This window comes from Colletes gigas, unplaced genomic scaffold, assembly GCF_013123115.1.
Source record: "Colletes gigas isolate AHSC1104 unplaced genomic scaffold, ASM1312311v1 Colletes_gigas_Sc00012, whole genome shotgun sequence".
NCBI classification, from domain to species: domain Eukaryota; kingdom Metazoa; phylum Arthropoda; class Insecta; order Hymenoptera; family Colletidae; genus Colletes; species Colletes gigas.
Window position 1 is genome coordinate 6,126,383 of NW_025106641.1, and position 72,089 is coordinate 6,198,471.

Below are 72,089 nucleotides of genomic sequence, written 5' to 3' on the forward strand. Positions count from 1 at the left end.
AATCAAATCGCGATCCACGGACCTCGCGCAAAGAGGTTCGACGGAGACCGAAGACTTTGTTCTTGGAACTGGTCGACCTCAAACGGCCCGCTCAAATGGGGTTTTAATTACACAGCTGGCGACCACTCGACTCCCGGCGCTCGGGCTGGAACTATTTGAATAGTTTGCTATTCGGATATTTGAAAAATTCGAATATCTAATTGCTGTAATGTACGGTTCGGTTTCGTCGAATTTGGGAAAGTGGACTCGAGCGTCCAGGGGATCGTTAAATTTTGTCACTATTTGTTGACAATATTGCATAAATTCTTTCTCAGTGAGAACAGATTCAGCGCGACACGAACGTTTAGTAGGGATGTTTACAGACAACGAGCAAGTATTCGTAAGATATTAAACCATCGTTATAGCATTCCTTCGTACCCCCTAGTATTGTATGTGCTTTGCTTCTTACTACGCTGTTATTACGACGCGATCGCGTTTATGAACGATGGCAGATTACACACCCAGCTAAATTGTGGATATGATAGATTGAAAGAATGTTAACAGGAATTAATCCTTTAAATACAAAAGTATGAAATTATATAGAGATGCGGCGATAAAAAGAAGCTTAAAATAATATACTTATGGCGCTTGTCACGGTAACTGAATTTAATTTAGCTAATCATGTGCTACGGATTTTATCGTCCTACGTAATTTAAATATGAACGACGATAATGATCCAGAAAGCGATCTACAAAATTATCAGTATAGTGTACACATACATTAGTGCGATTAATTGAACCAAAAGGGGTGTACACACGATCAAGCAATGACAGGGTGATTCGAAATTCAGTGATTAGGTCAGATTTAGAATATTTGACAATTGTTACAACAATGTTTTTTTTTCCAATAAAATGATAAATTTTAATTTGGACATTCGGTTATCGAATTTGTCGAGAAATTCTGCTGTCGAACACTGTACAGATTCGAAATTGGATCTATTGGTATTTGTTCAATGCAACACGAAAGAGATACGATCGAATGCTCTTCAAATATACGCTGCAATTTTCTACGAATGGGCTCGAAACCTAGACAATGTTTGCAATTATTCAAGTTGCAAGATTCATTCGACGCATCACAACGCATATTTGATAGCATCTCTTTGCGCGTGTATGGAAAATCAGAGGATGTTGGAATTAATTTTTGCAATTTGGCCCCGGCGAACATTAATTTTGATGCGTGTCACATACACGCGTAGAATTTGTTTCGCTGGTTCCTGCTAATGCACGCTGTTTAGGACGAAATTGCGCAAATAATCTAAATCCAATTTTTACCGATGGATTTTGTATTTTGAAATTCGAATAGAAGTCTTAATTGTTTAAAATTAAACGTTTTTCAGTGGAAACAGCAATTTTCATCTGAAACACTTTTTTGAGATATAGCTAATTTCAAAGATGGTACAACTTTGTTTCTTTGTCTCTAATAACCTAATCAATTGAGTTGATTTGATATTTTGGAACACATTTATCCATAGCTCTATAAATATGACCATGTAATAATTCAGATGCATTATTGAGATCCATATCAGTCCTGTCTTAGACAGGTACTTGTGAGAGAGGTAAAGGTTAAGCATATCCCTCTGTTGGTGAATGCAGGAAATATCGCCTTAATAGAAATATTCTTTCTTGTTATTTTTTACTTCCACATAGTTTTCATAAAAACTATGATAAACAGAAGCGAATAGCAACAATTCCAAAAAGCTGAAGTACTTGCTTAGCCTGTCGAACCTTATAATTTTTTATAAATAATTACTTTCAATTTTCGAAACATTTGAATCTTAATAACTACTAAACAGTATTCGAATCCGATTCGACGAATATTTGAATCGTGAAAGTGTTCGTATACTCGATAAGAAATTTCCCCAGTAAATTTCTAGACCGTTGAATATTTCGATTGTTCCCAAATAGGAACTATCTTTGGTACACCGCTAAAATATCTAATAGTTTTACTCGTGTCATTGCGTTACGCAATTCTGTTTTGAGGTTATTGAAACAGTCACGCTGTTCCGGTGTGTAATCCTACGAAATCCTAACCTTAACGATTCGTAAGAACGTAAATGGCTACGTTCTACGCAGCAAAAGTAATACAGAGAGTACGATACTAATTGAAAATACTTTTACCTAGTCTCTAGATTAAAATGTCACCGTAGGAACCAAGCTGCGTCAATGTTTCGTAGCGAACCGTACCAGGACACCATGGATCCGAGCGATACAGATGAAACGCGTTACATGGTTTGCGCTCGTCACGGTAAGCAGTTTGAACTCTCTGAAAACGACGATCTCTGCATGACCGACCCGGTTGTCGATCGCACAGCGCGAACGAGAACGAATTTCACGAACGCCTCGAACTTCTGCTGCGTAGCCGGTGGCTCGATCCGCGACTCGGCAGGTTTGACCGAAGTTCGAATTACGGACGGAGACTTTCACGCTGGTAGCAAGAAGTCGAAGTTCCCTCCGTTAAGATCCGTTGCGGGCGCTGGGACACGCGAACCGGAGAGTCTTGGCAACAACAAAGAGAGAAAGAAGTTGGTTCCATCGACGAGGAGGAGGAGGAAGAAATTTTCACCGTACCTTCGCGGAGAAAACGACTTCGCTTAGAACTGCCTCGCCGTCGGCTGTGGCCGTCGCGCGATACGCCGTACGCTCCTCTTTCAGAGCCTCGAGCGCGCTCTCCCCTCGGGCTGGTTACGGAATGTCGCGCAAAATTCGCGAAATTAACCGGCCTGCCGAGTTGCGACGATCATCGAACGATGCGCCGATTTGCCCGTCGTCGTTTCGCGATCGAAGCGTGCCGATGATGCGGCCCGTTTACCCGATACCGAATAAAAATGTTCGCGGTGAATTTTCTTAGGCTGCTTGCCGTATGGCAGGTGGCGCGCCGGCATCCGTGCGGCGTTGTCTGCCCGCTGCTCGTTGCTGGCTTGCGAGAGCCGAGGCCTTCGAGCCCTCTTCCCCTGCTCGCCGTATACAGGCTGACAGTCAGTGGCGGGTTTCAAAGCTAACGGCGTTGAGCAGACTCCCTCGTACTCGGGGGCCCCGGGTGTCTACGAGTTCCCCGTTTCACAGCCTCAAAATCGAAATCGAGCCGCGACTTCGATTCGATATCGATCGATTGAACCGTTACTGCCTACGACGTCCGCGCTTCGATTTTCACAGTTCCGTTTCCCTACGGATGCGCGCGCAATTTTCTTATACATTTTACGAAATATCATCCGTTTCTTCTGCGCGACTTATACTCTATGCTTCTGCTTGCTCTTTTCTTTTAAAAATTTACACGATTAAAATGCCAGAATAATCGTCGAATAAATATTTTCAAATATTTCGTTACTGGACTATTCGAACAATTTATTCTTGTCCTCGACGTTAAGATATATTAATCTACAATGTAGTGAATTGAAGAATGAAAGGTTATGTAACGTAAAGTAAACGTATTTGTATAGTTATGTGTAAGAAAAGTTGTCGTATGATATACGTTGCAAAGAATATCTCGGAATAATTATACGTACACAGTTATTAATTGTTAGAAATTAAATTCTGTCAGTTTAAAAAAATATTTAAACTAATTAAATAGGAAGGGTACAAAAATATAATGAATTTTTATAAAATAAGTACACAAATAGTAATGGAATCTAGAGTATTAAAATTATTTACTCACATTCAATGGATAATAAATCTTAATACCTTACATACGAATATACTAACCTATAAAATACGTTGTGTTACATATACGTATAGTTTTATAATTATACTATTAATATATACGATCTGTAATTGAAAAGTCCAAAAGAATATTTATGTTTAGTTATTCTTTTACATCAAGCGACTAAAATGATCAATGTTGCGAGGAATTTGTTTCTAATTTTGCGGTCGAGTAGTTTACGGATCATTGTATCATCGTAACCCGGAATCAGAGTACGGAAGTTTTCGACGTTTTCAGTTAATTTTGAAATTCGTGGAAGCGTATAATTCGGTCGCGCTTGAACAAAATTACTGATAAACGACGCTGGAAGCGCAAGGTCCGCGAAATAGTTCTCGGTACCCGAACGAATCGGAGGGGCCGTAATTGTAAGACATTTTGAGTTTTTGCAACAGATCAAATTTTTCAACGCTCGTCAACCCATTCTCCCGTAACTTTCATCGGGCATGGCCTGGCTATCGCGCACTTTCTCGCGTAAAACAATTTTTCTCGCCGGTTAGTGCAAATACCGTTATATTAAAAACGTCGTTGTCGAGCTAATTTCTGGGCGTAACAGAAAAATAAATTCGAAATTTCAAACGGATAGAACGGAATGTAACGTAACTTCATTACATCCGCGTAATACAGATACACGTATATTTATTATTTTAGCAGCGAGAGTAAATTTCAAATATTTTAATCTGAACTTGCGGTTTCGCTTTTCCCCTTTGTAATAAGTTTATCCTGGCCGTGATGATTATTTTTCACATTGTTAGAATCGCACGCGCGGGCGCGTATATTAATATATAAATCATTTTGTATAAAAGTATTAATTACATTTCGAAATCGTGCATTTTAACAATGGATTTCCTTTCTATGAGCAGCCTGAATGGCATAAACAATCCGAGGATATTCAATATTAATTATACAATTAATTTACGTGGCGTGAATAGAACGCGCCCTTCCGTTCGTACGAAATCTACCACCGCTCGTACGTCGACAATATGGCATTTGCTTTTCGATGTACAATGGCTTTTAAAAATAATTTATTAAATTCCAAGTCCAATCGACCGCGTGGTAAATCATCGAAACACCGGACTGTTTTAAATTTCCCACGTTCATTTTGATAGATATATCGAAACAATTTAACTAACGCTCTAATGGATTTGTATTGTTGGTTGCGCGCGCTTGAATGCGAAAAAATTATTCGATCAAAACATCTAAATCATTGGCAACGCGTCGAAATCCATGGGGCTCATTGTGCGCAGCTTCGAATGAATTAAATACACGATAATGCATTTGTTATCATTGGATACCGCTAGAAACTGGTGGCGTATTAAAATAAATTCAAAAACTTCCTTCGGGAACGTTAAAGGTACACATCAACGCTCCCGTTATTACAAATTTACAAGCCGCAGGACACCAAGGGCCCTTTAATTTACGTTCATTCAGAAAGCTCTCCTTTCATGAAAAATGGAAAACACCGATGCGCGTATACCTTTGGTAATTAAATGAAACATAAATCTATGGACAGTGACTCACGCTGAAAATTGTCCATCACATTTGTCTGATTAATATTGTATGTAACGTTTGATACATAAATACGATACTTTTCCAACTACCGCAACAATATTACGAATGATGTATTTTAAGATATATCAAAAGTGATCCAAGAAAATAAGTAAAAGTTTCCGGCAAGTATTGAAAAATATTTAAATAAAAAGCCTTTAGTTTTTATAGATAAAAGCAAATTTAATATATACGATTAAGATGGGGAAATCATAATCTGGAATATACTTAATGAAGAATTAAATATAAAAATTATTCCTGCAATCAAGCATGGCAATGACTCTTACAGTCTGGACAAGCATGCAGGCACCTGGAGTCGGTAATTTATATTTTATTGAAGGAAATACAGATAAGTGAACGTATTGAGATGTCCCGAAGAAGAACGTAAAAGAAAGTGCAGAATTGTTAGAGAATAATTACTTAATATCCTTTCAAAAGTGACTGAAACATTACTTCAGAATATACATTTACAATGCTGAGTTAAATATGCTACAAAAGTTAGTATTTTTAGGTTATATCGTGTATCGAGAAAGACAGAATCTCTCTACGTTCGTTGTAAACGTGTTTTATTCATACGTAGTGTTTCATAGTACTTACCAATGTATTATGAAGACTGGTATACGATTTTCAGTGTGAGATTGTACGTAACGTGTACATTATATAATGATCGGCAAGAAGAAAAAATGTTGAGGCTCCGAGAGTCGTATTAACAATAATCATTCAATGTACTTTCGTTTTATTTCCACGTTTGAACGCGAACAGTAGAGGTGGAATGGTTATTTTAATTTCCTCGTAGAAATAAAACGCGAATGTCGCGCACAAGGATAGAGAGGCGAAGTCGGAGATAGATAGGAAAATGGGGGCCCAGCGTGCGGCGGCTACGGTCCTGCGTACCGTGCCGTCATGCTAGAGTGCAGGTGGGCCGAGGTCCAACGGAAACGTCCGAGCGCACGCTCGGGGGAAAACCGAGCGGCGGCACTCGGCGAGTACTGTTGTCAGAGTATTCAGTAATGCTTTGCATGGCCAGCCAGTCGCTAGTAGGCTCGTCGGTGAGAGTCGTGTCGTTCACTCGAAGTGATCGTGTGGTGTTACTCGACGAGCCAGTCAGAAGGCGGTATACCGAAACGCGAGGTATAAGCAAACGGCGTCAAATAATTTCGCAGTTGTGAGTGTATTTCGTGAGACTGTGAAACGAGAAAACGAACAAAGCCTATTATAAGCGGAGTGTACACCGACGGTGGAGCTTCGATTTTACGTACTGTTTCTTCACTAAAAACATAAAACCATTGCGTTGCACTGTGTATGGTACACGAGCGATCCAAGATGCTGTCGTCAGTGCCAGCGAAATAATAATGTGGTGCGACGTTGGTCAGGTGAGTGAAGTGCTACGTCTTTTTCTCCGTATATTCTTCCTTTCGAAAACTGTGCCTCTAACGTTCCTGTACGGTCAGCCAAGAGAGCGTTACGTGAATACGACACCACGACTACGGGGCGGCAGCGTGTCGTTCTCTGTGAAAAAAACCAAGTCCTGCTCGCTTCTTGGGTTAGGTGGTTCTCCGTCGAGGGACCTTACCCTCGACTCCTCTCGACGTTTCACATCCATCGTCAACGAATTAAGTGCTTCAGTGTGTGATCTTTTGAAGGATTTCACGGATCTGAGCGTTGCTTCTGTCCCCCGACGACAGAAGAGAACGATTCTCTCGTTCGCTAGTCGAGGAACGGAGCTCGCGATCGAAAACTATCTCTCGTAACGCCTCGAACGACTGGCGCACAGGGAACGATAGAGAGGACCGCGAATCTTGTCGAAACCTTTACACGAATTATTCTTTCCACGGTCTTGTTCGAACGATACATCGATCGGTGCATCGATAGCATATCGATTGTTTGTTGGTCGGCGAGCAAACTGTCTCGAATCCCCGGTCCGTCGGCTCAGTAACCACGGTCGAGCATTATTGTTGTGCCTGAGCGAAAAAAAAAATCGTAAACACTAACTTCGTCGCTTTCTCCGTGTCCCTTCGAAAGTATGAGAATTCGCTAGAAACGGTAACAGGATCTGTACATGAAAATCGCCAAAGTTTCACGTAGCCAGCGGTGGTTTCGACTCCGATTAGAAAATGATACGGCGGTGCATCGACGTCGTGCCGAAGTGTCAGATTTGACGCGTGGTAACCTCGTGTTCAGTAGTTTGAATTCGAAGCGATCCCGCGTTTCCTTGGGCTTGGTGACGAGCGGCGGCGGGAGGGAGGGAGGGAGGGCGGCGGAGGCAGGAGGAGGAGGAGGTAGGACGGCGGCCGCGGCTGGATGGCGGAGATGGCGAGGTCGAGGGGGAGATAGAGGTGGCTGTGGTAACGACGGTGGGTCGTGGGTCGTCGATGGAGAAGGAGAAAGAAACCGAGATAGAGGAGGCATAAGAGAAGGATAGAAAGAGACACCTATATACGAGATGGAGGAACGAGAAAGAGCGAAAGAGAGAGAGATAGAGAAAGGTGACCGGAGGCTCCGTGGCTGCCTCTTCTTTACTTGGCCAGCGCTGTGGAGGAAACCTAGCGTTGCCTCGTCGCTGCGAGGAGCGACGAGAGGGGTGTACGAGTTCGCTAAGTGGTGGGGAGGGGGCACGGTTATGACCAACCATCAAGGGGGCAACGTCGTCATGGTTACCGCGACGACAACAACTCGACTGTTCTAAGGGATGTTTTTAGAAGCACATATTTGCCTTTGCTCTTTTTTCCCCTTGCCGATCGCGTGGACACGATAGGAACGATTTTCTTTTCTAAATGTATAACATTCGATGGCCCGTTTCGCTACGGGCGAGAAGCCCATGGGTACATTTTTCTTTCGACTCTTATCTACCCGGAATATTGAAGGGGAATATTGTGCTCGTAAAACATTAATGAAACTTCTGAAATTTATGCCACGATTCAAAATATTATTCCTCTCCTCGCCGCTATGGTTAAGCGGAAGTGTACTACGGATAGGGTCATGCTGCGTTGGCTATTTCGGTGTTGAACTTACCAAACGATAGATTTATCGCTTGTTCGTCAGATGTATCTTAGAACGTCCGTACAAGTGAAGAGTTAGGAATTCTCACGCTTACGTCAGAGCTACATAAAGCCGACGGTGTCAGAGTTTGCCGAACTTTTGACGCGAGTTTTTTTTTTGTACGCCTCTGCCGTTTTATCGTACAAAAAGGTGGTGCGTCATGAATTTTAGGAGCCTCAATAGTGTACCATAGTGTAGTTTTCGTCATCTCGACGACATGTCCTCTCGAGTTCCATTTATCGACAGTTGATTCGTGCTCTTTGCGATCAGGCATTCAATTGCACCTCGATATTTTATTTATAATGAAAATATTCGTGAATATTTCTATGGTGTGTAACAGTTTTAAATACGTTTCATGGCGGTTGAGGAGAGTTAGAGCGTGTGACCGGCAGAGTCGTTGGAAGGCGTCCGACGGACAGTTGCAATGGACGTTCTGCTAACCAAAATGGTTGGTTTCTCCGTCCTAGTTTCTCTAGATCATTGTGAATAATTTTATTCGTTGATTTTTAATCGCACAAACGGTTGTTCTACCTGCAGAACAGTGCAGAAGTACCTTTCCTAGTGACAGATAATGCTCCGTAATGTTACATAAGTGGGATATCTCCTTCCGATGCGGTCGACCAATCGAACGGCTAAAAGAGACGCGTAATCGTATTGGTGTGGTCGAGAAAGCTATCGACTACTATTTCGAGGCAGTCGGTATCTCACACGCATCTTTTATAATTTCTACGAAAACATTGTTCTCTTTTGCAAGTAGTGCCAAACCCTCTACTGCAACAAAGTTCAAGGAAAACGTAAATCTATACCTACGTTAGTTAGATAGTTAGTTCTTGTTATGCTATCAGAGTTCCCAGTTACAGTAACAATTACAACAGATCTACCACTCAAACTCTCGAGCTTGGCATAACCTGAGTCTCTTGATAGTATTAACACATAGCGAAAGCGAACAAAAAAGATATTTTTGTATAAATGGGACTGATCTTGATCCGCGTTAAAAGAATTTCTTTAACAATATATTTGGAGTGATTACTGTAAAACTTTTCCAATTCATGTCGAGTTTGGACTTATTTTTATCGGGAGAATTTCATCTTAAGATGAGAAATTCATCGCTGTACTATCCCTCGGTACTCTTTGCTCTTTCCAAACAGTCAAGGTCGATCCTCTAAAAGGAAAACCCTTTACTGTGAAGTCGAGGGGAAACACAGATCCGAATAATACCAATAACGGAGAATATCGAGCTTCAGGTTACTTTTCATTATACTGCTCTTTCTTCTCCTTCCAATCAGGCTCTGTGCTCCACAACGCGTACTTGCCAACCTTTGGCTCGTGGACCAGACATGAACTCTGCACTCTTAGCGGTTCTAAACGCAATAGTTTAGTCTTCTATCGCCGTTTAAAACAGGTTGTTCGCGTCTGCTCCGAAAGGAAGGCTCTCTGTCGCGACAAAGTTCGGGGGAACGACCAGGTCGAGTGGAAATTACCCGCAAACGCGGGCGATTTTTAAGAAGAGCAGGCCAAAGGCACGGTCGCGATGACCGAACGGCGTGTGCCGCGAGCAGCATAAATCGAGTCCAAGTTTCCCCCGTTGTCCTTCTTCGTCTAGCCCTCCTCCCCCCTACTTGGTGCTCCTCCTGGTCGTCGTCGTCCTCCTGCGGCGCATCGAGCCGCTCACCCACCATCACGGGCCATTAACGAGAGAGTTATCGACGCGCGATCTGTCAATAGGCTTCTCCCATTCATAAATTCGCCCGGCGTGTGCGGCTGCATAGTTTTGCCGCGAAAACCACGTGGCGGCGTCGGTGGCGCGCAACGTCCTTTCCGCCGTTGCACCGCAACGAGCAGAGCCGTGGCTCTACTACGTGATTTACGGGTCGCGTCCCCGTTTTAAATGCATGCAGAGCAACCCGTGCGTCGCGTATGTCCCTTTCTCTCGCTCCCGCGCGCACCGCGGCTCCTCTTCCTCCTCCGCCACCTCCACCGCCTTCCTACGCCGGCCTACGTCTGTGTGCGTGCACACGTGTATTTTGTGTACACACGGACCACGTCGCGCGACCAGCGTGGGAGTCGAATGCCTTCGGAGGACCCAGTCGCGCGCGGTTTTGACTGCCTCGTTCAGTCGGCCAGAATGCGGCCGCAAGTTCGGCTAGGTTGGTCTTTGGTACGGTACCGTGTCCCAGGACACGATGGGTCACCAGGTTTCGTCAGACGTGTCCAAACGAGGCACCACTCCAGATAGATTTCTTAACAATCTACTCCTCTTTGTTATATCCACGTAGGCGTATCTATCTTTTCGAGTACAGTCCTTTTTAACACTAGAAAGACTGAAACTTAGTATATACCTATATCGCCCAAAAACAGTCAAAATAACTACATTGTAAAAGAATCACTAATGTGTAAAGAAATTTGTTTAAAATTAATTTTTAATATTACAACTTGTTAGAACAAGTATCACTGCATAATGATTCGACCAACAAGTACTACTTTAGCTTATTGAGAAACTGCAACTTATCGAGTATACGCCCAAATCGACAATTTATCATGTAATTCATGTAAAAAATGAAAACTGTTATTTCAATAGAGAGCCGAACTGGTCATATAAGAAATTTACTCTATTCAATAATAAGAGTCGTTTGATTATTTAAAATTTCCCAAGCAGTCAAAATGACTGCTTTTGGGCAATATAGGTATAACATAATGAAGGAGGGGGGAGGTAGCTATAATTATTAATAAACGCATTTATATGTCATATACAAAACGTCAGAAAATTCTAAGAAATTGTGTCATTATATACACAATTGTTTTTCTAATTGAAATTAAAAAACAGTCAAAATGACTTCCTTGGGCAATCTAGTGTTAATAATAGAGATCTTTCCTACGATTTTCAAAATATTTGGTTCCTTCGTAAAGCTTTATCGAACTATAGCTCAAGATAAACGTGTGTAAGCATAGTTCTGACTCACTCGTATCGAAATTAACGTTGAACGAATCTGTAAAAAGATGCTGATTGGCGAGAATGGATTTAGCAACAAGGAAAAGTTGTATTTTGAAGATTCCGTGTTGATACAGAATTTTATACTAAAGTTTGACTTCTTCAAGTCAAGTTTGGCATCTTCAAAGATAAAGAGAATAATATTATTTGTAGACGACGTATGATTGCCCTTTAAAATATTTTTGACCGTAGTGAAATACGTGTTATCCGTAGTGCGAATTGGCCCCTGAGCAAAGACGAGTTTTACGTGCCTAACTTAACACATTGAAGTCCGTGTGCACATATTTGATCGTTTCATCTAACTCGTCGCAAAGTCCGTGCGCCCAAATTTGAACATTTTATTTAGCTCGTGGCAAAGTCCGTGCAAACACAGTTGTAACACGATGTATCGAATTTAAAAAGGTTAGAACAAATCCTTAGTTCCTCTCTCTCTTGTGGTATAATGTGTTTCGAGCAATAGAACCTTCGAATTGTGGATCGTTCCGACGATAAAGCATCTGGGAGGTTTGGATAATGTATATGAGTATGTGACCTCAGAGTTACACGGGGTTAAAGAGGGTTAATACGTTGACCGCTATGTGTATTCAATTAGATACGCACCTATGTTGATCCAGGGTGTCGCATATACATTCGAATACACGCGCGTTTCCCATTTACTCTCACACCTACAAACGGACCAAGAACATTGATTTTCTATAGTTTATTGTGAACTTTGGACAGGTCTGTCGATTCAACCGAAAATCTGTTATAAAAAGGAAATAGCATGGCGCTAGAGGGTTCCTTGCAAAAACTGAAACGTTGGTCAACGCGTTAACACGTACGTGGATTGGTACTTTTGCGGTTATCGTACGCTCGTTCGCGGTGGCACCGAACTTTTCGTTCGCGTCGAGAATCGACAACACAAAACCACTTCTATGATCGATTAAACATTCAAAATTGGAAAGAATCGCTATTAAAAATGTATTATAATAGAAGTCCAATTGATGTTCGAAAGTGTGCCATCCGTAGAAACTGTTGGTCAATTTGCGACTATTAACAGCAAAACGTGTTATAATTTATCGAATTAAAATGGAAATTACAGGTTGCGTCCAGCAATTTGTGTACCCGATAGTTTCCTACCGCTGTAGAATCGTCCCCTCGTGTTCCAAAATGTCTGACCGCGTAAGGTTAACTCTACTTGAGGTATCGAGGTGACGCGTTGCATCATTAAGTATTAAACTCGCATCACTTTATTACGAAAATATAGCCAGGTGGCTCTTGACACGTATTTTATTATATGTCCATCTCGTGCTTCGAAACCTACCATACGTTCCAGCTAATATTATGTTCCACTTTTCAATTTATTTTCACCGAGGCTGAACTCCTCCCCCAAAACCTTAGGGGTGAAAATAGTCATTCGTTGATCGTTAAAATAAACATATTTGGTTCAGTAAAATAATTTTCGACGCGTTGAAGGGTTCGACGACCGTGACGGTAGGCATTCTTTCGCGAGTATTAAATATAAACGGCGGTGGTCGCTGACACAATATGTTTTCTATCTACGTTCGATAAGAACGATGATGTCATTGGCTCGTGTCCGTCACCGCGAAGGGTTGATACGCCGGTTGGAGCGGAGCCACGCGTCGACGGTGGCTTCCGATACGCGAAAATTTGCAAACTCGTGTGCCCTGGTAAGCTACACGACCTACGCCACTGTTTGGCGTACGCTGATAACATCGGTGAATCACGAATGTTACGTTGCGTCTGGCATCTCCCACTGTCCCCCTTTCGATGTAAAGACACCGACGAGGAGCACGTGGTGCGGCCGTACACGCGCATGCAACCTCGCATTGCACTCTGCACCGTTTTGTTTACGTTACCGCTGCACACCTCCCACCGCGATCGAAAAATTCGCAGTCGTCGCGCGTGTCGTACTCGTAATTCGCGCGCAACGCTCGCGATGCGTTCTCCACCGGGCTTTTAAACGTTACAGTTTTGGGGCGTGTCTTGAACCCCCCCGGAATAAAAATAAAAGTGAACCACGCGCTTGGGAAATTTTATTCCAACAACAGTGGCTCCTCATCGAGTTCTTCGTGGAATAATAGACGACTGATAAAATGGTCGTAAAGAATCGCGTCAAGAATTTTTTATCAAAATTTTTGTGTGGGAAATGTGTGACTTAATTGTTGTACTGTTAGTTTTCGTCAGCCAGGAGCTATTTTCCTAAATTCTACTCAAAGAATGCAAACTCACTGTAACGAGTTTTTCGTCAACGAGTCATCGAAGTTTCCTTGTGTATCATTTACTGCAAGAGTTGAAAAATAAGAAAATAAAGTACGAGTGTTCCTTCGATTCGACTAATTTTACTGCATACTCCGAAGTATTGAAATGTACCGTCGATACACCCCTATATCGATATAAAACGAAGCAACAAGAGTCGCAACTGGTGACTAATTCCCGAGGATTCCACCCACGTGCCATTAACTGTTCGTCGACTGAAAGCTACCACCAACTACCGCTATTCATGAAAAGTAACCATTGTCGAGGACATCCACCTTCCACCCTCGTGTATATTCATCGATTCTATCTCTTCACGCAACAAAACATATCGTTGACCGTAGTTCTGTTCGAGTGCACGGAACTTCCTTTCCGGAAACTTTTAACCAGTTGCGCTGGAAGGTCAATCATCCCCACCGCTGTTTACGTTTCTCGGCTGAATTAAAATCTTTCTATCTATAAATCTATAACCAATGAAACGGTGAATTTAATTTATACGTCATTTGACTCGTTTCTAAAAAGGACTTACAAACATGTGCAAAGTCCATTGGCAAATACTTTCATAAAGATTATAGAGCTCTAAATTTTCTCTAAAGTGTAAATGTAAGAAAGAGTATATGCATTGCAAACAATCTTATTAGAAATAGTTTAGTGGCTCGCGTCGAGTCCGACCGTCGACTTCCGGCGCAACTGGTTAAGGTTAGAGAAAACAGCACCGCGAACGGCGATGTCTCTCTGTTGTGTCCTCTCCCTTCTCTTCTGCTGCGGCGGCGAAGCTTTTGCGCGGACAAATTTCACGCCCACCACGTTGATGGTCTCGTAATTGCGAAGGGAATACACCGGGAGACTGAATTGCCGAAGCGCCAGTCTTTGCGAGACATTCGCGTGCACGGGACCTGGAGCGGCGGATACTCGCTTTCCAATCGATGCTCGCTTCCTTCCATGCCTCGATCGGTCGTTTTGTTCGCGAGAGAATTGGGGAAATAGCGAGCGGTAGGATAGATCGTCGAGATTGGTAAAAAGAATTCGTCCTAAAGTGAACACTTCGATGGATAGACTTTGGTCAACAGTTTATATACTTCGATCATAGGGATGTAAAACAGACAATCGTCGCTATCGTACACGTGTCACGCGTGGCAGCGAACGTGATGAGGATCCAAATTCGAATCCTGTCGCTTTTCACAGCTTCTTTCACCCCCTCCGAGGGAAAGTCAGTAGACCAAGGTTAACGACCAAACGAAAAGTGCCGTTTCCTTTTTCTATACTCGGGCACACCTCGCGTTGATACAATTGAAATGGGAATAATGGCACCTGTCCCGTGGACGCTCATTGCGGTTTCCTCATAGAATTTTCAGTGTATAGGTCATGCGAGCAGGTGTTACTCGGAGCCTTCGTGACGGCCGACCCTTGTTTTGCCGTCGGCGGAACTCTGACTCCACGTTTCTACCGAATGGTTTCTACCCCGCTGCTATTCGACCTTGAACCTTTAATCCTCCGCGTAACCCTCCGGTCCGTGCATTCCTTTTGAGTCTCCAGAGCCCTTATATTGTACTTCTATTAGTCTTTACGGTTCGAAATTATATCGCCGGCTCGTGCCCCCGACCATTGTTTTCACCATGAATGAAACTGGTAGCTTTCGGCGTACTTGCGGTTATACGGATATTCGGTAACCTTCCTGTGCGTTCTTTCGGTTGAACCGGTGTATTTTGGAAAATGTATCAGTACTTATTCAAAACATCGTACAAGAATGGCTAATTATTCCTGATATCAATTTCATCTTAGAAATTTCCATCAACACAGTATTATCACCACAGGTGCAACGAAAGTGTTAGCCATGTTGAATACTTTACGAATCAAAAATTATGAAAAATTTGAAATAATCAATACAAAATAAACTGCTCGTTACACTATCAAATTAGGATTGGAATCAGACCCGTTTAAGAATCGTACAATCGCGGATCAAGTTGGAGTTCGATTGATATGTATGTAGATGTCGCCGTGGCGGCGCCAGTTGCGTGTAAAGGATTAAGTCTAGCGAGCGCGTCCATTAGTTACGCGGATTCGAGGAACCCACATCGCGGCGGTATCTCGACCGCAAGAGTACCTCGTAAACACGCGTGTTGGCCGCCACGGCTCCTTTCTTCCCGCCAAAGCAGTTGGGAACGGGTCGTCGGGTGGGCTACGCACACGCGTAACGCGTTTAACAGACAACCGTGCGTCTCCCCGTGACATTGGCAATCGTGTGCGGTTCGCGGGTGCGCATTCTCACGCGAAATAATCGCGTACGTGTCCACGAAACAGTACGGCGCGGCGGGTCGAGTCGGGTTTCTCCTTGTTTGCGCGGTTCGAACACGCGTATCATCGACGGTAGCGACGGCACGCTTGGACCACTCTCTCCGAGAGCTCACACCTACGATTACGTAACGATAATGCGCGCCAGAGGCACACGCGCGAGTTGTGTTACGTGCAACGGAAGAAGCAACAGCTGACGCGACGTCGACAGCTTCTACACGTTGCTCGCGGAAGATATCTGCCGAGACACCCCAATTTTTCACCCCCATTTTCAAATCACAGCGATCGCCATGAGAGGCACCGTGTTCTCTTAAAGCGTGAAGCAGATAACACGTATGCAGTGCCATCTGGTGTTATTTTCGGATGATATATTACCCCTATGCCTCGTGAAAATGGCGCCGATGATCTACTTCCAAAAATTGTTCCCAAAAAAGAAACGTTCGTATTTTCAAAGCGTTTGGCGCCTCAGAAGGATTCGGGTCGTTTCTGAACTGTCGACACTCCATGGCTCAAGGGCAATACCGTTTTTACAAACTTGCTATATTCCTTGTACATACGCGTACTTTCTACTTTGCCACGCGGGAACAGAGAGAGAGAAGGATGATCCCACGTGTATGCGTGAGAGGTTCTCGCGTTACAGCGGAACCCGGTCGTACATAGCGTAAAGTACGATGTAAACACACGTGGATGGGCGAGAGAAGTGGAGAGAGAACCACCGACATAGAAATCGTCGGAGTGTGCGTCGATGCATTGTGACTCTTCTACTACCGAAGGCTCTCCCCCTGCGCGCTGTGTACCTCCTCCTTTCCCTACCCACCTCCTTCCATCCATCCCTTTCGACCACCGGTAGATCGTTGTGCACTTTCGTCTCGCCCCTCGTCCTGCGCCCTTCTTGTCGTGCAACCGGCAATACGCTTTGTCCTCGTCGTTGCTTCCATTCTGCGGCTCAGTCGATTTCGGTCGGCCGCTGGTGAGCATACCTCTCCCGCGACGTCCGGCGAATCGCGTTCCTCCCATCATCACACCCGATCCTGCCAACTGGAAGCTTCCCTAATGCTTCCGTATGGTTTTTCGACAGAAAAAACTTCTATCCGGATAGAAACATTAAATAGAAACAAAAATTCCAATTTACAATTTTATTCGAATAAAAATTTTCCTTCTGTTTTGGCTATTAACTTTGTTGCAAACCAAATGAACGAATGCTCCTCTTTTAGTTAATAAATTCAAGGAACCGAATCATCCCCATTTATATCAATTCATTGCTTGCTAAATTAAAAGTCGTAATCGGTCTTTCGAGGTTCTCTAAGGTCTAGAAAACTATCGTCCTTCGAACATGTTGCGTAACTTCGAACCTGCGACTTTCACGTGTTACCGGCGCCAGTAGGAGATACGAACCTACGTAACTGTTCGTTTACTTTGCCTCGAAGTTAATTTCTAAGATAAAAGATATTCGCATTTGTAAGATAGAGAGACTAGAAATAGTCCTAGAAGATGATACACCGATATTCTGTTCCCGCTATCGGTGTATACGAGAGAACCTTGCCCATGCCCATCTTGCGCTTGAACTTGCTGGTTACTCGGGTGAGAACACGTAGCAGGTTCTTTTGTACATAGAAAGTTTTCGAGGTGTAAGTGTGCACCGGCTAGCGCCAGTTAAACTCGAGTACACAACAGGTACGCGAGAGCGTGTACGAGGTTGACTGTGAATGAAGTCTATTTGCGTACGACAATAACAGGTGACACTCGACGGCTGTTTACCTTCCCTATCGGCAAAAAGCCGGACGTGGAAAGCCGCGGGGGTGCGGGAACGGTTGTGCGGATTGTTACGCCGAGAGACGGGGGGAGGGGGGGGGGCGAGAGGCAACGGCAGGAACCACGTGGATGGCGTATTTTAAAGAACGCAACGGAGTCGCGTACGCTGAACGAACATGTGCGCGGTATGATCGACTCTCGAACAGGTCATTGTACCGTCACGAAGCACGTAACGTTGCACGTGAAACGTTCCGACGTAGATGACGCGTTACACGCGAACTCATCGTGTTAAATGCTCTCATTGTTGCGTCTGTTTCGAACGAACTCGTACAACTTAAACAAGATCCCTTGGACTCTGTACGACGTCCATCCTTGTCCATGCTTCCAGAGTCATGCTCCTTTTATAAAACGACTACATTCACGCGTGTTTGTCTTTCGACCTAATCGCTTTCCTCCGCAAGAATCAATGTTGACATTCGCTAACTAGGCTACAGGTCTAAGCTTCGGTTCAATGGGCAAGTTCAAGGCACTGTCCCGGGAATCTTATTAAACACGTTGATCTATAGGACGGGATCCAAGACAAATCCGCGTCTCGTTCGCATAGAATAGGCACGCACACTCGCGCGGAACGTCTCGCGAAACTTGCAGGTACAAGGTGTACATGTTTTCTTCGCTCTGTTCACGAACACATCCGCGGGATTTACGAGTCCCTTGGTCAGCGCTCTTTCTCTTTGTCTCTTTTGCTCTGACACCCGGGTCGCGCGCACACAGACGTGCAAGGGATGTGCGAACGTCCCCCGAACGAAGAAATGCTCGGACGGAGCCTCGAAGATCACGTGCTGCGCATAACTTACATTCCCACCACTCCTTTCGGTAGCACGTGCCTCCACGGGTCTCTGTCTTTCTCTCTCTTTCTCTTTCTCTATGTGTATATATATATATATATATATATATATATATATGTATATCTCCCTATCTGCTCGTATCTCTGTCTCGCTTTTAAGCGTGCTTCCCCTCCCCCCTCGTCCCCCCTACCCCCGCGCGTTCGCGTTTGATTCCGCGATTCGGTTCAATCGAATGGTATACGTTCTTAGTCGGTCGCCTCCCGCGACGCCGCACTGACGGGACTTTGGTGGTTATGCACAGCCCCGGATCGGAGGCGATGCTGACCGTCGGCCGATGGATCCGAGACGCGGTTAAGATCCTGTCGATACGTCCAAGTCAGAAATTGATTCTATCGTAACGATCCATCGAACGGAACGATTACGAACGGTTTCAGATTTATCGAGACTCGTCGAGTTCGATACCTATTTATCCTCAGCATCCTCTGCTTTAACACTTGTTCTATAGTACACACCAAATATCATAAAATTGTCCACTCGAGGGTGTACACGGTTGGAAGGTTATTTTTATCAATGGTACTCAATTTCTTTCAAGAAACAAAAATAATCTCATACTATTAACGATAAGTATCTCGTAGAGACCGCAACTGATATACGAACATCCTACTGGTACGAAGTTCGATCGTTATGAACTGAAACAGTCGGGGAGAATGTTCGCGTTGTTTAGTTCGTGGGTAGTGGTCTGAACATCTTGTCTCCCAATAGTAGTTGGAATCGAGTGAAATGCCACGAGAGGTCGATATGTATCGAGGTGTATGGGCGGTAAACGAGTGAGAAGTGTTTGGTATAGACGCCAACAAAAATAGACGCTTAGCCTTTAGTTTCATCGAGCCTGGCATTTTTAAAAATATCTGGCGATCATTTCAGTTCGATTCGCGTTCGAATTTCATTCCGTGTTTCGTATTTTACGCAGCCGGACGAAGACGCATCGTCGACCTAACTTCGTCCAACGGTGGCCGCTTTCGCATGACAAATAGATCGCCACGTGGTTCAGGTTATCCCTCGTTTCCCCCTGCGCATCCCTCCGACCAGCCTCCCCCCCTTGACGTTCTGGCCAACTGTAAATTCACGCGCCTACACACAGGTGGCACCGCCCTCTTGCCAAGTGCATGTACGAACAGGAACAAGTACCCCCTTCGGAGATATAGTTATGTCTGTACATATGAAGTAGAAGAGGAAGGGGGGATAAGCGCGGACGAGCGAGAGAGGGGGGGTGGTTGGTCTGTTTATCATATGTAAATTTGAGGTAGCCGCGTGGGTGCGACGGAGACGGTAAAAAGAGACTGCACGGACGGAGAAGATACGAACTCTCCATTCAGCAATAAATGCATTCCAGCGGCGACCCTCGTGCCGCCAGCAAGCCTCCGCGGCTGCTCCGTCCATACACCGAGCTAGTTTTCACCGTACTTTTCGTACGCGTACGAAGAAGTCGTATCGAATCAAAATATTTCCCTCGTTAAACGCCCTTTGTATATTCTCGTAAATTTGATACGGTCTGTGTGAACGTTCGGTGCGAAGCAAGTCATTGTGCTACTCGTACAACCCCGTCCGGGACGGTAGTCTTAAAATTTGGGGATGCAATTGGTGCAAGTTAACAGCAACCTTGTACGATATCGAAAGCCTGTAAAAACAGAATTGCTACTCGATAATTTACTAGCAATTGCATCGTTGGAGGCATAGGCAGTGTGGTTGGCATATCGTTCGACGAACGGTTGGGTCTTGTCGTTTCTCAGACGCGTATTTATCGAAGGTTGTGCGCCAGCAAGATCCGAAACAACCTCTCGCGTTGTAACACACGCAACTGGATCTCTATCGCGTGCGAAAGGCCAACCACATGCGATAGTTCGCGCGCTCTCTTGCAGGTGGCAGCACATTACGGTGCACGTCACGGACACACGCGACCGCGTACACGATCGCGAGTGCCACACACACACACCGCGAGCTCGTCTCGCGCGTAAATACCCGGATACTTGCGCAAGAATTCCTCTCGACGCACGACTCACGCGCTCATGCTCTCTTTTTGACTCCCGCGTGCATGCTTATCTACAGTTTCTACCCCTTCTTTGTTCGCGAGAGACGTCTCAAAAGTCTACCGTAACTTCGCCAACCCGCATGGAACGCTCGTTTCTATCGGTTGGAGGGTCGCGCGAACCGAAAACAATAGTAATCGTTTCGAATTTAGTTCGTACTTATCTTCGAGCGGCGTAAATAAGGAAAATTGACTATTTTTAAGCAGCACCGCGGAACGTTCTGCCCGAAACACAAAATGTAATCGCCGTATATTGCTCGCTGTTCCACCCACACGAGTAACCCCTTATCGCGTAACGAGGCTACATCCACACAGTTTGCGCCGAGCAGCGCTGGTGGGAGACTACCAACGGGCAACGTGCTTTCAACTGTGTTCGAGGTTACGCAATCAGGCTTTCCACATCGTCGTTGACGTTGCCGACTGTACGTCGTCGGCGTCGTCATCAATGTCGTTTTCGAAAGGGCGCGCAACACTGTCTCAGGTCACTCGTTCGATAACGCTTCGCATCGATCCTCGAGAAAACCTGCTGCCACGCGGAACGGTCTTTTTTCGAAGTTCGAGTAGCGTGTAGCAGCAGTTACGTGGCCAAGCGGGAGCAGCGGGGCACGGGGAAATTGAGATTACGTAACACTGGTCGACGTGCAAACGCTTCGAGATTTTTAATGTAACGGATATAGACGCGGCTGGTAAAGTTAAAAGATCGGATTCATTTTACAGAAGATTCTTTTTTTTTCGAGGATACAACTAAGAGAATAGAATCTTAACTTTCTATTTTATTTTTTGAGATTCCTACGAAGTCGTAATAGAATTATATTAATACGTAGAAAACATTTGTAACACGGAAGATAAAACGTGTACTATTCCAAGTGCCGTTAAGTAATAGACAATGCTGTCTAAATTCACGCGCACGCCACTGTACGCTTCCAGTGTTGTGATTTTTTTTTTTCTCGCGGCACGTCATCCAGGAAGAAAATGCAATAAAATTGCATAATCTCTTCTCGCGAGCAAACGCCGCTTCCCTTCACCGGCAACGATTTATCTCGTTCGGCGGGACGCGACGCCACTTCCAGATTTTTAGTCTCTTTTTTTTTTTTTTTTTTGGCGAAACAACCCGCCAATTACGATGCACTCAGGACGCTCTTCGATCGTCTGAATGAACATGTATACCGCATTCAGTTTCTGGTTGAAAAATCGCTCCCCCGCCGGACGGCGCATAAAATCATCAAAATACGTTCATCCACCTTGAAAATAACCAGACATTCTCCCCCGATGTCTGAAACTCATAGTGCCTCCCGAAATTGTTCAGCGTTATTTTCGCTGATCTCCTCCCACCCTCTCTACCTCCCTCTCTGCCTCCCTCCTCCCCCCGTTGTCCCCTCCAAAAAAAGAGCCCCACCACCGCCACCCCAGAGTCAGTGTCCTTTAAGTAAGTTAGACGCCTGCGCGAATCGACGGTACAAATTCTCGGCTGGTAATGGTGAGGGTGGTTGGTGGTGGTGGTTCGACGAGGCGGATGGTGGGGATGGAGGAAGGCAGAAGGGTGTAGAATATTGGTGTGCGCCGCGTGGGTGGATGGGTGGAGGGTTAATAGGACGTTGGCGCCACGACGGCGGCTGCGAGAAGCACGGCCACGTGCGCTCACTATCGAACGGGCGCCATCCCCAATCTGCCCGACCGCCACCCATCTCACCCCTTCTCTCTGCCTCTGCCCCCTACTTCCCCTTATCCGTCAACCCTCCGCCACCCCCTTCCCCTTCAGTCCACCCAACTCCCATTGCCCCCAACGCTTCGCCTCTCCCTTTCTTTCCCCCATACCACCACGCCCCTAACCCTTATACACGCCGTGCCGAACTATGGCTACGTGCTACGTACATATCCCTATATATATATATATACGTATATACCTACATATATAGATCTATATGTATGTACATAGGTGTGCACATATATACTCGCATATATCCCCGCTGTATGTACACGGGGATACAGAATCCCTCGCGTGTGCGCCGTATGTACGGCACACGGACGTACAGCGCTTGTGTGGGCGTGCATGTGCGCCGTACGTACTCGGCCGTACAGCTGTATTTCAGAATGAGCTGGATATATCGCGCGAGAGAAGTCGCTGAACATGAAGTATACAGTTTATGCCATTACCGACGCTTCAACGAATTTCAGGCTCTTTTCAGACAACACGATAATCTGATAGGAGGAAGGTCGTCGGTAGACAGGGACGCGGTATACCTATGCGCGCGGCCCGTCGTATTGTGTTTTCGAATTTTTGAATTGGTCGGACGACCGCGACACCCGGTTTTCAATTGTCCGTGCCCGTGCATTTGTCACTGGACAATGTAGTTTATCTTGGTACCGTTTCACCCGCTGTACGCTAATTTCACGGTCTCTAATTTCCGTCAGAGGGTAGGTCTTGGATTGCAACGTGTTCGCGTATGTATCTTTTTTTAGTTTAATGCTAGAATTATCCCGTACGAGATGCTTTCATCGCGATACACAGCGTGCCATGCGACGAGCTAGAGAAGCCATTCCGTGCTAAACAATAAATCGAAAACATGGAATAAAATTCCTTCCTACGAGGATCTGTTTTCGATCGAGTCTCGTGAAAATCGTTCTTTTTGTTGCGTTTTCTTAATGTTTAAGGTTCCAATAGTACACTTAAAACGAGTCAAATTTCAAAACCCAAAAATTCTGAACATTACTAATTGCACGAGTAAAAAGACCCGAATGAAGAACAATTTCTGTAATTTCGTTGAGGAAATTTAAACAGTCGTTTGTATTAGTCGAACCAGGCGTTGTATATTTTGACCTGAACTGATTCACCTTGCAGCTGCAGGTTCTTTTAAAAGTATAAACTTGCACGATGACGCAAATTACGTCGTCGTATATAATTAACCGCGTATATTCTCGTCAGCCCAAATATACAATGCTTCGACTAATACGAACGCGTGTAAAAAGTTTTTCAACGACCATGCACCATCCGAATTGAAATTTTCCAGGATGATGTTTTCTTATGAGGACATCTAATAAGCCCCGCAGAATCAGCCCCTTATTGTTTGGAGTGAGTACTATTTAATTCATGGACGTACAAATAACCGAGAGATAATTGCTTATTTTAAAGGATAAGATAAAATTCGTCAGATTTTTGCCGAGCTGCGGGATAAATTTCTTCGAAAATGAGCTTTCTATAATAAGATACTTCGTAGCTATTCCTCGCGCGCCAAAAGAATTTTCAAGGTGTACGATCCGTCGCGAGTGTGCGTGAGCTGCGTGCATGCGTGCACACGCGCGTCACATCCTTCCAAACCAGTTTCACACGGACGTAACCGATACCTTCGTCTTCCTCGCGGATCGTACGATCTCGCTCTCTTCTCTCTCATTTTCCCTTCCACGACGCCCGAGCTCTCTCGCCCTGTCTTTTTCTCGCTTCTCTCGCCACGCAAGAATACCACGGGTCTCGCGTTCTACGGCGATTTTCGAAGTCTCGATTGGCGCGAATTATCGCCAAGTTGACTTGGTCACCTCGAACCAGGTACGAAAGCTCTCCGTGGGCTTTGAGCCTCTCGAGGTGATCTGGATCCGGGAAAATTTTCTTCTGCATTCACACGGATTCGACTATGTCCGTGAAATTAGCCTTTTGTACCTATCGCCTCTAACTGAACGCATTTGTCTGTTACGATATCAATAATTTCTGAATACTTAGTCTATCCGTATCGATCTCATTTGTTTCATATATTGAACTATGTACTATAATTAGTGTTCGCCTAGTTGTTAACAATAGTTTTGCAATTTTTAGCCGAAGACCTTATTGAACATGATAGACAGAATGCGAGTCTAGAAAGATGTTCAAGATCTGGACGGCCATCAAAGAGACAAAGAACCACGTTCAGAATAAAATCGAAAAAAACGTACACGAATCGTTTACAAAACTTGTATTGACGCCCTGTGCATGAACTGTTTCACTGTGTTCTATATTATCTATAACCTGTAACATGAATAAATCTTATTTTGCCAGATTTGTGTACATGATTGCTTTGCAATAATCAAACGTGAGATATACTGTCCAAGTACAAAAGACTAGCAGGGCAATATGTCCCACGTTCGAAAGTGCAATGAAAATGAATACAGTATTATGAAATAATATTCATGAAGCAAAATAAATAAATCCGTCTTGAGAGGGTTAAATACCGCGTTGCTTCTTCCACTATCAAAATAGAAATATCGTAAATTAATATAAGGTTTAGAAAATAACATTTAAATAATACTCGAATCAAATAAAGTAAAATTTGACAAATGGTCCCAGAGGTAGCATAAAGTGACCTGCCGAGGATGCATTCTGACAGCCGAAACCGGCCAGTAACGAGTGGTAGCCTCGCGGTTATTTGCTTAATGGCGCTTACTGTTGGATTCACCGCGACTAGAGGCGGTCCCTCTAATTGCCGACATGGTCCCTACGCTCACCGGTAATAATTACCCTCAAGGCATCGCGCGACACCGCGCCATTCATCCGTACTTCGCCGCGTTTCACCTGTCTAAAATCATTTAAATTAGAACGCCGACGAGAAAAAAAAAAGAAACACCGTCATTCAGACCCGCGGTCCGCAAAGTGAATGAGCCCCAGCACGGATAAGCTAAAAGCATACAGATTTACGCGATCTCGCGCGTCCCCGTCGATGAAAGCAAGTCTGGGCCGTCCGCGTTCCATTATAAAATAAATTAAGACAGGAATTAGCAACTTTCCAGAAAGAGTTCTTTAACGAGGTTCGCGGTACTTTCGCCCTATGGGCAGAAGCAAACTTTTGCGAAACACCTACGCAACGGACGTTACATGGAACACGCGCTCATTTTACGCTATCGGCACCGTCTCCTTCGTGACGCTTCTCTCGCTATTCCCCGGCCGCTCTGACGGTTTCAGAAAGGTGCGTTTTTCAGAGTTTCCCCCCTCTCCGCGAACCGAACTTCCCTGAAAACCCAACCGTGCTTCAGCCACAACGGAAAATCTATACGTCGAGGGGAGACAGAGAGCAGAGCGTTATACCGCACCGTTCAGAAACCGTCGTTCCCGCTTTTTCTGACGTGCTTATTCCGTGAAATTATTATCGTACTTGCTATTTATATATAAACGTACATACAATGATAAAGATTCGGTCCCGAGAATATTCACGATTCGGATGTTTTACGTTGACCAGGAGAAACGCGTCATTTTTCTATGATACGGAGAAACGCGAGATAACGACTCATTACTTCGAAGTCATTAAGAATAATCGATCTTCCGTTCGACGGGCACTCTAATATTATATATTGCCACGCCCACTATCGTCGAGTAGAAAAAAAAAAAAGTATTACGAGGAAAGAATCTCTGCCGATTTTGTTATCACGGTGCCCGCCGTTGGATCCATTAACGTTCTTCCATCATTTTCTGCAATTTTGCACGCGGCACCGACGACGATTTCGCCCACCGCGGAATCCTCGTTTCGAGAGCGCCCGTTATTCGTCCTCCTCGAGAAGCCTCGATATCGTACGGACTCGCCGGTCGTGTGTGAACGAGCCTGTACGCAGTACGCGTCGGAGTGACGAGGAGGTAGATAGCGCGGCTGTGTGTGCTCGTGCGCGAAAGAGAGAAAACGAATGAAACAAGAGAGGGGAAGGGAGAAGGAGAGAGTGGAAGTTGCGCGGTACGAGGCGCAAGAGAGAAACGGCGGGGTTGGCTTGGAGGGGAAGATGGACGCGGAGCGTGTCGGACAAAGAGAGACGTATTGCTCGCGTATGGGGCGTTGCCATGGAAACCTCCACTCGTACTACCCCCTCGCTCGCTTGCTCGCTCGTCAGCGAGAACGAGAGGGGAAACAGCGTCAGAGCGCGGGAGGGGGAAACGACAGAAATAGAGGGAGGGAAAGGACGGTCGACGGAGAGGCTGAAAAAGAGGCGAGACAGAGACGGCGGTACCGTGAGTGCGACGGGACGAGAGAGCGAGAAAACGGTACTGAAACACGAGAGTAAAACAGGAAGGAATAGGGTAGGGAAGCGAGAGGGCGATCGTTAGGGGGAATGAGACGGAGGGACAAAAAGAGAAGAGCGAGCGAGAAGGCTGCCAAACGCGGGGCCGCCAGTGCAATCAACCCGTTGCCCGCCCGTGAGGGTAAAACTACCCCAAAGTCAAACGAGGATACGTATATTACGGACAGAGCACCGCCGCTTTGTGTGAATGTTGCTATATATATATATATATATATGTATATATGTATAATATATAGTGACGTATGTTATACGCGTATACATGTCTAAGCGGGGAGATAGAGAAAAAGAGATGAAAAATAAAACGGTTGTGTATGGTAAAAAGAAAGGAATACCTTGCTATTTAATACTTGATAATAGAAAATAAACTCCGCCGGTAAAACAGTCTCATCTATTGAAGTCTTGACCGCTCACGCGCGTTTTTAATTTACTTCGAGGACCGCAACGATGATGGCCGACTAGATTTGTTGAGATATCTGCTTTTGACGCGCCGAACGGAAAAATGAACACGCGCAAAAGAATAAACTTAAGAATTTATATTTGAATGTGAAACGAATACAAGAGAGGATTTAGTCGAATACTCTATTTTGATTTAACGAAATCTATTAAAATGAGGAATATTCTCTGCCTAAAGTAATTATATAAATGCACGCATTTCTTTCGCGAGCCTATGCACTCGAAGAGAAACCCAGTTGTTGCTAGGAAGTTCAGTACGGCTCCGTTGTTGAAAGGCACCTTGCGGTACGTCCTTGCAGACGTTCCAAATATTCACGAGTGGAAAGGATCATGGTATATACGGGTACGAGGTTAAACTCACGCGCGAGGGTGTCGGGGCTTTCGTTCCTCGTGCTGTTGCTGGTAAGGCGCAGTTACTCTATTCTCCTGGAACCAGTTTTCCTCCACACGCTCGAGGGAGTGCACGCGCGCGCGAAGAGAGAAAGAGAAACACATACTCACACGGTCGCACGCACGCATATGTTGCTACAACTGTGAGCAACACACCAGACACGTACGCGCGCGCCACACGTCAGCTAAACTAGAAAGTTGCCCCAACCAACATCGAAGAAACGGCGGTACACGCGGGGCTATAGAGCCTTTCAAATTTTAACCGAGAATGTTTTCCAAGAAAAGTATTTCGTTTCGCGACCAGCGGTGAAATTTTCATTTAAACGAACGAAAATTTGAATGCCAAAGCAAAAAGCAAACCCAAAAACTTTAATCGACTGGTTAAGTCTTCGTAAAATAAATTTATTTTCTAGTCGGCCGCTGACTTCGCTCGAGACCAAAATATTCCCATGAAACGGAACATGAAAGAAAATATGACCGCGTCCTCGTAATTTAAATAATTCATCGAACGAACAATGTTTTACTTTACTCGACGAACATCGTGAAATATTATTTCACGTAGTATTTACTTAATAATTCTGTTTGTAATAATATTTGAAAGGTAAAGGAACATTGCATCTGGATTAAATAGAAGATAAACTTCCACCCTCGATGTGTTGTACGATTGTTGCGTTGACAACCCCATTCTGGCTAGTAGAAAGTTCGTGTAGAGGTATTTTGCTCGGCACAAGAGCGACATCGCGCGAGACCTCCGAGCGTGGGTATCAGTACGTAACCGAGTCTACAACGCATTGGCGCTGCGTTGCCACGTTTCGAGGTCTCTCTTTCTCGTCCCCTCTCCCTCTTCTTTCCACCCAGTATCCGACTGTCTCGTTCTTTCTTGGTTTTCTGTGATTACGCAGCGTTGTCGGATCGACTGGCGGGAAAACTGGGTTTCGAAACAAATTTTCCTCTACTTACGGTTCTCTTTTGTTACGAACGTTAGTCAATCTTTTCAGATAAATTCCTATGGGCGTAATAACTTTCTATGGTCGCTTCTATCGATACGTATACGCCTTAATTTTCTCGCGATTAGTCAGCGCGAAATAGAAAATCGAAAACTTCAAAATATAGATATTTTCTACGCAAATGAAGGATTTTAATCGAAATTTAAACCAACGAAGTACTTTGTGCAATCGTTGACATAAATTTTGTGAAATCGTGACTACTTACGTATGTAGCTCAAAGAAATAGGCTATGTATCTTATTTTCTTTTTAATTATGCTGTAAATATAATCATAGTTATCGGGAGTATTTTATAATAGTGAAACGGGAAAGTAATATTCGACGCCAATTTCGTTGTCTATCCTTCGTAATGTGCAAGTCGAGTAGGAGACCAAGATGAAGAAGAAGTAGAAAAGAGAATCTCGTTGCTCGATCTGGCGGTGTACAGGGAGGTAGGAGGGTAGACGGTTTTAGACTACGGACTCGACGCGTCGGCGTCGAGTTAAAAATAACAGTAACAGCAGCAGCGGGATAAAGCCAGTCCTCGGCGTCTTCGTCGTCTACGTAGCGTTTACTGCTGTCTTCTTGTCGTTACTGCTTTGCCGGTCGTCGGATCATCGAGTGCTAAGCCGCTTTAGTGATATCGACAACAGCCCGGCGTTGTTGCGATACAGCCTTCAGCGCAAAATGCTATTATCAAAAAATTAAGACTCGAACGCAAACGTGATATCTAATTTGCTTTCAGGGGAAGACTCGGCATTATACTTCGCATTAAATTTCGTTCTACCAAAGTAAAAGATAATTTACCATCGATGCATCGTTCTATATTGTATCGACGCTATCGCGCTTAGCATTCGATGATGTTTCATGCCACTATGCCTCATCGTGCAATACTCGCGTCGCGTCGATACGCAACATTATCGAAATAAAAGCGATAAAAAGTAGCCAATCTTCGTGTCGCATTTATCGTGCCCGACTTTATTCCGGTATCTGTCGTTTACAAAATCGTCGTCTCTGTTACAAACGAACGTTATACATCGATAGCTACGACCAAGTTCGAGACGAAATACGATTGCGACGTAACCTCGAAATCCGGTTCCACGTACAAAATGAAAAATAAAATTATGAAACGTAGGAGTTGAACGTTTTCGATTAAACGCGGGAATAGATCGATGTTACCGCTGGTAGTCCGTTATCGAAAGCAGTTTAGTACCGCGTTTGGCACGCTGTTATTATATACGAATTCATATCTGTCCCGGTGTAACGTCCAAAATAACTCGATATTCCGCGATGACCGATCAAAGCCAGCGGTTACTTTTTTTCCACGTAGAAATCGCGCGACGCATGCTCTTGCCGTCACCCATACAAGTTCCATCGCTAATTGCGATCCGACGTCGGGATCGAGCAATGGGCCACCGGCGAAAGACGTCAGCCGTAACGGCGCAGCCTTGAGGGAACGGCGGCGGCGCGTTGCTTCGTCGCGGCGTCGAAAAAACGACGGCGGGTCACACGCCGCCAGCTGGCGCTGTGGTCGCGTGCACACGTTCTCGCTGGCGAACGTGCGCTCTCTTGTGTGCACGGGCTTTACAAATTTGACTTTCACGAGGAGACTCGTTGCTTCGTCGTACGTAACCTTGGCTGCGCCGTCGGAACGGGTCGCGAGCGTCGCGGTGCGCCGGGATGGGATTTTATTTTCGTATCGCCGTCGCCTTGTTGTTTTGCTTGCTCCCTGTTTCGTCAGCGCGCCACGGCTGACACTCGTAAATTCGATGCTACGCGTATTACTACGATATTGCCGGATGTTTCGATGATTTCCGATCGCTCGACGCGCGCTAGCTGCCTTTCTCGAAAACGATGCAACCGTTCCAAGGCGGGTTGCCCAACAGAGCCAGCGAAATCGACCCTTAGGCGCGTTTGCTGCTTCTGGTGAAAGCGTTCGCGAGGGTTAGGGCCCACATTTTAAGTAGGGCCAAGACAAAATTTATTAAAATTACTTAAATACTTTGATATTTGAATATTTTTAATACCGCTTGGCTCGAACGTTCTCGAAATTTCGTATAATGTAAATTCCCATTTAAATTTAAATATGCGTGGAATACACGCACGACGATTTTCGGAATTTCACCGGAACAACAATGCTGTTTTTCACGTTTATCGCTCGTTTTGGAGTTCCCCGGTAGCCATTCTGTTATTCTGCTTTCGGTTTTTAATCCTCGTGCCAGCGATCAGATTTTACACGACGATCGCCGACTGTTGCAGACGTGCTGACAACGAATACTCGCGCTCGATGCGGTGTCGAGTTCTTCGATTCGCTCGTGGCGAGTGTCTGGCTTATGCAAGCGATTTTCGGCGCAGTTGGATTTCACTGTATTGGTCTTGGACAAAGAAATTTACGAAACATGCATCGAAACTGTTTTTCAAATTCGACCGGATCGTTCAAAACATTCGTAGATCGAAGGTGCCCCCAATATGTAGATGCTTTTCTTTAAAATTACTGTATTTTTATAAGTAAATATGTTTCGAACGAATCAAAATATTTTTGAGAGTTTTAGTTTCATAATTATTTCCACACTACATAGATAATAAAATCTCAGCAAATTGAAGCGCACGTTACAGGCTCTTTGTCGTACTAATGCTTCACTTTATGCTTAACGTAATTTCGTAGAACTTCGTATTGTCGGTGTACACGATGTTATCTGTGTTCTACGTAAATATAATTCTCGACTTTGATGTCACGAAGTAACGGTGGAACTGGCTTTACACATGTCACAAATCAATATGCAACAGGGCTAGGTCGGTCCGTTACGAACAATCTGGACACCTGTAAGGGTTGCTCGGTTTCTTTTATTTACATTCTCGACTTACTCGGGACAAGTTGCACACCGAAAGCAAACAAAATCGTTCGATCCTTTATTTTACTTCATACTTAAGTAATATCGTTTCGATATATTGAATAACAATTTTGTAAATTTTGTGATTAACGAATGCAATAGGGTAGCATCGAAGAGGGCTTTGTACCACGTTTATTAATTCTTCGTAATTTTCAATATCTTATAATCTGCTTAATGTAGTTGCATTTCGCTCGAGACCGAGCTAGGAATAGCCGAGGCAGGATACGGGAGAACAGTTACTGGCCGGGGCTGGTATTGCTCGAAGCGATCGTGCAAGGACAGTACCGCTACGGGCGAATATTCTTCATAGCTGTTCTTCCTCCTTTTGCTGGAATATATCGCCGCGAACGGTCTGCATCTATTTTCCAAAATAATCCAACAATGACGCGCCGTGAAGAGAAGACGCATCGGCCGGCATAAATCGTTCTCACGGCGTTGTTAGACGCGAAGAAAAGAGATAACAGCTCACACGTCGCGCGGAGGGGGAGGGGAAAAAGAACATTCGCGACTTTCTATTAGCGGCAATAACGAGGGATTCGCGTGTTCGAACAATTTCGTTAGAATTATCGGGCAACCCGAACGACCAAACTCGACCTTTCGTTTCGACCGACCGCGACGAAACGCCGCGAATCGTCGTTCGAGGATCGACTTGCAAATCGACTTGTAAATCATCGTCCCGCGGATCGAAGAAAACACCAGATCCTTCCGCGAGGACCCAGAAGGATGACACTTGGTGTCTGTACACGGGCACGAGAGGTCGTTGAATCCCATTAAGCGGTACTCCTTCGATCGTTCTCGCTTCGACCACCTGTACAACCGAGTCGTTCTTTCGACCGACATCTTTCCCTGCCTCTCTCTCTCTCTCTGTCTGTCTCTCCCCTTCTTTACATGTTCGAACATCGGCTCGAAGAAGTACCAGCAATCAACCACCAGGATGAGAACGATTACGCCCGAAGCCCCGTAGAGAGGGAGACGGTTTTCTCTGTGTTTCTGCTACGCGTATTTGCCGGCGAATATCGGCGTACGAGCGGCCCCGGAATATTGCATTCTCGTTTTCTTGTGTAGCCAACGCGGCCACACCTTTCACCAACACCCAACCGGCCCGGCCCTGTTGGCCTAGCATCTCTAGCCTGGTGAACGCGCGATGGTGGCTGCTGCCGTGTTGCTGGTTGGCTGCTCGGCCACCGTACCGATCCTAGCTTTTGCTACGCCGGCGTATAAGTTATGTACGTCTACCGTCTAACAGTAAACTCTTCCACTTGGTTCCAGCATCGGTAAGAGGGACTACTTGCGCGACGAGGACGTGACGGCGTTGATGAGCCGCAGGCTCGGTTCTCGCGCCTTCCTACGCCATTTTCTAAAATATTTTCTTCCTCTTCGATGTTCCAATATTTTACACGTTTCTCAAATAAGAAACTATCCGTATATTTGCGCTACTTAAATGTTCTCGTGATATTATATACATAAATATTACGTCGCGTCGTTGGTAATAAACGTATTCGAACAAGAGCCTTCGTTTGCGTCCCACGTTAGCACAATATTTTACTTTATGCTTTAAAGTAACAATTATAGGTCTTACTTGAATTTTTACAAAAATCCTCAATTTTTATTACAGCATGCCTATTATATGGCTGAGTAAACTGAAAGATAGGAGCTGTGTTGAGTATCTTGCTCTATGCTATAAAATAACAATCGCAGGATTTGTTATACGTCTTATCGAATTTGTGACACGCCCTAGTTCCTTATTTCTTAATTTTTATTACAGTATGCCTATTATATGGGTGAATAAACTGAAAAATAACAGTTATTCGATAGAATGTTAGAGGTTACGTTGATTCTTATCTTTTATAGTATGGGAGAGCTTAGTTATGAATTAATTCTCGTAGTATTCGAATGCAGAAAAATTTGACTGTCCCCGGGCCCCGGTTTCTAGGCAAAGGTTTTCAGGGGAAAGTACGCGTCCCGGCGTAGTTCCGCTCTCTTCCACTACGCGTCGGGTAAAAGTTGGTTTCCTGCGCGTCGGTAGCCCGCGGAATACACGTAGGCCTGCTGTCGTCAGTCATAGGACAGGCAGGGCAGGCAAACGCGCACGGTATGACCGTCCGTCTGCTTGACGAGGGGGGATTTCTCCGTTGTCGCTTCGACAAGCCAGACAAAAGGAGCCGGGGCCGATAGCCGACTGGCGACCCTTCGGCATAAAAGGTTCCAACCCTCGTTTCTCTCCACGGCGGAGGGTATACGGGCTGTCCTACCCCGAATCCAACAATAAGGGCCGCAGTTCCGAAGCTTCGGCTGCTTCGGGGACAGACCCAGGGCCCCGGAGCCCCGTCAGACCAGGCTTGGATGTAGCGAGAATTCCGTAGCCTTCGATTCATCCTCGAAATTCTACAACCATTGTCTACGATGGAATTTTAGTAACCGATCGAAGGGGGTAATTAGTAACACGGGACAAATAGTTACGATTTTGGGCAAAAATAACTGGTGAACCAAAATGGACGCAGGCTGATCACCAAACTTTACGATTTGTGTTATTTTTAGTTGTATACGAAATTGGGCACAACTTCATGGTCGAAACGTAACGAATAAAAAATGAAATTTTCACTGTTTCTCAAAATACAGAGTACACGAATACAGAGTATCGTTGGTGACGTCGGTTTCTTCGAAGATAGACTCGTTTACGCTTCGATGACTCGGTTCCCCGAACGCTGTCGTTACTTCGTGACGAACACGCGACTAGTTATGGTTCTTGGTCCACGAAGCTTCAGTTTCCAACGTTCCCGTTGTTCCATAGACTCGTCAGAAATTAAAGAAACGATAGAATAATCTTATCTAACGACGAATGGGGGCGATGATTCGCTCGTTACGAGCCGTCGATAATAGCGTGCTCTAATCCCCGTTACTCGCGTCTAGATAAGTCCCACGCTGCGTGAGCCAGCGTGCATGACCCGATCCTTCGCGATTCACGACACGCCCAGGATATACTGTTAGCCCGGCGAATTGTGCCAAACGTCGTTCTCCCCCCGTCCCACCCGCGAAAGTATTCTGGCAGCCTCGTAAACCTCGATCTTTCGCGAGGTTTAGGACTCGGGAATCTCGCGAATCCGAGAAAAAATGAAACGTACCCCAACGAGAAAAGAGGTCGTGATTCATCTCTCGCGTTATCGACGAATCGAGTTACTCCCTCGAGTTGCTGGTTGCCCCCAGCAGAGGATCGATAACATTTCGGGGGGAGAAACTAGAAAGGATACGCAGCGAACAGCCCCTTTTTCCACGACGCGTTCGCCTTCGTTCACGAAAGGTTAAAGAACTCCGGGGCCAGCGGATTACTCGGAACGTCGAAAAAGAAACAAACTGGCGTCGCGCGGTCAAATTGTCGATCACTTGCGACGCGAGGTAGTCTGACGCGGCGGCTATGAGAACCACTGGCGGCCGGTCAGGTCGAAGGGAACCTTTCAGAGGATCCCCCTGATGTGGCCCGACGTCCGACCCTCGTCAAGGCGCAACATCGAGCCCATCCTGGCCGCGCACGACGGCGATCAGCATTTTCTACCTGGTTCCAGGTATACGGGGGTCCTCCTCGCAAATGGGCGCGGGCACGGTTCCGTGGCAGGCACATTTTTTGGGGGAGTTTCTTGCCCCGGAACCCCCTCGTAACGGGGGGACGCTGTTCCTGGAGTCGGGTCGTAAATTTCGTGACGGCGCACTAGGTTTTCGGGTTATGAAGTCTCCCTTGGATTAAGAAGTTGGGGGTTGCGACGAGGGCCTTGATTAACGTTAAACGTCCCTTTCAGCAACAGGTTCCACGCGACGCGATTGCACTGTATTCTTCGAAGCACGATCTTCGTTGTTCTCTATAAATTGGCGATAAACGGAGCTGGATTTAACCCTCCGATAGCGTTGTTTCGAAGACGTCTGTGCGGAATTGGGTGCAATTTTATCGACAAGTTGGCCGGTCGGGAGATAAGTACGACGGAAAATTAATTAGAGGATCTTATTGCTGATATCCGTGCGTCGAGCCTCGCCACTTGCCTACCCGTCGATGCTCCTTTCCCTTGCATCGGGAACTGGGAGGGTTGCGTGCTGAATCGTCACTTGCAACCCGGGGAACAACGACGCGTGGTCTATGGAGTGCTACATATACCAGCACGATCGTCGATATCCACGTCTTCGTGCGGGCAATTCGAATCAATCGAGGGATCAGGTGCTTCTCCGCGGTCGTAAATGGAATTCCCGGTGGTGCGTTATCACCGGGCGCAAAATGCTCGCAATATGGATCACAAAAAGTCGGTGAAACGGGTTTAACGAAACAATTTTTCCAACCGAGCGACGACGTTTAACGTGAAACATTTTCCAAAAATTCTGATCAGCGAATCTGAACTCCGAGGGTCGATTTCCCCGACTCGTCGTCGTACGTGCGACCGCACGGAATTCGTGACGCGAAACTTGCCTGTTTGTCGCTCGCGTCGAATACACCTTGCGACCGGCCCACTCGTCAGGGCACGGTACAGACCGTGTCTGTATGTATTATTTACCGTGGCTGGTGGAGGCACCTGCGACCACCTAACCATCTTATTCTCTCCTTCTTTGAGTGTCCTACGATGGCCACCTCGTAAACTTCAGACCACGCGCCCACTCGTCTGTGCGAACAGGTTTCACCCGTGTGCGACTCCCGGTTCGCGTTTCCTCGCACGATCGCGTCTTGCTTCATCCCCTTGCCTCTCGTTACCTTCGTTCGAACACGACTATCTTCCGTCGCGGAGGAAGAATTTGAATTTTGTTACGTAAATTTTTGCAAATTCTAAACATTAAAAAATGTATACTTAACCCCTTGGCTTGATGTCAACTATCACAATCATGAGGCTATTCACTGGATATTAAGTCTAATACAGGGTGTTCGGCCACCCCTAGGAAACAATTTTAATGGGAGATTCTGGAGGCCAAAATGATTTTTCTTAAACATTCGTTTTTGATTTTTAATAATTTCTTTCCATGGCCATTCCACAAATTTAATCAAAATTAAAGGGGTTAACCGAGAAATGTGATCAGCGAATAAATGAAACACGCGCGGATGGAAATCCCTCAGAGGCGCGTAACGCGTAAATTCACGGGTACGAGTTGCTTCAGAAACGAAGATCGCGTTTTCGAAAGGGGTTAAGCGAGTAGATGTCACGAACGTCACGTGGGAAAACGCGTGTCGTTCGTTTCATTTTTTCCGCGGGACGCGGAGAACCGCGCGGGAAACAATCCTGGATAATTGCACCGTTCGAGCCTGTCGTCGCGAGCGATCAGTCAAGCCCCATCGATGCCGATGAAATTATTAGGAATAAAAACGAGAACTGAGAGGCCAGCCCCCGAAAGGAATTCCCTCCGATCTGCGGTTTCGATTCAATTTCGTCGATCGACGGCCGCGTCCGTGTTTCCGTGCGTTTGTGTTCGCGTGTGTCTACGATGCATCGACGCTTGCATTGTGCGCGCGTGTAAGCAGGAAGATGCTGCGTTAAAAAAAAAAAAGAAAAAAAGCAGCCCGAGGGCAGGAGGGAAAAAAGTGGACGCGGAAGGGAGAGCAACGCGTATCCCCGGCTCGAAGCTCCCACACACAGGGGTTGCTATCCGTTGTCTGCCATATGGCCCCTCTTTTTGCGCCACCCCTGTACGGCTTTCTTCCCACACGACAAAGGTAACCGCCCACGTGTGCGTGCACGTGCGTGTTTTACAGCTGTACGTGGGCCCGCGCGGCCCGCCTAGGCTCGAAAGTGAACAATCTTTGTTAAAACAAAAGCGAGCAGCGAACAGCGCCAGAGTCAGGTGAATGTTCTCGCCTATCTCTTTCGATGGCAAATGTCGGATCGCCCCCTTTCTTTAACACTTTCGCTGGCCGATCGGTCGAGGAATGGTCATCTTGCGGTTCGCCTATCGAGATACTCCGGTTTCCCTCCTTTTCGTTTCTTTTTGTATTAGCTGGTAGAACGAAAAATATGAATTCTCGAGTCGAGACGCTCGTTCGACGTATTTGCTTTGCAAACAATCGAAATGAAAATTGATCAAGAAATCGTAATAACGTCTTTAAACGCGGAGGAGCATTTTCCAATGTTAACTCGTCCGTGGTAAATGGGTTAAATAAAGTTCAACGCGTGGAGTTCGATTTTCTATCACCTGGCATCTAACAAAATGCTGTAGATTACGTTCTCAATTAAGTTAGACGTGTTTTTGTTTATTGTAGTCAAAGCACACTCCTAACCATCGACGCTTCTCTTAATGATATTTCTCAAACAATGATTATCAGATCCGAGAGCAAATCTTTCAAAATTCTTTCCTCGAAAGCAATCTATATCCGCAATTTATTTTCTCTCTGCTTTTTTCCTGCTGATAGTCAAAAGTGCTCGAAATGTCATACGGATACGGATAATGCTCGACGCTGTTACGAGTATACCAACAAGAGATAAAACTGTATCTTACGATACGTGTAATTATCGATTCAAACGGTTCAAAGACGGAGATTTCTACCTCGGTGATCATTCCTCGCGCTCGGATAATCATCGATAAGAATGGACACTATTTTGATGACCGAGTTACATAATTTAAGGTCAAGTTGTAAAGTAACAATTCCCTGAACCTTGTCCTTCGCCAATATCTGTATCTTTTTTTCATTCTTCCGCGTACAATAATCCTTTTTACTTTGCGTTTCAATTCAATTTTCATAATATAATAAAGCGTAATATAATAAAACAAAAACGTTTCCTGTCGAGCACGAAGACACATTTCCTGGCACCATCGATAGCATCTGACTCTTTAAATTGATTCGGTGGTTCTCGTGCCTCTTGAAAATTGCACCACCTCCCGACTTCACCCTCTATCGGTCGAAGGTATTTATTTGACGAGGAGGAGGTGGAAGGAAGAGACTCGGTTCCGTTCGTTCCTGACACGAGCTACTGCATCCGGCCCGGTTCTCTCGGACCAATTAAGGCGTCCGTAGTCCCCTCAAGGGCTAAAATATCGCGTCTTCGTTCTCCTCGATCTCTTTATTTCTACGGGCCGTGACGCTAAGAAGGCAACTACATTTCCGTCTCTTCTCGTGCTTCTCCCCGTCTCTCACAATTTTCCATCCCCTCTGCGTCGTTTCCTGTCTCTCTTTGCCTCTCCGCGGCGCCCGAACGTACGGGGTGCGGGACCCTTCCTTTAGGGTACCGCAGATGCCGCGCGCCCTACTAGATTACGTCACAGTGGTTCTCAACGCGCACTGTCGCTACGACTTAGAACGAAACGGTCGGTTTCCCGGTTGTGCCGACAAAGCACAGCTGCGAGAGGCTCTGAGAACCGCTTGCACGGGGGAAGCAACCCTCCCTTTTCGAAAACCTTCCTTTATTCATCCCCTAATGTAGGACCGACCGGCGCCGTAGGTTCTCCTCGCCACGGTATATAGGGTATTTATTGCGAAGGTTGCACATACGCGCTATATACATTTACACAAGAATTTCTGTATACGTGCAACGCACTATGTGTGCGTTTCAACCGTACGTTTAATCGAAGATAGACCAAAATAAGGAACAAGCGTATCCCTCTGTACTTTAAATGGCGGCCACCACGAATACGTTTGATTTAATTGGAAATATGTTTCGCTGCGTTTCGATCGCTCGATAACAGGAGAGAATCGAGAGCCCTACTTGTTGAACTTCGTTCAAATTAGGAGACTTTCATTGCTCTCGTTTAAACGTGCAACCCCTTCTGTAATTAAAATTGAAAAATCATATTTCAAATATTTTACAAACCAGAAAGAAACTACAGTGGCGTTTAATGAAAAGCAAACGATAAGATGAATTTTGGTTAATGTTAATTTATGATAATGAACGTGTTCAATTTTTCAAGAATATTTCTGTCTGTGTACAGGTTTTGCTCGCTTCTCTGTACATATTATTGTACATGTCCCTATGGAATTTATTTATTGTAACAGCTTGTGCGTGACATACAATTATCCATACGCGTACCAGTTGCTGCATTTTGCGGTTGCAAATGTTGCATTGCGGTGTGTCGATGTTAATGTGGCGCTATAATGCAAAGGCAATACAGAGACTTGTGGTGGAACTACAAAAATGCCTCATTTTTGTTTCGGTTAAATACTACTTTGGGTGAATCAAAGACAATACTTTAGTTCAGGAACTTTTAAGGAAACCCATCATTTTGATAATAGCCATTAATATATTCGACTACTGGAGGTGTCGAGTACCTTATTAACATAGTGATTTGATATGAAGCTTGAGATTGTTTCACAGAAGTTTCTTGAATTTTTTTTTTTCAAATGCAATATAGTTAATGTCGAGAAAGTAAATTAATAATAAAAATATTCTAAGCCATTTCATTTCATGAAACTTAACTCTCATTAAAGGACCCTGTATTATAAACTATACCAATAGAAATTCGTGTGCAACCTATATACAGGAACATAAATTTCTTTTGAAGGAAAATTTTAAACACCCGTAATTTGGGAGGTGTTACGCGAGTGAATGCGCAACTCGAATGGCCAACGGCGCGAAGATGCATCGAGGGTAGCCTTTACCCTTTATTTCTTTGTGCAGCTTCCCCAACGATCGACGAATTCACCGCCTGACCAATGCAGGATAACGCTTATTCCTCCGTTCTTTCTCGAGGGTCTAGCGGCAGCGTTATGTAGATCGCCGTTTCTCGTGTTTTCTTTTCCACTTAAAGGCCGTAAACTGACCCCTCGCGTGGCTTGTTTCATTAGGCGCGATACTGGGCTCTCGGTCTCGTGACACGCGAATACACGCGTTTCGTTTCATTTTTCCTTTTCTGATTTTTCTATAACCGAAGGGTGGGAATCGCAGTGGTAGTCTCGATCTGATACGCCACTTGTTTTTCGACTAGAACTGGCTTCAAAACTTTATCGAGCGAAGCGTATCGGTCGATCGATCAAAATTTTTTTATTATCTGTATCGGCGGCCTTTAACCCGACGTCCATGGCTCCCGAGGGGGTCATAGATTTGTATAGAGGATTATTAAATATTTAAAAATATTAATACAACATAAACGTAGTAACACGTTGAATGTTTATTAAATTGCATTTTGGTTCTATTAACTGGGTGTATAGTGTTTCTCTACGAAGAACGCGATTCGAGGATAAAATTTAAGAAATGACACCTGCAGCAGGATTTCCTGAAGCGTTACCGGATTTTTCAAAGTCCGTTACGAGCGCAATTCGCAAGTCCTTGAAGCCTAACTGGCTGCTCCCCAACAATCTTATCCGCTTGACGAGATAGCGCGCCGCTAATCTGCCGCGGACTTTACACCGTTAAAACCAGCGTTCAAGCCAGCTTCCAGGATCGCGAGCGCGAAACGTTCGAAGAAATTTCGTCGCTCGATGGCGGTCTTGCGTCACATCGCGAAATGAAATTCGACGGTTACATAATTCATGATCGAACGGGAAACGGTCGATTTCGAAAAATTTCCTCGTACAAACGGACGAGGCAACGTGACTCGAGCGATCCGAGCAAATAATTCCTCATTAATACGGCATCCATTTATTTCAGACAGTATCAGCGTGCAACAGTGCAACCTTCTCTTCATCGAAATCTCATAACGACTCCATACTTTTATCACGAGTAATTATTCAGGCTAACACGATACGTATAAATAGTACGAGTACGTTGGATAAAAATGTGACTTATTATTGCTCGAGGCTCGTTCGAATTAAAAAAATGTTCGATTCGCGAACTGTGGCTGATTTATTTAAAAATTCCCGACGGGAATTACGCTCGATAATCTTAACACGGGCAGCCTGTATCGCGCGGCGTTGTTTCTTGGCCCGATAGCGTTGTGTGCGACGCCGTTTTTCGTAATTGACGATCTCGCCGGCAGGCGTCGCGCCGCTCGAGTCCCCTTTCGAAAATAACACACGGCCGGTTGACGTCATGTTGTCATGACTGCCGACTGCCGGCATCAACGTCGCCTCGACGTCGTTCTCGCGGGCGCTGAGCGGCGCAGAAAATTCGCACCGATACGACTCGTTTGCATTTACGCGCCACACAGTTGCAAATTCGACGGGAACCCGAGGTTCCGTGAGGTTTTTGTGACGCGTCATGCAACGATCGTTACCAATATGTCGATACTTTTGGAAGAAAGCACCGAGGTAATATCGCCGGAGTTTTATTTCACGCCACGACTTCACTCGTATCGTTATCTCTTTCGTTCTTTTTTCGCGTTCGAACTTTGAATGCGTCGAATCTTCGTATTCTGTTTTTTTTTTTCTCCGCGCGACTTCGGAACTCTGACCGAGTTGTTTCTATTCTTACAGTTGGTATGACCGAGTTATCGAACTAACCTCCAAGTAAACTAGCATTTTCGAACGTTTTATTTCGTTTCAACTTGCAGAATTATCGCGAGCATTGAAAATTCTCGGATATTCGAGCCGAAAAGTCTTTTTCATCGAATATATTCGATCTTAGAATACGAGCGTTTCGATGTGTTCGCGCATGCTTAGCGTACACGCATATAGCTTAGGAATGTACGACGCCATACAGTCGCTGGTTTTATCTACGGGGCTCCAACTGGCTCGAGCGCGCGGCTACGTGTGTGTTCGTTCTCCTGGCTGGCTAGATAGCTTTGACTCGTGTAGCAAACATTACCTCATCGTCAGGCATAGCCGGATCCACCGCAAACCTTCTCTACTTTTGATTCTTTTCTCGCGTCCTCCGGTGTGCCTCGCTACTGCTCGTCGCGGGTCAAACGAAATTGAACTTTGTGCAAAATAAATTTTTACCGTTCGCGATTGGAGAAATATTTATTTTCAGCAATGATAAAAATCGACCGAAATAAATATTTTCCGAATTCTTTTCTAAATACTCGATTCCCCCTATATTTTGAGTTTCTTTCGCGCTAGATAAAATTTTTAGCTGCTTTTACAAAGGATGACGCAAAAGTTGGCTTTGTTAATCTTCTCGTGTGTATAGTGCAGCTCGTCCAGATAGGCTTCACGCGGTGAACATTATCTTATTGCGGGCGCAGTCGTCATGAATCTTTTCTAGTTCTAGTACTTCTCTCACGTTCATTCCATTGACCTACATTCCTGACGATAAACCAGGAATTGGGGCAAATTTGTTTATAGAAATTCTACCATGAAATTGTTCGAGGCGATAATGCATTCGTTGTGATGTTTCTTTCTGGTTCTAATTTCCGTGTTATTCGTATATGTTAACGACATATTAAATTGCAGTGTAATGTTGTATCGATATTATATTTAATATTATCTAAATTTTTGCAAATAGTTCTTTTTTTGTATAATCAACTCATCGTGACTCTTATAATTTATATTATCGTGCAGTATCGGGCATGCTTTTTCCTTATTCGTATTGCAGCGAAGCCTCTGGCGAATTGATTTAAGAATTCGCCACCAGATGGCTGTATCGATAAAAGCAAATACAGAGTCTCATACTCAGTACCATTAATTACATAAAACAGTGACACTATATAATTATATGGTTTTATATTTATATAAAAATACTCGTTAAAAAGTTTCCCGTCGTCACCGGCAAAAACATGGAAAAAGTAACTGCAAATCGAAACGGTGGAAAGTTTATAGTTTTTTCATCGTTAAAAGTAACGAGATATAGGAAACTATCAGATTCTTTGTTTGCAAAGTAAAAAGGATTTTTCAAATTAAATTATTAACAATTAAAACAATTTATTCTCAAGTTGAAATGTTAAAGAAAATAAATTTTAATAGGCTTCATAAATTTTAAGGAAGTTACGAACGTAACTACTAGGACAACTTTTAAGTTGTGTAGTTTACAATTGACTAAACTGAAAGTTTTGGTCTTGTAAACAATTGTAGGATTTTGGACTGGCAGTCAACGTGTTAATGAATCGAATAGTTGCTGTTCCGGATACCAACGTTAATACTAATATTGGGGGGCGAAAAGATGTTTAAGAAAGACCGCGCTGAAAAGGATTAGAAACGTCGCGATCTCGACCATTCTCGAGCGATGAAGCGTACACGGAGCTGCGCATTTTACAACCGAGAACCATTTCGATCGTTGCAATTGAGTTACTTCAAACAGGCAGCGGGAAAAGTCCGGGGAGCGTAAAAAGAACGAAAGCAACTCTTCCTCGGGTGCTCTCCTTTGAATCAGCGCCGGGGATCCTAAGTAAGGCGGGGGTTCAAAAGATTCTTGGACTGGAAGAGCGCGAGCCGTGCAAACCGCAACCCCTGAAAAATTTCACGGGAGAAACAGAGTGTGGGACGGGGCGCGCTTCTTGACTTTGATTTATGGGCAGTTAAGAGCCGTGCATTTCTGCCACACACAGCTAATCCGTTACGCGGTAACCCTCCCCCCCCCGCAGCAACGACCCGGTGGTCGTCTCGATTCAACAAGTGCCCGGGACCATGTTTCGCAAACATCATTCGCGAGGACGGGTCGGTGAATTCTCGGCCGCGTTAACTTGTTGTCTTAGTCCCGCGCGTCTTGGTAACACAGAGCTGCAATTATTTTCTTCAACGTTGCTCTTAGGGAGAGAATAACCGATCTCACTCGCGTTCAGAAACGAATAAACATCGGAAACGCTTCGATCACGGGGGGAAAAAAAAGCACTTTCCTAAGGAAACTGCGTTTTCACCGTGATGGAAGGCGAAACCAACCTCACGGATACTATCCGTCATTGTTTTCCCCGCGATTCCGTGAATCGTCTCTCGGAGAGCTACCGGGGGACTGGTCGACCCTGTTGGAAGGAGAACCTTCGCAAACGAGTCGTATTCTAAGTAGGCCGCCGCAGCGGATGTACACTGTCGAGTCGAGATTGAGTCGTTGGCTGCTGTTTCTGCTACTGGCATAGCTACTAGTTATCGCAAATAGTAGAAATCTTCGGATCGTTTTGAGAAATATATTCTTAAAATATCTAAAAATTTTATAATAAATTAAATTGCGCCGGTTATTCTTGGTTCAACGAAACGTGATCCTTTTGTAATTATAATTTTCATATTTGTACAAATTTGAATATAAATTTCTGTTAGGTAATATTTGTTCAAATTCGATCGCTACAGCAAGACGACTCGCTTGTTTTGCAGCACGCATATCGTAAGCGCGCGGTATCGTCTCCGATGGCATTGCTCGTTTCCTCGGAACTTTTTTCCCCTCCCTTCTGCTTGCCAGTTGCACACGTCGCTCTTCGACTTCGCTGTTAACAACGTAACGCATCGATTATCTGTTAAATGACGTCGAAACCACTGGTGCACCCCCTACTACGGTTCCAGCTTTCCGTGACTCCTTCCATTTACGCTTTTTCTTTCATTCTCGCGAAATCAAACGTCATGTGCAGACCACGTGGATACGACGAGACGATGAACACGTCGCTGGTGACATCTCGCGGTATTTCGCGCAACTAGCCGCGCCGCAAGCGGTTCTCATTCAAGACCGCGATTTTTACCTTTCAAATTTTCTCCGATATCCCTTCCTTCCTCTTTGCCCCTTCGGAGGCTCGCTCGAGCGAGCAAGGCTGGGGGGAGGAGCGATTATTTACTTACTTTCACTCGCACGGTCGCCGAATCGAACTCGCGCGGACGGTAAATCATTGATACCCACGTGCGCCACCATTTGTTTGGGCTTGCATCTAATGGATTCGTTACGTTTTAGCTGGCTTTCGTGTTATTGTTTATCGATAGACGGGGAAAGATCCCATTAGATGTTATTTGTTTACAAACGTAGATTCGTCGAGGCTAATCCTGTGGTTGTGTAAGATAGTCAATTTTGGGTACAATTTGACATACGCGTATCATTTGGTACCAATAATTTCGAAATCCAAGTCATTTGAATTTGTCCAAGCTCGTCACGCGTAGTTTATAATAAGTATAACTGGGTGGAGAAAAAAAAGAAGACAGACGGAAGGAAAATGAAGAGAAGCGTTTCACAAGGGGCCCGCATGCTTGCTGATTGAGCCCATGAGTAACAACACTCCTCTGTCCCCCTTCTCTGCCCCATGCCCACTCGATCATCCATTCCAACGATGACTTCTTTCAGGCAGGGGTAGGGAGACGCCTGACGTCATTCTCCAACGTCTGTCAGCGAGCCGACCCTCTGAGTCATATCGTTTTGCCTACTCTCTTGCTCGTAACAGAGTATCGAGACTTTGCAAGATCTTTCGTGGTCATGTCGCTAAAACGCCCTCCAGAAGAATTCCTTAGCTTCTTTCCCGCGTTATTAAGCAATTCATACATTGTTGAGTAAAATGAAACTCTTTGTCACATCGAGGAAACGTGGCTCCAGAATATTTTGGCCCTCTTGCTATCTAACACAACTATGCTTTCTTCCACGAGACGGTCAAGTTACAGTTATTAATTTCATACGCCACCAAAGAATTTGGGCAAAAGACTCATGGCATGTTTCATTTGTTTTCAGAGTTGTGCAATGATGGGTCTGCAGGCCACGGCAGGAAAACGTAAACTGGAGGGAGGTGTGGGCTGCATGGAGTTCGACATGGATATGGGCGAGAGCCCATCGAAGTTAGGTCGGGTGGAGGGTAGCTGGTGGGCGATGGAGGATAGTTACACGCCCCCGCTGAGCCAAACGGCGTCATACTACAATATGGAAGTGAGTTCGCCCTGCCTGCAGACAAATCCTTGTCAGCCGACATCGGCAAGCTCTCAGCAACAGCAGCAGCAGCAGCAGCAACAACAACAGCAGCAGCAGCAGCAACAGCAACAACAGCAGCAGCAGCAGCAACAACAACAGCAGCAGCAGCAGCAGCAACAGCAGCAGCAGCAGCAACATCAAACGTCGCAGCAGCAGCAGCAACAGCAGCAACAATCGTCGACACCGACGTCTGCGCCAACGCCATCTACGGTGGCGCATTTGCATCATCATCCTCAGCATTATTACCATCATCAACGCGGACCGAGTAGCCCGGTCGGTAACAACGGCTACAGTCAACTCTCGAGGCCTCAGCCGCAATGGGGAGCGCCTCATCATTACGAGCCGCCGACGATACGGCGGGAAGAAAACGGGAAGAGTTATCTGGAGCTTGGCTCGAGTTACCGAGCGAACGAGAGGTGCTGCGAGGGCTCGAGGTCGAGTTGGTGTCGACGCGGCAGAGCCTGTTACAGACAAAGGCGACTAGCCGTCCTGAATATCTCTATGTGCAAGCTGGCGAGGTATCGCCAGTTCCCAGATCCAAGCCTTCATCGATCGGTCCTCATCTGCAATACGTTGAGGCATCTGGAACGCGAGATGGAGAGGGACAGAAGTCCGCCGCCCATGGAGCCGGTTATACCAGCGCCGATTGTTCAACTTCAACCCCCGGAGCAGGGTAGGCTGACGCCGTTCCCGATGCCGCCGACATCTTCGAACGAGACCGACGTCGATTCCGGGATCGGCGACAGCGACGATAGCCGTTCGATAAACTGGGGCAGCGTGCTGTCTCTGTCGAGTCAGTCGCCCCTGGACCCGCTGAACAACAACGAGTTACTGGACGTCGATATAGGTCCGGACCTAGACCTAGACTTTATGCCTGGATGGAAGCTGACGCCTCTGTCCGCGGACGATATCCTGAGGAGTACGACGGCGCAGGAGCAGCACCAGCATCATCAACAGCAACACCATCAGCATCAACAACAGCAACAACATTTAGCGCCGACTAGCGGTAGCTGTGGTAGCAGCAACGTGGGCAGCGCCTGCGTCAGTACCGGAAACAGCAGTAGTACGCACGAGTCGTTAATGTGCGTTGGATCATAGCCCCCAATTTTGACATCGTTGAGTCACCTCATCGATTTTTACCCGCTGATGCCGCAGAGCAAATAAAGCGCGGCTCGAACTGCAAGTCGAACGTGGTCGTCCTCTCTCGAATGTGCGACGCCTGGTGGGCGACTCTCCAGGAGGTCTTCTTTTTCTTATTTATTACCGTTCGTGTCAGTTACGCACCGATCGATTATCTTGGTTACGTTCTACTACCACCGCCAACCGATACTACCATGGCTCCCCGTGGGAGATGGGTACACGTCGTGACACGCTGCGCTCGCAGGTGCAGACGGTAACGGGGATACACGGCGCATACTTTGGAAAATTTAGAATACGAGACAAAAGAGGTGATTACAATTTCTAAATCGTCGAATGTACCTCCCCCCGAACTCGCGTTGTTACAGAAAATCTTTAAAACGAGTTTACCTTAACGGATGAACACGTTTCACGTAGTTTCACGGAACGTAGATTACCATTGTCTATTGCACGAGACCAAACATACTTTTAGAACAATTTATTTTTATACATGTATTTTTTTTCTTGTACAGGTTAAAAAGATTCGATAAAATTATGTTTTAGTTGAAACTCTGCGACGCGAGATCGGGTTCTACCTTCGGCTCCTCAACGGACACACCTCGAACGACTAGGTATACTATATCGCAAACGATCTGTTTTTGCAGTTGCACCTGCGAATTCGGCGGCGCACGTATGAGTTCCCCGGCTAGCTCTAAATGTCGCCACCGGCACGTCCGACAGAGAGAGCGAGAGTGTGTGTGAGAGAGAGCGAAAAGTCTCAGAGCTTTCAACGTCCACGCCCCCGGGCCGGCGATGCGGTAGACGAGTGCAGGATAGCCTTCTACTCTTCGAGTCTTTAAAGGAGCCACGGCCAACCGGGCCCCCGCGGGCAAGGGTACACGCCACTTGCCTCTGGGTATTTGCACGTCACAACAGAAAACAACGGGTGGAGGGTGGGGGGAGGATCAATTGCAGTAGTGGGGGATGTAGCGCTGTACGCTTAACACTTTTGCAGCTACAGCACGCGCGGTGTTGCACCCCGCCATCCGTAATTTCTAGCTGTGACGTCAAATCCCCGCTGGAGGACGTCGTTTGCTCTTCTAGCCCGCGAGGGTTCCAGTTGACCCGTGGCTGTCTTTGAACCAACCGATGACTACTCGATGAAAACGGTTCACAGACCTACGTGTTCTCGACGGAAACTCATCGTCCCTGTTTCTATACGTTTCGTTTGTAATTTCCACGTGGTATCGCTCGCCTAGCTGGCCGGCGTTGAGAATTCTTCGGCGATGTCTCGGCGTCGCTCGCGACAGCCAATCAAAAAAATCTGGTGTGTCCATCGGTCAGTGTTTTCCCATCGGATTTGGAAAACGTTAAGAACCAAGCGATGAATTAATTAATGCCATACACTCTTGATACACCAATGGTACACTTACACGCATAAGACATAACCGCCGTGGCCTATACTACACACGCATCGTACACGCACGCATACATCGTACATACACACACGTACAGAGACACGTTTCGTACATAGAAAAGTCGATATGGTGCTAGGATGATCACGTCCTGGTGCTTACTTCTGTATACAACAGAGCCATGTGCGTACATTCGCACGGATCGCCTGCAGTCTTCGTCGAGGAGTCTAGATACGTCCTGACGTCGTAAACAGGACACTGGTGCAATCGAACGCGCTTCCATCGAGACGTTCGACGATTGGAGCTCGGACTAACCTAAATAGTCCCTGAATTAAGTGGTGTTAGACGAGCCCGTTTTTTGGCGCGAGTCTCCCAGGTACTATGGAGTTATCAAACGTCGAACAATCTATAAGAATGATGTATCCGTTCAACACGTTTACCGTTCAATACGTACATCTACGTAGTTTTTATCAAGATTTTTAAGAACAAATAACAATCATCAGATTTCAGGTGAATTCGATGGGGCAAGTCCAAGGGAAACCATTTTTTGGGTAAAATTTTGGACAGTGATAATAGAGATAAAGATCGATTATTCCAGAATAAATTTATTTTTAAATAAAGCGTGATCCAACGTGATCCATTTTTACGTAAACTTAAAATTATTTGTTCTTCAAAGTTGGTTATAAAAATGAAAAGGGGCATAAAATTCAAGATTTTTGTGGCAAACTAAATGCAATAACCTTAAAAAAAAGAAAGAAATTATACAGGAAACGTGTTTAACAGAACATCGAAGAAGAAAAGTTTGATTTGTCAGAAATTCTAGAGAATTTAAACGATAAGTTTGTTCGAATCGTTGAGAACTCGGCTCGTCTAACAACGCTACCCTGAATTCGTGAACATTTACCCGAGGCTGTATTCAGAGTGGGGGGGACACGTGATCACGGATGGAAGCTCGTTCGAGTTCGAGGTCACTCTGTGTTCTGGCGAACGACGCTAACAAATGTACCTGCATTTTAGAGATCGGGATTAATATCGGTCCCTTCGGATCGTCGCACGAAGGCCACTGTGCGCCACTGATCTCCCGTAATGTACCATATACGTGTAAAATAGAGTGGCCGACGGGCATAGAGCGAAGGTGACCGTCACTCGGGGTGGAACGAAGAGATTATTAAACTCGACGGAGAGACGCACTTCGCGAAGAGGAACGGCGATCCGCGCGCGATCTCGTCCTCAACGTCCACTAACCGAACCCAGGAGAGCAGCTATACTTAAATCGAAGTTAAGCGTTTAAGCGAGTCTAACGCGATAATGCGATATAATAATTTATAAATCGACTGATTACTTACGCGAGAGAACAAAGAAAAAAAAAAGAAAAACAGAGATAGTTACAATAACGTTTTTTGCGACACATTATTGATTTAAACTGTAATTAATTCGATGTTAAGTCAGCATGTGAACACACGTACAAACATTCAGGAACACACACACGTCACGCTACACACGCAATACGGACACGTAGAACCCGATTGTATGTACATGGGGACATGCTAGATACTTCGATGTATGTATATAGGTACATACGTACGTGCATACGTGCTAAATCGAATAATCGTTACGTGAACCGTGAACTCTGGCCGATTTCCATATTTCGTGCGTTTCCTTTGTTGGATCGCGAATTCAAAATTCTTCGGTTTCGTTCGAGCATCGTGCGTTTGTTCTTTGCGTTGTTAACCCTAAGGTGACGTTACGTACGATGCCAGCGATGTTTGAAAAAAAAAAAAAAATTGCCATTATCGATAATATAAATTAAATAGAAATTGAACGATCATAAAAATGGATGAAACTTCAACGATGTTTTTTGCTAAACAGTTGGTGTCGCTGGTGACGCAACCTTACCTCTCTGGGGTTAATTCGATTACGTCGTTTCCCGAGTACTTTATTTAAAAAACAATCTCTTATCGATTCGTTCCTCCCGTATTTAATATAAAACAACGAGCAATATTATGTTTAACATTGGGGGAGAATCTGGGGGAAAGGATTGCGTGTACATCAAAGCTGAAATTGAAAAGACCTGTAACACGCGGGGTGAAGAGAAGCTTCTCTGTTATTCAATACTCTTTTCGAGTGCTTGGTAACAGTTGTACAATGTATATATATATCTTTAGAATTACTTTCGCATTCCAATATGTAACTTCAAAGAAACTATCACGCGGTTATCGAGACGTTATCGAAGATTGGTTTTTAGACTCTGTTGTAGTGTGTTCGGTAATTCGCCGCGTTTTGTCCTTCACGTGTATCTACATTATGCAAATAGTGACCAAGCATCTAGTCAAGGGGTATGCGATATAGAGAAAATGTTCTCGCTGCGCTTCTTACGCGTTCGAGTCCGTTTCATTGAACGTACTTTAATTATGGCCGCCTGAGTGTTAACATAAAAACATAACAGACAACACAAGACATACACACATACACACAAGTACACGTGCACGAACGAACGTTGTGTGAAATTATATATGCGCGTTTGATGCGAATGTCCGGAGCATTTCAGTGACAAACACACGTTGTTTTCTTGCATGGTACGCCGACGAGAGGGACACGAACGTCCAGGCATTTGGCACATACGAGTCTCTCTAACGTACGCTAGATTGTTAAAAAATTTCGTCCATCGCGTTACAGCGCCTCGCGCGTGTCATTTTGTGCTCCGCGACCGCAGCGCCATCTCGTCGGATCGGCTTGGTGTTCTGCGCCTAGCAACAACGAAGACGCCAAGCACCTGGTTACTTCCAGTGCACGTTGACTCTTTCGATTTTTAATTAGCCGTCGACTTAACTGATACCGTATCGATACGCCCGATACCAGATAACAAAGTAACACTTTGTATCAACGTTTTGATACTCCCGTGAAATTACATTAGCGACGATATTGTTCCAAAATAAGAAACAAGGAAAATTGGAAAACAGATACAAGCTTTCGTAATTGCTCGAAGTTCCATCCGTTTCCTACTTTTCATATATTAACGATCTATCGTACGGTATCGGTGTATCGATCGCTATATTCATTCCACGAGCATCGGTATCGAAAGCTTTGATACCAAGTACCTAAAATTTCGATACCTTTTGATACTCCTTCTTACGCGTGTACTTTGGCATCGAATTGTTTCATTGATTTACTGATCGTTGGAAAAAAGAAAATACGTCGATCGGCCAGTGCACTGTATCAACCGGCGTATATCGAAGGCATACTGATTCCGAGGTAGCAAAAGAGACGGGCGTATGTACGAGCGAACGTGAAAACAAAATACTCATGCCACTCGATCGGTATTTCGCTCGAATCGAGCTGGCTATCAAGCGGAATACCAAGCACGGTGTCGGAACAGGGCGTGGTGGTGTGTTCTCGCCTTTCGTAGAAAGAAAAGACACTCGAGGGGTCGGTGGGAGGGGGGTGGGGGAATAATTTCGTACTTTTTACACGGATGTACCTTTGGCGCGTTAAATCGCGCCCGTACGTACGGTACCGGTGGAGTACCTGCAAATTTGGCCGACAGAGTGGCGGGACACGGTGAAAAGGGCCGGGGGGGGGGGTGTCGTACAGAGCCGGGGAATAGCGTGTAACCGTGCAAGAGAACGACGAACGTACGCAACGCGCGCGCTTCGACGTTACACCGGCGCGCGTATTAACGTTTAAAATGGAAAAAAAATAGAGAGAGAAGTGGGGTGCGTGCGACGAACACTACGGGGACTACGATTTAAACGAAAAGAAAAAAAAATAACGGGAACGTTGTAAATAGTATAAATAGCGCACGCGCAGAACGTACGTTTAAGCGGAAAATAAAAGATGATATAATAGGTATAATGTGAAGAAAATATACATATAAGATATTATTATATATTATATATATATATATATATATTATAAACACAAGAATTATATATATAAGATTATTATATATATATTTACCGTGATAAGTGATACAAAGCGGTGACGGGGACTCGCGCAATCTCGTTGCCATTTCGGACGATGGCGCCAGCGGCCCACGGGGCCATTTTCCACCCCCCTCCCTCCCCACTCAAATTCAGTTCGATGCGCAACCGACAAATGGACCGTCGCGATCGAGTAACGATTGACCGCTCTGTTCTTGTCATCCGATCATCCACACAGCTCTTCCAGAAACGTTTTTACGCGTCGAATAGAAATAAATACGGATCATCTCGGGGGGGCGCGTTCAGCGACGCGCCCTCGTGGCTTCTTTTCAAATTTCCCGCCCCCTTTTTATGCTGGAGCGGTCAGTTGTTTCTCGAGACGGTTATCGGGATCGTAACGATAGGTGGCAAAGCACCGTTTCGCCGAAGTTGCGTCCTTAACTCCTTACGGGACAGAAGTTTTTTTTAATAAATGTTCTCTGATGAGTGTTTGTACATAGTAGGCTAGAAAACGTTGAGCTCTTTTAGTCTGCTCGTTCGTTGCTCGCGCGCGAACGAAACGGAATGTGTAAACGTATCGTCATCGAGTTTGTTTCGTTCTTTTCTTTTTTTAAAGAGAGAGAATAACGAAAATATTGCAATTCTGTTGTCCTATGAAGAGTTAATCGAATTGGGCTGGTGCGAAGACGTACGATTAAGTTCCTATTACACGATATCTAAACGAGAATTAGTTAGCAATTAACCCGGATTAAACTACTATGCAACGACAGCTCGAGTGGGCCGCCTCGCGAACGCATCAGCGTCCTCGATTCTATTCTTTTTTTTTTTTTTTCGTTTTGTACGGTTATTATTATTATTACTATTATTAATATTATTAATATTATTATTATTATTATTATTACGTTTGTACTAGACGCCCTCTGGGCGCGTGAATGGCCTCCTTCTTTCACGAGCGAAAGAACGGGGCCGCAGGATCGTTGCTTGAAGGGTTCGAAGATATTGTCCGAAAAATAACGAGGACCAGCGAATGTTAGTTGCTGGGTTGGATAGAAAGTCTTCCCCGTTCGTTCTAAAAGAAATTCAAATTTTTGTTCTCTTTTTTTTTTGTTAGTGAAGTTTTGGTTACGTACACGCGAATTTAGTTTTATTTTATTACTCAATGAACGTCATCTGTTGACATATGTGAGAAGACTTTTCGTCCAGTCCATAAGATCGGAACGGTCATCGAGACGAGCGAGTCCCATCGTAACCGCGAACCTAGGACAGGTGAAAAACACACGACACTGTACATTGTAAATAGTAGCGCGGAGAAGACGGTTACAGAAAGACAGAGTTAATTAATTAAAAGGAAAAAAAATGATGAAGCGAGGAAACGAGGTTGCATCGAAATCGCGCCGGGCGCGTGAAGCGAATGCACTGTCCCGAAGGGATCGTCGATTTTTTTCCATCAAACGAGAACGTTCGATTTCACTGAAACGCCACGAAATTTTTACCGATCGCGTTGACAAGGGTCACGGATGTAAAAATGTCTCGACGCAATAATTTCTTACAACCTGTCGTACAGTGCTGCCATTGCAACTCCACATACCGACTATTGCGCGATATCAAGTTGTTACGTTCGTGACTCGTGTTGGCGGCAAACCACGCCTGAAATCGATGCGTCCCGTCGGGGTACGTTCGCCGTACGAGCCGTGTGTGCGGCCATTTTAATAGAGCTAGGAAAATTTTAAGATGCACGTTTGTATCTTCGGACGTGTGCCGATCACTCGACTGTAATCCGTATTCGTGTCACGAGGCCGCGTCTAAAGAAAACGAAAAATGGAAAAAAAAAGAAATAAATAAAAACGAAAAAAATTATCCTCGTAGCAAATACAATGGGGGAGGAACGCGAATGTCAACGCGCGCGCGCTCGCCAGAGATTGTCACTTTGCGTCGAGCGTTCCGGCAAATTTATTATGGATGCAAGAAGTAAATGAAAACACACGAACAACGCGAACGAAAAGATGCCAAGAATCGCAATTACTCTAGTCCTAAGTGGTCCACGAAGCATACGGTACACGAGAATTCACGGTTCTCGAGTGATTGGACACGTTATATTAATATTATCGTCCGTTTGATTTTGTTTCGAAGTTGTGACGTTGTATCGCATACCGTTTTATCGAAACACCAGCAACAAAATCAGCAGCAACAGGCAACAAAATGGGATTTAAATGCAAGCGCAAAAACGATTAACCTGATGAAAAGTAAAAGAATAACGCACGATATGGACAACAACAACAAAAACTATCAAAAACAATAAAGAGTATTATTCTATATATAATAATGGTGTTGTGATATTTTACGACCTTTTCCTCTACTTTTCAGCGATGGTACGATTTAAACGACTAACACGTTCGTGCAATTTTATTTAAAATTACTCCGGGTCCATTATAACCCGAATATGAATATTATAATTTCCCATTTCAATAAAAGTATTTTCTTATTTATTAAAAGCTTCTTCGTGACTCTAACAAAAATAGTTTGCATTGATCCAAATGGACTCTGAGTCCTCTGAATGAGAGCTTAGATTTCTTTTTGATGGTAGGTAATGTATGCAGCCTAAAGCTCGATTTCCAAGAAGGTTTAACACTTCGCCATGTCACCCTTAATATATGTATAATTGCAGAACTTTTCACTATCAATCTAGAAAGTTAATTTTTAAGTTAAGATTATAAGTACTACGACAAGTTTTAAGTTATGTGATTCAGAATTATTTAAAATCAAATTTTGATCTCGCAGAAAATTTTACTAGTCCAACAATCGACGCAACGAACAGTCTACTAATGCTCATGAAATTCCTACCACAAACTAGGTACAGTATAGGGCTATCTAATGACAAAATATTTAATCTAGTATTTCTACTGATCAATTTAATTTATTTATAAAAGCTTGACCCTCAACGGCATAACGGTCAAGCTTTTCGTGAAGTAGTTTCTATTGTTGTCGTTACAAGCCACACGTATTCGAAATTTCTACTGTTCTTTGTGCAAGAACATAGTTCCACATCACGCTAAACGTATATACATTAACTTGAGATTATATATGTCGGTTTATTTAGTAAACTTAGTCCAAAGCTCATTTTTAATAAAAAAAAGTATGCACTTTCAGACGAACGATTGCACCACCATCTACGGTGCAACGTTCAAGTTCGTCGAGAAACAGTGCATTGTCATTGACGCTAGTAGGCGCCTTAAGTAACCTTCCGTGCAGAACTGCATTCTTTTTTATTGCAATAGTAAACTATTGACTGTTTTTATTAAATTGATCAAAGTATATAATCTCAAACTTGATGTGAAACATGGTTTTGTTATCTATCAACTTTGAATCGTTATGCTATTGAATGAGACATATTTTTGGGTGGAATGATCGCTGACGAGATATAAAAGTTGCGTTATCAAATTTCCATGAATCTACCTGCAAGTATTTTTTATTCATCGATTACACCAGAGACGAGGTATAGGATAGACTATGCATTCTATGGAAGTTGATTTCACAGGAACTGAAATATCGATCATGATGAATATCATTTCCACGGCACGTCCGTACGTTACCAACAGGTTATAGAAGACGATCATAGCGCTTATAATTTACAGGAATTCTTTTCTTTCTCAACGGAATGAAAACTGTACCACAGACGAGGTATACGAGTAGATCTCACACCCTATGGATTTTCATGGCCGAATCTGACTGCCATACCGACCTGAAAATTCAGAGGTGATTTTGGCGGCCTCTACTTATGGATGGCGGTCAGTTGAGAAACTCACTGAATTAGTGTAATAGACAGTAGCCTAGTTGCATGCAAATGCATACGAGTTGAAAAGTACGAATCATTCGCGATTCCTTGACTAGTTAAAGTTGTAAATAATTTGCTAAAATCAGTCTATCCGCGGTTTCTATCCGAGGCATCTCTCGGGTTCGTAATACAAGCTTCGCGAGACATCGGAGCTTCCCCCACCCCGCCGCCTAATTCGCGAGCGTTGCCGAGCACAGCGGTCGGCCATCATTCATACTTTGAAAACAAACATAGAAGGACGTGTCAAGACGTATCGGCGTTTCGCGACCGAGGTGCGTATTTCTAACCTGTTTATCCTTCCACTATTACTATTCACGTATTACTACTTACGATCTCTTGCAATACGGTTTCGATTTAATCATTACTTAATTGTAATAATCGTTTGCGTACTTTAATGCATCGTTATTTCGTTTCTGTTACAGTCTCTTATTGGAACTCGAAATTAAGAAATAATAAGACTTGTTGGAACCTGCCAAGACGTGTCGGCGTTTCGCGACCAACGAGGTACATACATGTTTCTAACCTTTTAATATTTCTTCATTATTAGTAATTATTGTTTAATTATGATTTAATTTGTATTTTATTTCTGTTGCAGTCTTTGATTGAAATTCGAAGCCATGGAAAATTTCATTGGCGCGTAAAGTACACCATAACAGATAGCAGGCGAGTCGACAAATTTTGAAGGGTATATTGGTAACGTTTAAATAATTACAATAAAAATTGACATCCATATTAATATTTATCGCTTTATAAAGTTATCCGTTGCAAGCATGATTTTAATTTTGCAATCGGGCATTGTTAAGATAAAATATTAAAATAGTTAACAAACTTTCTATCTACTTCGATATATATCGAAGTATACAAAAATGGCGTCGGTAGATATCAACGATAAATTGCAATAGTTTATATTAGACTGTACTCTGATCGCGATTAAATATTTCCGACTATTATTTATTCAATTGATTGTTTATATCTCTTTATGAATTGTTGTAATTGCAATTTGCATACATATTTCGATGCAAGTTTAAGAAAACGTAGTAACTGCGTAGTTGGAATATGCTATTCGAGCATAAATAACTAGCGAACTTTAATTCTTGCAAATTTCGGAATATTTATAAAACTTACGGGATATTCTAACGTTCGATAAAATAAATATAATTATGCTTACAACTCTAACTATGAAACTTGGTGATATAGTATTTATAAGTTGAAATTCTCATTGATTGAGAATATTTCGCCTTCGTGGCATTAATCTTTTACATGATAAACTATGTATACAGCAGTACTAAATAAAGCAGTATTTCTGTTGACGAACTCTTGTAAGAAGAAAAAAAAAATCGATAGGCAAAGCACAGGTGTGCTTGTTGTGTTTCTTGTCTCCTGTCCCTTTCTTTTCAGCTCTTTTCTTTCCAGGAAATTTGTTGGCCGCGCGCAATGCGGCCGGTAGATTCAGTGATTGCACGTAGCAACAAGTTTGTTTCTCGGGGCAAAGTGACCCCGAGCACGTTGTCGTTCGCGATGTTAGGCAAACGCGAGAATAGAAGCAGTGTTTTCTACGCAATATTAAATTACTTCCAGAGCATCGTGGCTCTCCTTGTTTTCTGAATCGCGATAATAGAATCATTTGTTCGCCGATTTCAATCTTCGGTCGCGGTAATCTAATTTAATATTTTCCAATCAAATTAATTATTTTTTCAATTTGAAATTTAAACTCCTCGTTACCGGAATTAGAGTCAGTGCATCACCGAAGAGGACTATTGGGCGATGCTCCACGAGCAAACAATGTAAGTATAAATTTATACTTTGAAATTTTTAATTAAAAATCTCTACAGTTTTGACAATAGATTCTAATTGTTTTCTTACAGTTTTCTTACAGTTTCTGAGCATGATCCTGGGAACCAGTAGCAGTACCCGGGGGGTATCGGGCGGTGGACCACAAGCGAACAACGTAAGTATAAATTTATACTTTGAAATTTGTTAATTAAATATCTCTATAATTTTAACAATCGATTCTAATTGTTTTCTTGCATTTTTGTTACAGTCTCTGGGCCTGAATCTAACCAGCATGACCATGCTGACTGATGGATGACTGATGGATGATTTCGAGGACTTGAAGTCATCACTGGTAAGTCGCATGCTATTTTGTTTCCTCTGGTCCCCAACCATGTTGTAGGATGAAAGATCCGAATCAACACGGGTGACCAGTTGTATACTTGCTATTTTTGACGAGTTAAGTGAATATTAACAATCAACTGTTATATTTTTTAGAGCAGGTTTTAGGGTCTTCTTGCACTCGCGTTTCTTAATGTTACAAATGAATAGTACACATTATGATTATTATAAAATTTTTACAAATATACAATCTTTATAGAATATATGAAATATTTTTCTTAACTTTATATGAGTTGTATGATCGAATAGAAAATGAATTAATATAATGTGAAAACATTATATTTATCATGCGATTTAACGTGCAAGAAGGCATTTCGCGACAGGTCGATTTTTGAGTCAAAGTAACATGCATTTTATACTAGTTTCATCTTTTAAAAAGTTTACTTTGACGACAAAATCGATCGAGGATAATTGAATATTTTGATTGACAATTTAATGAATTCATTTCAATTTTTAAAGTAAATTCTTTTATCATGAAATCTCAAGTAGAGTCTTTTATTTTAAATAATTCAATTTCAATTATAATAGTTTTATCGAATAGTAGTATTTTTCAATATTATCGTATTTTATTATTGATATATTACATATAACAAGTCGAGTCATTTTAACTAACAATTAGATACGAAATACCGTTTAGCTATTAACCAGTTTTTCTAGTCAGGATTTTCAGACTAATTTTTCCGTGTTCGTTGCCTAAGTTCATGTACATGCCCAGGTGCTATTTGCACGAGCGAAGGCAACGGGGCACGATGAATTTATTTATAACAATTCAACGACATATTGAGGACTGACATTGGCTAGTGAATCGTGCGCGACGTACTGTCCACATGTGTGTGTGTGGTTAGGTTGTGGAAGTGCGTCGTTTCAGATGTTTTATGATTGCAATTTACATACAGAATTTTATAACATTAGATTTTTATCAATAATAATATCAAATTTCAATTTATCATTTATTTGAATACTGTTGATCTTAATGGATTTGAATCTTAATATTTTTTAATCTTGAATGATACATCTATACAGCAGATTTTATTAAAGACTATATTCCATATATTGAAACGTTCTATACAAACGTTTATCTATATAATATAAGAACGCAAAGATCACTAGCCTTTGTCAGTCTCAGAAACTAGTAAGTCCACAATTAGAGTGTGAATGAAGTGTTATGTCCGGGTGTCGGAGGAACCCCGGGGAGTCCTCTCTAGTTTAGGTCGCGCCCGGACATTCAGAATGAGAACCGTGGAGTGTTTGTTTGGATGATTGAGTTTTGCAATTTTTTAAATATAGGGTTAGGTAGGTAGGTAACTTATTCTCTGGTGTGTGTGCTTAATCTAAGTAGGTAGGGTCAGGGCAGGACTGTCCACATTAGTAATTCGGGTAGGCGCGTTTTCGCGTGGCAGTTCTGTTCCTGTAGTTACGATTTCGAGAGTAGAAATCTTGCTGATTCAAACGGTGCACTTGTGCTGTTTGTTTCGGCTTTATTTTCGACTCCTCGAATCGCGCGACTCTTAAAGTCGCTCTTCTCGCGCTCGCGGTCGTGATTAGGTCCCTTTCGAAACGTTCGCCCCCTCGAGATTCACCACGTATGCTCTTGCAACAATTCGTATATTGTTGGAAGACTACGTATTGCACAAAATCTCGAGCCCGGTCTTAAGTAAGTTTCAGGCATCGGCAGGACCGCCGAAGAAAGAAAAGGCTCTCATTGAGCCGAAGAGGCCCTGACAAACTGTCTCAAGAGTGGGCTACAACAAATGGCTTTTCATCTTCATCCTCGGATGAGAATGGAAAGTCATTCCTGTTACTACTTTGTCACTTAACTCGTCTGTAGTTGTAGTTAGTTTATTTTTCTGACTCGCTCACGTATGCATGTACCTGATGGTACATGATTGCACCATACATGCCAGCCATCCCTCCCCATAACTCGCGGTTATGATATACATAGAGTTGCGAATATCCAATAATCGCGTTTGCTTGTAGAGTTGCGAATCACTGTTTTTCGCGTTTCCTTTCCAGGGTAGTGTTGCGCCTTGACATGATACGCGATTGGTTTTTTGCAAACTTAGGTACCGAATGTTTGCTTAAAAATAGCGTTGCGAATTATTGATAAACGCGATTGCTCGTAGAGTTGCGAATTACCATTTTTCGCGTTTCCTTTTCAGGGTAGTGTCGCGAACAATCACGATTCGCGTTGCTTTTTTACTCTTTTATATATATAATAATGGATGTCAACCGCGTTTGTAATTTTCATGTTATAAATTAGCGTTGCGATCTTGATTAATCGAGCGATTTTTTATTTAGCGTTGCGATATTTTCAATGCCCAAATTCTACCCCAATTGTAGTACTAGTAGTAGTTAGTTTATTTTGTGGCCAGTACATGTCTATGTACATGTACCAATAGCCCCTGATTAAAGTTAGAGTTGCGAATAATATACAATGTTCGCGTTTGCTCGTAGAGTTGCGAACAAATATTTATCGCGTTGATATATGAGTGCTGCGAATAAATACGATTCGCGATTGTCTTTATGCAAACCTAGGAACCGGGCGTTTGCTTTAAAAATAGCGTTGCGAATTTTTAGTAAACGCGATTGCGAATTAGAGTTGCGAATTACTATTTTTCGCGTTTGCTTTTCAGGGTAGTGTTGCGAATAATTACCATTCGCGGGTTGCTTTTATTCTTACAAGTCGCGTTTGGAATTTTTTCTATTATAAATTAGCGTTGCGATTGTTGATTTATCGCGTTGTTGCCCCGTAGTGTTGCGATATTTAAAACGTCTAACTTCATCCCCATATGTGCCACTCTATTGTAGTTTGAAGTAGCTTGATGTAGTTAGTTTATTTTGTGCATGTATGTTTGTAGCTACAACCGAAGACGCCAGCACCTGATCCAGCGTTTTTGGGCAACGCGATTTGCATTAGGGTTGCGAAACATAAATGTATTTCCATTAAAGATAGAGTTGCGTATATACAATAATCGCGTTTGCTCGTAGAGTTGCGAATTCCTATTTTTCGCGTTTCCTTTTCAGGGTAGCGTTGCGAATTCCATACGCGATTGCTTTTATCGTTATTTAAGAATAGCATTGCGAATTAACTGATCGGTTTGCTCTTAGCGTTGCGAATTACTATTTTTCGCGTTTACTTTTCAGGGTAGTGTTGCGAATAATCACCATTCGTGGTTGCTTTTATTGTTAGAAATCGCGTTTGGAATTTTTCTATTATAAATTAGTGTTGCGATCTTGACTTGTCGCGTTTTTTATTAATTAGAGTTGCGATCCAATGCCCAAAAGCTGGTCAAAACGCTGCTCACTGCACCAGGATCATCGAGAAGCAAGCTGGGGATTCTGCAAAGCCTCGAATGGCTTAACATCGTTATTAAAATTAGTGTTGCGCATTATTTAATATGGGTGCACGCGATTTGATTAATAATGGAACCCTGTGTGGTTCATTTTACGAATAACAAGCACCATTCGCGTATGGTTTTTTATTTTATAATTTAGCGTTGCGAGAGAAAGAATGGTCCACTCGCGGGTTGTTTGAATTTAAGACGAGTGGACGATTATTTGAAATATATCTTTTTTTTATTGTATATTTGCCAAAAGAAATACTGCTTTAAAATACTGCTGTAAATAGACCAATTGTTTTATTATTCATAACGTGTTAAAATCTGTAATATATGGGAATGTATTTTAATCACAGATTTGTGATGCATTTACAAATTCTATATTATGATTAATATTATTGTAGATTGAATTTATGATTGCTATATAGATATCTATATCACTAATTATTCATTCTTAGAGTTGGTAATTTTTACGGGATATAATAACGTTTGCAATCCAATTGTTATTTATAAATAGCGAATTTTTTATAAATATTCTGTATTCTTTGCATAAATCAAAGTTTGTTCGCGATCATTGTTTTAATCGATGGGAAATAGAATGCTTGCATCAAAAGGGTATGCAAATTGCAATTCGATATTTTATATTGAGAGTTAATTGCCGCGTAGAATCGACATTTTCGTATGCTATTGCTTTTTCTCTATGAACCTAATTTAGTTTCGAATACAGTAAAATATAATTATTGCAATGTATACGTCTTGAAAAATTGTTTATTTCATAAAGGAAACGAAAAATAAAATCTACGGTAACGAATGAATACAATTTTCAATCTATTTCGTATTTATCTTAACACTGAGACGAATTTTCATTCAATTTCACGTAATATTTATGTTTTTAAACTTTTTAATATCAATTTTTACTCGTGGTTTAGTTCAAATATTAATTTTATAATATCATTTTTTCTATGATCGATTACCATTAGTCTATCTTGTTGGTATATAATTATTTTTTTCTGTGTTCACTAATACACTTTCATTTCAGCTATTAATCCTTTGAACAAGTTCTTGTTACAGAATATATAATCATCGAAGAATGGAATTGGAAATGGTACACGGATTCCATCTTGATCGCTCTTAGAGAAATATTTCATACAATTTTATTTATTGTCTGATTTATGTTTCAGGGAAACATCGTGGGAATAATCAAGACACAAAGAAGAAATATTTTTTCATATTTATTTGTTTTATATGAGTTATATATTTTATTGAATATGAGTTGTTGTTTCAGGAAAACATCGTGGGATTGTCGAAGACATCAAGAAGAAAATATCTTGTCATATCTTCGTTTTATATCGGTTATATTTATTGTATATGAGTGTATGTTTTAGAAAAACATCGTGGGATTGATGAAGACACCAAGAAGAAAATTTTTCCTCGTATTTCTCCATGTTTCTGCAGATTGCTTTAGAATATAAGTACAAATGTATATAGATTATAAGATAAAAAAGCGTTCTCCTGCCGTTTATTAAATATTACCGAAACGTGTGCGTAAATTTAAGTGGGAATGATTAATATTAAGATACATATTAGTATTCTAATATGCAAGGTCCATACGTGCAGTTGCACATTTCTGGTTGGATCTTCAGGATCCTTTCTTCGTTTTGTACGAGTGTCTTGTTAGGCATTGTCATAATCCAAGTATTTATTTAAGAAGGAACAATTAATAATAAAGTACATATTGATACTTTAGTAATCAGGATTCATACGTGCGGTTGCACATTACAATTTCGTTTCTAGAAAACATGTGCTGGATTATCTCATATGTATCAACATTTTGTTAGGTTTTTGATCTCTTCATCAGAGTTTGTGCGTGCAGTTGCACATTCCAATTTCGTTTTTAGAAAACATGTGTATCATCTCACATGTATTGACAATTTGTTAGGTTCTTCGTCTCTTGATTGGGCAGTTCTTTTAAGAACTCTCCTTTTGTAGTTCATTTCTAACTATTCGATAGCTTCTCCCTTAGATAGGTATTCGAATTCCTCGCCAAAGGAAGGGTGGTTGGGGCGAGGCTAGGGCGGGTCTCCATTCGCAGCAACCTCCTCGCGGTGAGACCTGGGTAATGTTATTTAGCGTTTAATTAATAATCGTATCACTTTTAGCCGGGTAATGCAATTATTAATTAAAAACTAAATAATGTTAGCAAATTGGCTGCGATCCGCCTTGCATAGGTCATCATAAATATAGAGCTTCTTCACTAGGTTAGTTTTGATTTTCATTGATTCATCAAAGTTTCTAGAGTATTGTAAGAGAAGACGAGATATACGAGTAGATCTTTTATCCAATGTGTTTTTTCGGACCATTTTTATGAGGTCTCTAAACCCCATTACCATTTTCGTGTCATTCGCTACGTTACCGACAGATTCAGAAATGAATTTTAATCTCTTCCATAGTCAACTCACATGTATTTACGCGACACTACACTGTTTCACTATCAATACTAATTCAGTGAATAGTTTCTCAACTGACCGCCATCCATGTGTAGAGGACGCTAAAATCACCTCCGAATTTTCAGGTCGGTACATTAGATCACTCGTCTGTGACGTTGCTTTCCAGAAGCTCGGTTGGTAACACGCGAATAAAATCCCTCGAACTATTCTCTTCTTTACCGACTACTGACCTGCGAGGTCCGAGAGGTTTCGAGAATTTCGACTTATCGAGGATGCAACGATCGATATCGTCCAGTCTGGAATTTCGCACCTCGACCGTCGAAGGCTTTCCTAAAAAGTACTGCAATCGGAAAAAGACAAGTCATTAGTCGCGTAAAGTTTGTATCAAAATTGCTCATTGAATAATTCCCTCGTTAGTCGAGTATCAATAACCAGTACCTCAACGTCAACGTTTCTTATCGATCCATCGAAAAGGTTTTTCTACGCCAGCCGGTGCTAAACGATTTTTCCGAACGAGCGAAATTAAAACACAAACTCGTCACATTTAATTTGTAATGGGTACCACTTACGCCCGAAATAAATTTAACTTTCACCGTCACGCTTAATCACACTCGGCTAGCCACAGCTTTCAGGCTGTATCGATCCAAATATCAACGCGGTCGGAGTGGTAAGCTCCAAACTGTCAGCGAATATCGACGCGGCGTACTTTCTACAGCGCGGACAGCCATAATCGTTTCCTGGTCCCCGGCGTTCCACCGATAGCGATTGCAAACGCTCGCCTTCTGGATGAACCGGGAGAATCGTAGAGAATGACGGAAGCATGTAACTCGATTTCTAAGCAAAATCAACCAAGTCGTCACCGCTGTAAGAGCGTAATTTGCTCGTCGACGGTTAATCGAGGCTATTAAGTTTCCGATTACGTCCGAGCCAATTTATCTCGCAATTTCGCGTGATCGCCGCGGCGCGCGCGCGCGCGCATTCGCGATCCACGGACGAAAAAGAATCCGCCGGTCGCTAGCGTAATTGCTCACTCTCTGATAGGGCCCGATGCATTACAGATACACGAACGAGTTTATGAGAAACCGCGCGTCACGCGCTTCGGTGGCTAGCGTGCAAATGAACGCACGACGGAGAGCGTGGGTCTTTCGCCGGGCGAAACGGACTGTCACGCTTTATGTACTCGCGACGAATCCTACGCGATCGCGGCAGCTGCAGCTGCGAGACACGCTCGTTGCCCGGTTCTCCTGGTCTTCGGAACGTCCCACACGATGAAAGACGTCTGGCGTGCATACAATATCCGTTGCACTTTGTAAACGATATTTTTCACCCGTACGCGGTCGCTGTCGAGGCGAAGGTAGGTGATACGGACTCCGTTTAGGTGGAGAGAGTCGATGGCAGGTCGTTTGGCCACGTCGATTATGGAATTTCAGGAGGATTGTTAGTTGTGCACTTTTGGTTAGAGATTGTTTGGAATTGGGATTTGTGGGAGCCAGGTTCATCGAGAGGAACTGCCAAATACAGGGTTGGGTGACTAAAGGTTGTTTAAAGCCTTGATAAATTTTTGTTCGATGTCAGATTCTTCGAATTAGAGTTCGACGATGTGAGGGTGCGAGGGACATCGGTATCAAGTTTCTTCGATCCGTAATCGTCATTATTAGGTCTCCATACTAAGAGGCTAGAGCATATAATGTCGGATCTCTCGACTCCGAAGCCATCGATATCGAATGTCCCGATTCAGGCGTAGTCGGTGTTGAGTTTCTCCACTCGGGGTTCATCGATATTGGCTCTTTGGAGTCCGGGACGCCAGATTATTGGTGTCAAATCCTGCGTGTCGTCGTTTTAAACCATCGCGGTCTACGATCTGTTCCACAGGGGCATCGTTCGACTCGAATCTATTTGCATCCTACGTCGTTTTGTATTTTCTTACAGTCTCTGTTCGTTTGTACGCTAGTCGATCAGAAATATTTTATGTTATGCTTAAAAATCAGCTTGACCTTGTATCGTGTCGAAGAGAGCATTAAGATCCTCGAGTCGTGGAGGTTGAGGGACACTGGTCCGTTAAAGTTTCCGTAAATTATTCGTCCCTCGAGATGGAACGATCGAGCTGATTGGGACGCCGATTTCGATTCCAGCGATTACGGCTAGACGCCGGGGCAATAAGTTATCGAGGAGCACGGGGGAAATGGCCGATGATGAAACGCACGGCCGCGTCGGGCCCTCCTAATTGAGATGTAAGAATGGCCGGCCGGCAAGAAAGCCGTTGCGATAACCGCAATTTCGTGCGCGAAATTCCACGACGCACTTCACCCCGGTGTAATTTCCATCGTTCACGGTTAAACCGTGCCACATTTCGCGGCGCGGCTTCGCCGGTACGCGAACGCTCGTAACCGTAACCCATAACCGAGTATCCATTCCCGAGGAACCGCAAACGCCACGTGAAATCCGACGCTGTGCGCGCACACAACCGATCCTCGACAATGTATGTTCCGCGCGCTTCGAGGAAAGAGGCGGAATCCGTCGTCGGAGACCAGCCGCGCGATCTCTTTCTTCGGCTGGCGATGTCCAGCCACGGCCATTAATTCTCTCAGCCGGGATCAAGCTTCGCGTACTAGGGGGCTCGAAACCTCGCGTACTTTCTCCCGTACGAAACAAGTACTCCGGAGTTTCAGTTTTCGGAGAGTTTCGCTCGATAATCGTCTCAAACAGTTCGGGAGAGTTATTAGTACTTATCGAAAGAAGGCAGGGAGGCTCGATCGAAGGCCACGGGGTCGATTGTACAGAGTGTTTCATACGGTACAGTGTTTTTTCTTTAAATGTTTTTAACCTTATTAGTAGGGGGATGAAATTTTCACATTTATCGTAGACGTTGATTTCATGTTTTTCTAGAAAAATCGAACATCCCTGGGCACGAGATCGTTGGAGAATTTTTATTCTCCGTTCCTCGACCGGCTACTGCTGGTCCAGCGATCTCCTCGATCGCGATCGCGGAGGGCCGAGGAGAAAACCGAGCCCGGTTGAAACTCTTTCTCTGCCCCCGCCTCCGTTTGTCTGCTCGTGCTGACATCGTTTTCGCGGCCTTCTGCTCTCTTTCTGTTTCACCTCGTCCAGCTCTGTCCCGCGCTCGCCCCGTCTCCTCCATTTTCATCCTCTTTCTTACGCTCGCGGAGATTTCGATCGACCGATTTTGATCGCGCGCGCGCAGCGGCGAGATCAAGTTCAATACGTGGGAGCGAGCTTTTCTCTTTTCTAGAAACAAACGCGCGATATAGCGGGATCGGTGGAATTCTCGAAAATTAAAATCCGAACGGTGCAATGTTTTACAGCCGGGATAATTATATTCGAGATTAATGCTTTTCCGACAAGGCTATCGATGGAATTGGCGATAGTGACGATTGATAGGCGGTGAAGTTAATTAAATTTTTGAGGGCTCGAAACGAGAGAGATGCAATCTCAAGATAGTCGACTTCTTCGAGTCTGATTATTTTCTAGAAGAAACTAATTAATTTTAAATATCGTAGATTGGAAAGAGGCCATCTATATTTGTGACGAAATTTATGCATATCGATGCTCCGAATATAGAAGGTTGTCCTTAATCTATAATAAGAGAGATCAAACTCAGAAAGAAGACTACGCAAATATATTAGACAATTATAATGATTAAACGTCCAAGAAAGAGTCCATACATTATCTAAGAATTCAATTAAAATTTACTCAAAAAGAAAAGTATGTCCGCGTACTTGAAATTTAGGCTCGTGTAAAATTGTTTCGTATAAATCATACAGAATCTGAAACTGCGGTTCACGGGGGGCTCTTTTACCTATAAATCGTACCAAAGACTTAAACGTCGCGTCGTAACGTTTACGTTGATAAAACGCACTTGCAAACGCTACCGTAATTTATTGCCGGCTACTGTTATCCAATACGGTTTCAGGAATCGAGGAATCGTTTCTCGTGACCACGAGGTGGCCAGAAGACGTTTTCGAAAGTTGCATGCACGCTACTCTCGCGCCACAATACAGCCTCCGTCACTCATTTCCTCCCTCCTTTCATTCTCATTCGACTCTCTCGCTTATCCCGAGGCCTCGAAAGAAGCAATCAGGCCAGATTATCGTTAGCACATTTTTATCCTCGACATCGTTTCGGTGTAGCGAACGTGCCGATTTAACGAGCGCCGCGAACACTCCTCGTGTTTTACCGGCGTCGAGCATCGTCGAACTCGGTCGGCCGCCGCACGGAAACTCCCGGTAACCGGATATAAGACGCCACGGAGCCGGCAATTAGCCGATTCGGGGGGCGTCGTGCTTTTGTCCAGCGCCGTTTTACAGTAATTCGGGGTTACAATATTGCGGGCGCGCCGGGCCACGCGCCATAAACACCGCACGTTATTGGCCAGCCGGATTATCGCGATTAATGCCGCTGGCGTGCGCGCGGGGATGCCGTATCCGCCGGGGGAAATGATAAAATAAGTCGACGATCGAGTAAAATTCGTTGGTTCGAACGCTGCACTTAACATTATCGCCTGAAATATTCCCTGCGCCTTTCTCGAGCCTCAGAATCCTACGGTGGTACGTGAATTAAGGATATCGTCGAGTAAACAAACTAGGTATTTGGTAACTTTACTCCGGAGGCATGTTTTGTTTTCTTTTATAATAAATTTTATATTCTCGAGACTCCCGGTCTTCCTTTAATAAAATTGTGGATGCAAATATAAACGCTAGTTCTGGAGACTTCGATGCGCGGCGAGAACATCGATGCGTCTCCGGTGATTTCAATGCGCGGTAATTGCATCGAGAGTGAATAACCGAAGAAAATCCTAAATATTGCCTATCTCTTAGGATTCCATACTAAGTTTGGATGTTTCTGGGCTCCCTGCGGATGTTTATCACGAAAATATTTTAGTATCATAAGGGTATCGATAGTATTAGAGTATTTTATGTGAAATTCTATGATAAAACCGAGTGGAATACCTTGTTTAACAAGGGGGTAGGAGGGGGGAAAGGGCAAGGACTGTCTCGGGGAGGTAGTTCTTTTCTGGCTGCCTATCGAGAAACGTGAGAAGCGCTATAATATAATCCACGACCGTAAAAATTCGAAGGTCTGGTCGATAGCTGTCCTCGGTCGTGATAATGATCCGAGGACGCTGGCTTTTAAGGGGACGAACGAAATTCGCCGACCTTCTTTATTGCCGGGTTTGGGGACAGTGGACACGGACCGCCCTTTTCAACCGTTTTTAGGGACGCTACGAATGACACTGCCGCTATAAGATTTCACTGTTCATCGCGTGACCTATAACCGTCGTGGTGCATCACTGAAACTGTAGATAAACAAGTTCCAGGATCGTATCGAGCAGTCGGTTTCAAAATGGGGAATAAATAATACCGAGTGTAATTCTGTCGCCAAATGGATAAAAATGTCGAACACGAGAGAGCTTATTTGCGTTCCAGGCGTGCTCTCGCGTATCATTTTCCGTTCGAACGTACGAAAACACGTTAATTGAAATCGATGACCCCATTTACAGCAATTTCACGGTACTAATTTCCTTTTTCACCCTCCTGACCTTCATTTACCAAGCTCAACAAATACATTACCAAACGGACCGGTAGCCACGCGATCGCCTGGCAGTCCAGTCCGCCGGCAGCAGTTCGATGTTACGCGTCGAAGTTGCATTAAGACACCTCGCCGCGAGCGTGAACGGGGCATTATCCTCGCAATCTCAAAAGGACGTAAACAAACCGCTGGCAGCGGCAGCCAGGAACGAGAGCGCTCGCCAGGCCGCATTACTCTCGTCAAACAGCAATTAGCGTGAACGTTTAAGAGAACACGGAGCCAGGCTATTAAACTTAAAACGCCGCGGTTCGAAAACACCTCTGCGAAGGGATCGATTATTCCCAACTTAGCGTCGACGATTCTGCTAAACGATCGTCTCACATGGCGCACGGTTAAAGGATAATTAACGAGTGAAGCGATACTACTTCGTTCCGGCCGCTAATGTATGCTTTCCGCGAGACCGGCCATATTAGACGGATCTAGCGGCTGGATCGAGGGGGGGATCTCGTTGAAGTTTCGCGAGATCTATGGCCGCTCGATTCCGGGTCCGGCACGGTAGCGCGCCGTCCTTGACGAGATCCCGTGTTCCCGATACGTAGCTGGAAATCGAGGTCGTTTTTGAAATCGTTAAGGTCGCTTTCCACCAGGCGTCAGCGACTTTTTGATACCAGGTTTCATTCATAGTGTTCTGGGTTAGTTCGATCGCTCGTAGTAGATTTTCACTCGATTCGACCGGGATTCATTTTAAGAAACGCGAATGTCGTTCGTTTCGTAAAGTACGAAGACGCCATAAATAGCTGGTCGCTGGTGGGAACGGAGCTTAACTGGACGGATAAGCGAGCGTATCGCGGGACGATCGACAGATCCGTTTTGGCGGACGAATTGAGGTGCGTGTCGCCAGCAAATGGCCGAATTTCTTTTGCTCGTTCGACGTACTTGCCGCCACGGATAGATTTATGATCGCGTACGCGACGCGAATGTGTTTCGAAATGGAGACGATATTTTCCGACGGTCTCGGATGGAATTTAATGGCGGATAGTCGTTCATTTTGCTTCCCTATAATCGAGGGGAGAGAATTATATTAGTCGACCGCGCGAATATAACTCGTTGGACTAATTGAAGTCGTTCCTCTTCATTTAGGGGCGTTCCCGTTCATATAAAGCGCAAAGATTTATAGAACACTTTTTCTACGGTATCGTTTTCCGAAAGTAGTTAATATTATTACCCTCCCTGTCTCTTCTTCGCCCTTTTCTGGCCATTTAAATTCGTATTTGGATTTCGTACGATACCAAATGATTTTAGTACCTATTCTATACGGCGCCACTGCGGCAAGTCATTAACGTCAAGCGAGGAAGTTAAAGTTTGCATGTATCGCTATTAAGCCCGGCTACCAGAGGATTCCACGTCTTGGAGATCATGGTGGCCATTCAACTGGACGCTTCCTGTCCATTTCGCATCAAATGTCTCATTTAAATATTGAGCCTCCATAAAGCCTGCTGTACCTCTCTTAGGGTTAATTTATGGACCTTGTCAGCCGGACATCTTTCATCTATATTTGTAAGTACTCCGCGCTCTCCAAGTTCGAAATCTTTTTCCAACGTGATCCGATACGTACATTCGGCTCCGAAGCACGGCAATCTGTGCCTCTATCGAGAATAATTTATGGACCACGTCGACTTTGCCATTTTTCCTCCACGCTGATGTGAAACGTACCATCTTAAACTTTTCCAACCTCCTTTCCGTATCTAAATACGTATCTAAAGTTTGATACACTTGCCAACATTGTTTCCTGATCACAAATCTCGAATTTTCCTCCGGTTCACCCGGTACATAAAATTGGCGTTTTTTCCAACGATCGTCCGCGAATCTGTCCGCATCCCTCTTAGGCCGTGTTATCCTCATTATCAGTTATTAGGTTGGATGGCATCGCGCCGGCGTTTCTAGCGTTCCCTTTAATGCAGATTAATTTCATTCCCAGAGGCGAAGTATTTGCCGAGCATTGGCGCCACATCCGCCACGCCCTGTAATTAAGCCTCTGACGCCGGCACTACTCGTTAGCCGATCCGCGCCGAGCGTTCGCGTTAAAAACGCCCCGGCCTCTTCCCAATTAACCGGAACATCCGGGGATGCGATCTCTCCCATGGAACGCGTGCGCCACGGGGAAACACGTCGATGCCTCCGGACTCGACCACGAAAACGTCCAGCCACTGTACCTCTCGATATCGAGCACCGACTAAACTCCGATCCGCGCAAATGAGTTTCGAGGTTCGAAGATGGAGGAGACTCGATTGTCGGGAAACGCTTGGCTAAAATTGGAGCGCGTGTAATCCGAGCGTGAATCGATGGGCCGATAATCGAGCAGCCGTAAATTTTCCAGCTACGTCCAGC

At 44.1% G+C, this 72,089-nt stretch overlaps 1 protein-coding gene across 3 annotated transcripts; it reads left to right on the forward strand.

Annotated features, from left to right (window-relative positions):
- The first annotated feature begins 6,312 nt into the window (after positions 1–6,312).
- Positions 6,313–47,970, forward strand: LOC122398660 (basic-leucine zipper transcription factor A-like). Of its 3 annotated transcripts, none has more exons than XR_006259211.1 (3): positions 6,313–6,653; positions 45,681–47,362; positions 47,595–47,970. XR_006259211.1 is itself a non-coding variant. In XM_043398739.1 (2 exons), exons 1-2 carry the CDS (start codon positions 6,633–6,635, stop codon positions 47,010–47,012), a joined length of 1,353 nt encoding a protein of 450 aa, XP_043254674.1. In that variant the 5' UTR covers positions 6,313–6,632; the 3' UTR covers positions 47,013–47,970. The 3 variants fall into 3 exon arrangements, 1 of the variants encoding a protein (XP_043254674.1); XR_006259212.1 differs by having other exon boundaries at positions 47,696–47,970; XM_043398739.1 differs by having other exon boundaries at positions 45,681–47,970.
- The last annotated feature ends 24,119 nt before the right edge of the window (positions 47,971–72,089 follow it).

Bases quoted from the DNA above. Each gene is read 5' to 3' on its own strand.
- LOC122398660 (XM_043398739.1), top strand. From the start codon at position 6,633: ATGTGGTGCGACGTTGGTCAG. The intron at 6,654-45,680 runs GTGAGTGAAGTG...ATTTGTTTTCAG, and splicing joins TGTGGTGCGACGTTGGTCAG to AGTTGTGCAATGATGGGTCT.